General features: G+C 55.5%; 8 protein-coding genes across 8 annotated transcripts; 4 read left to right on the forward strand and 4 right to left on the reverse strand.

The window, feature by feature from the left end:
* Nucleotides 1–1,734: 1,734 nt before the first annotated feature.
* CASP9 (caspase 9) lies at nucleotides 1,735–48,974 on the reverse strand. Its single transcript, XM_057408088.1, has 11 exons — nucleotides 48,954–48,974; nucleotides 7,010–7,142; nucleotides 6,205–6,424; nucleotides 5,352–5,432; nucleotides 5,158–5,189; nucleotides 4,356–4,532; nucleotides 3,847–3,936; nucleotides 3,070–3,217; nucleotides 2,620–2,799; nucleotides 2,364–2,473; nucleotides 1,735–2,027 (listed from the first exon to the last, which is right to left on the reverse strand). The coding sequence occupies exons 2-11, from the start codon at nucleotides 7,139–7,141 to the stop codon at nucleotides 1,935–1,937; spliced, it is 1,263 nt and encodes a 420-aa protein (XP_057264071.1). The 5' UTR covers nucleotide 7,142; nucleotides 48,954–48,974; the 3' UTR covers nucleotides 1,735–1,934.
* On the forward strand, nucleotides 7,284–19,106 carry LOC130598566 (dnaJ homolog subfamily C member 16). The gene is made up of 14 exons (XM_057408082.1): nucleotides 7,284–7,459; nucleotides 8,829–8,895; nucleotides 9,762–10,092; nucleotides 11,853–12,037; nucleotides 12,968–13,072; nucleotides 13,519–13,677; nucleotides 14,061–14,191; nucleotides 14,385–14,568; nucleotides 15,165–15,347; nucleotides 15,614–15,690; nucleotides 16,134–16,214; nucleotides 16,318–16,416; nucleotides 16,716–16,886; nucleotides 17,759–19,106. Exons 1-14 carry the CDS (start codon nucleotides 7,293–7,295, stop codon nucleotides 18,144–18,146), a joined length of 2,328 nt encoding a protein of 775 aa, XP_057264065.1. The 5' UTR covers nucleotides 7,284–7,292; the 3' UTR covers nucleotides 18,147–19,106.
* On the reverse strand, nucleotides 21,458–24,745 carry AGMAT (agmatinase). Its single transcript, XM_057408107.1, is given in 7 exon segments — nucleotides 21,458–21,717; nucleotides 21,812–21,896; nucleotides 22,423–22,602; nucleotides 22,808–23,005; nucleotides 23,112–23,158; nucleotides 24,207–24,496; nucleotides 24,528–24,745. Coding segments are annotated over 7 exon segments (1,092 nt in total). The 3' UTR covers nucleotides 21,458–21,643.
* On the reverse strand, nucleotides 26,602–36,049 carry PINK1 (PTEN induced kinase 1). The gene is made up of 8 exons (XM_057408086.1): nucleotides 35,735–36,049; nucleotides 33,608–33,895; nucleotides 32,560–32,663; nucleotides 30,761–30,943; nucleotides 29,700–29,863; nucleotides 28,795–28,922; nucleotides 27,521–27,757; nucleotides 26,602–26,899 (listed from the first exon to the last, which is right to left on the reverse strand). The coding sequence occupies exons 1-8, from the start codon at nucleotides 36,044–36,046 to the stop codon at nucleotides 26,624–26,626; spliced, it is 1,692 nt and encodes a 563-aa protein (XP_057264069.1). The 5' UTR covers nucleotides 36,047–36,049; the 3' UTR covers nucleotides 26,602–26,623.
* On the reverse strand, nucleotides 37,012–39,744 carry CDA (cytidine deaminase). The gene is made up of 4 exons (XM_057408100.1): nucleotides 39,294–39,744; nucleotides 38,885–38,996; nucleotides 38,561–38,618; nucleotides 37,012–37,809 (listed from the first exon to the last, which is right to left on the reverse strand). Exons 1-4 carry the CDS (start codon nucleotides 39,454–39,456, stop codon nucleotides 37,696–37,698), a joined length of 447 nt encoding a protein of 148 aa, XP_057264083.1. The 5' UTR covers nucleotides 39,457–39,744; the 3' UTR covers nucleotides 37,012–37,695.
* Nucleotides 41,678–42,866, forward strand: FAM43B (family with sequence similarity 43 member B). Its single transcript, XM_057408093.1, has one exon. It carries the CDS (start codon nucleotides 41,772–41,774, stop codon nucleotides 42,681–42,683), a length of 912 nt encoding a protein of 303 aa, XP_057264076.1. The 5' UTR covers nucleotides 41,678–41,771; the 3' UTR covers nucleotides 42,684–42,866.
* On the forward strand, nucleotides 43,958–46,529 carry MUL1 (mitochondrial E3 ubiquitin protein ligase 1). The gene is made up of 4 exons (XM_057408092.1): nucleotides 43,958–44,114; nucleotides 44,488–44,575; nucleotides 44,975–45,095; nucleotides 45,792–46,529. Exons 1-4 carry the CDS (start codon nucleotides 43,995–43,997, stop codon nucleotides 46,522–46,524), a joined length of 1,062 nt encoding a protein of 353 aa, XP_057264075.1. The 5' UTR covers nucleotides 43,958–43,994; the 3' UTR covers nucleotides 46,525–46,529.
* A 74-nt stretch (nucleotides 48,975–49,048) lies between the features above and the next one.
* Nucleotides 49,049–50,318, forward strand: CAMK2N1 (calcium/calmodulin dependent protein kinase II inhibitor 1). Its single transcript, XM_057408105.1, has 2 exons — nucleotides 49,049–49,287; nucleotides 50,004–50,318. The coding sequence occupies exons 1-2, from the start codon at nucleotides 49,128–49,130 to the stop codon at nucleotides 50,072–50,074; spliced, it is 231 nt and encodes a 76-aa protein (XP_057264088.1). The 5' UTR covers nucleotides 49,049–49,127; the 3' UTR covers nucleotides 50,075–50,318.
* Nucleotides 50,319–55,000: the final 4,682 nt, after the last annotated feature.

A 55,000-nucleotide genomic window follows, 5' to 3' on the forward strand; every position in this document is an offset into this window, starting at 1 on the left:
CCAGCACCAGCCTGGGGAGCGATGCCATCGCCTGCACTGGACCTGCAGTGGGGCTCAGGAGCAGTGGTGTGAGCCCCGAGGCTGTGGGAGCCACTTGCCTGGGCTGTGGCTTGCTTGGGGCAGGGTTGTGGGTCCCTCTGGGGACCAAGTGACACCTGACAGCACGGCCAGAGGTTTAGTGGGTGAAGAGATACATGGGGAGGGCAGTAGTTGGGGGGGGGTAGGTGCTGTGTGCTGTGGCAAAGGGATTGTACACATCACCCCTTGGGTATTAAAGACCTGCCCAGAGGATGTGTGGAGATGGACCATGTACCACAGGGGTGGCTCTTCGGGGTGGGAAGAAGAGGCTGGGGAGCAGGACCCCAACATGCGGGAGGCACTGCCTGGTGCTGCAGTCACATCGAGACGAGCTCTCATGTCACATCTATGTGTCCACCTGGGCACCGTGTCCCCTCTCAGAGGTGGTGTGGTGAGTGTGGGAGCCCTGGGCATCACTGCAGCACTGGGCTGGTACCCTGTGGGTCACAGCCTGCAGAACCAGTGGTGGTGGGGAGGGAGCAGGACCGTTCCTGGCACTGGCACCCTCTGGGATGGGTCTCACCCCAGTGAAAGATGTCCCCTCCTGCAGGAGGTGGTGGAGAGTCACAGTCCCTGCATGAGACTCGGCTAAGCCTTGGCTCGCAGTGAGACCCCACAGTGGTGGGTGGCCACGAGGCTGGTGTGTGACCTGAGCGAGGCCAGCAGGGTGCCTTTGGGGTGTGTGAATCCCTAGGGTGGCTGTGTGAGCATCCAGCACGCCCGAGGGACAAGTGGGGTGTGCTGGGGCTGTACTGTGTCAGGGGGACACAAAGCACCATGGTGTGGCTGCTGGAACTGCCCATGTGTCTGTAATGCTGACAGAAGGCGACCCCTGTAAACCACATTGGGTAGAGGAGCGGCCCAAGTTGATATTGATATCCACAGGTGATTCCCAAAGCCTCCCTCGCTCCCCCAGCAGCATGGAGGCACAGGGGCACAGCACAAGCTGCCTTTGCTGTGCTGAAGCAGACCAGGACTGTGAAATGCCCCATGCAATTGGGGGGCACCCATCAGCTCTCCATCCTGTCCCGGCTCTGCACAGTGACACTTCCCTTCCCCACATACCCCATGGCAGCTGCATCTCCCCAGTGTCTCTGAAGACACTTCTCCCTAATATCCCACATCCATCCCGAGTTTCTAATCCAAAACTATCACCACAACAGCAGCTCCTCAGGGCAAGTGCTTGACCTCAGCTCTGGGATTCAGAGGGATCCTCATCAGGTTCCTCTGTAAGTTTGCATTAATGCCAATTGCCTCAAGAGGACACTCGCTGCCTTCTCGCCACGTGTGAAACGCTCCCAGTAGCAGCAGGAAGATGAACATTTACATGAATGAGGCTTTTCTTGCTCTTCCCCTTTCAGAGAAGCCTTTGGGAGATGCTGAGCTGGCACTCACAGCACAGAACAGACGAGGAAACACAAAGGATTTTCTTGCCTTGTCCATCGTGTTTTATTGGAAATTTCAATTACAAAAATCATTCCGTGCCACTTGTGCCAGACTTTGATCCCATCAGTTTGTTTTCCAGGCAGAGAAGGCCACAAGTTTGGCAGTCACTAAACAAAATACCCTGAGGCTGAGCACAGGCGCATTGCAGCGAGCTGGAGGTGCTCTCCTCTGCGAGCACAGAGGCTCTGGGCCAGCACGTGCTGCCCCTGCTCCATCCATACCATTTCCCATCAGCACGGCGCCAGTCTCCATCTCCTCCCTGTTTCACAGCATTCACAGGTGACATTTCTCAAGACAAACATCTCGACAGACAGAGATGACACCGGGAGCATGGATGCAGTCCTGGTGGGAGCAGGTTTCCTCTGGCTGCAGGGGAAGCAGCTCTGGAGCTTGGCAGGATCCTCAGAGCATCATTTGCACTTGAAGAAGAATTTTTTACGAAGGAAGTTGAAGCAGCCTGGGATCTGCTTGTACTTCCCCTTGGCAGAGACAGCATTGGCCACCTGAGAACAGGAGGAGAGTGGATGAGGAGCAGGAAGGACAGGGAACTCAGGGATGCGTGGAGAACTCAAAGCAGCTTCCAGTGTCTGAAGGGGGCTACAAGGATGCTGGAGAGGAACTCTTCATCAGGGACTGGAGCAATAGGACAAGGGGTGATGGGTACATATGTACCATAGCGAGTACCATTAGGAGTACCACAGAGTGCAAGCGAGCACCATGGACATCTCCAGGAACAGGAGAACCAGCAGGACTTCCCCAAGGGCGTGATCTGCCTGGACACATGGCAGCAAGCTTGTAACAGTGACCCAAGTTCCACGAGCTTGGACTTTGACACTCACCCGCAGTAACATGTTCAGCAGGTCTTCCGAAGGGGCATATTGCTCCAGCACACTGTCCAGGGTTTCCACATACCAGGAGCCACTCGACACCTCTCTCCAGGAGACAAAACCTGCAGAGGAAGAATGAGAACATCACTGCCAAAGACAGTTTTATGTTCTCGTCTCACTCAGTTCCTGCCATCTCCAATTGCCCCAAACCTCCCCCAACTTTGGCTACAAATCTCCAACATTTGGCCAGTTCCTCTGGGGATCTCACCTGGAAAAGTTGAGTAGGAGACCAAGATGTCACTGGGAGTGGGCAAACTGGCTACAGCATCTGGCTCATCCGTGTTACCTGATGGAGCCTGGAAAGGAGTCGCATCCGACTCCACAGAACCTCCGGGAGCTTCATCTCCAGGTGAACTGGAATCCACTACAAAGCCTCGATCTCTCTGCTCTGCGAAAGGCAGGAACAAGTCAGTTCCCAATGTTCATATTACTCAATTGGTCAATGGTGAGACGACTGGAGGCCAGGAGGATGATCAGGGGGTGGAGTAGCTCCTGTATAGAGACAGGCTGAGAACACTGGGGCTGTTCAGCCTGAAGAAGAGAAGCTGTGTGGAGACCTCAGAGCAGCTTCCAGTGTCTGAAGGGGGATCCAAGGGTGGCTGAGAGGGACTACCAGAGCCAAAACAAATGCGCTACCAGCGCCAAAACAAAGATTCACCTCCACCACAGGCTTGGATGAAGAAGAGTTTGGGTTTTCCTCTCAGACTCGGGCAATTGGACCCATTGAAATAGTTCACAATCTTTTCTATTGGAATTGGTTTTCCATCTGTTCCATAAACGCCTCCGGGGAACTGAACATGGCTCGTCTGCAAGAGGAAAATCCAGGAGCTAGGAATGCAGAAGGGGAGGCCAGCTCCGAGGGAACCCATCTCTGATGGGTGCTCTGCAGCCTGAAGTTCCCAGAACACATTTGCTCCTTGTCAGGGTGAGGGGACAGCCCAGCATTGTCTGAAACATGCTAACACCCATCGTCCTGTTGCCCAACTCCTATCCCACCTCTTCCAGCAATGGGGTTTTTCATCCTCTGGGACAACAGGCACTTAACATCCACCATTTTCCTAACAGTGACTCTCCCCTCCTCATTCTGCGAGGCCTCATGCTTGAGATATTGATAGCATCTTCCCCATCAGAGCTGGAGACAAAGTAAGGCCTGAATGGGCACAGCGTGAGGGTCAGCTCTGCCTCCCTTCACTCCGGGGCTGTCATTCAGCTACAAATTATATAGCCCAGCTTCCAAAAGGGAGAATTGGCAAGGTTGGATCAGACTGTGCTGGAGAAGCAGCACATAGCAGAAGCAGTTCAATTTGAATCCTCAACCCAGATGCAAAATGTAACTCAATGTGCAGAGGCAGGGGAGCAGAAAACCTTCGGAATGATCCTGTTCCCATGCAGGCAGCCTGACTAATGGGCAAAGGGAGAGACGAGAAGGACCCACCTGACAGCCATGGGAGAGGATGACCACAGTGCAGCAGTCCAGGGTGCTGTGGTCCTGCCGTGCCAGCTTCTGCAGCTCTGAAACCATGGCCTGCACAGGAAACATCACGGTAACAGCTGCTCAAACCATACCACAGATTGCTGCTGGGCACTGCTCTTATCACAGACTGGTTTGGGTTGGAAGGGACCTTAAAGCTCATCCAGCTCCAACCCCTGCCACAGGCAGGGACACCTTCCCCTAGAGCAGCTTGCTCCAAGCCCCTGTGTCCAACCTGGCCTTGAACACTGCCAGGGATGGGGCAGCCACAGCTTCTCTGGGCACCCTGTGCCAGCGCCTCAGCACCCTCACAGGGAAGAGCTTCTGCCAAAGAGCTCATCTCAATCTCTCCTCTGGCAGGGTAAAGCCATTCCCCTTGCCCTGTCCCTACAGGCCCTTGTTTTCAGCACGCTCCCAACATGGGCACATTTCCCATCACACACACTTCCATGAGCAAAATGCAGCGGCCTCACCTGAGCTTCCAGATCCCTCTGAGTCAGGACATCAAAGCTCAAGGCCCTGAAGCGCTTTTCCAGCTTCTCACAGTCCACGTTGGAGCCGTGGCGAGTGGACAGACCTGAGCCTGTGGTGAAGTTGATGTTGTTGAGGATCAGACAGCGCCCGCACGGATCCGCTCTCAGCTGGTAAACCTGCCAGGCACACACTGCAGTTAAACACCCTCTCGTTCGAGTGCCTGCTGGCTATTCCTGCAGGATGCAGTGCCAAGGAGGAACAGGAGTCCTTAAAGCACCTCAGTTCACAGCTTTTTCATCTCTCCAAGCCTAAGTATGGATAAGAGGCTCCATGCTGCAGGCACACGTTGTTATCAGCAGTAGGGAATGCAAAACCACCCACCAAATAGGGTGGAAATTTGTGGAAAGCAGCTGCTTCTTCACCGAGTCTCCAATGGCAAGCTGAAGCTTCTAGAGGGTATTTTTTAGGCATTGTCATCAAATGTGACCACAACAGCCCATGTGAGGAGCTGAGAATGGGGTAGAAAAATCTCCCCCAGACTCATCTTTACCATCAACAGCAGCACCACAGGAATCTCATGAGGGCTACCCTCAGCCCTATGCTTCCAAAGTCTAAACAGAATCCGTGACAGGATCATCAGGTTGGATGCTCCAGATCCCTGAGCATCCTTGTGACCCTGAGCAATGGCTCAGATGACACAGAGCAAGAACCAGCTATCCCAGGGTTATTTCCTGGCAGCCACCCACAAGGCCCAAAGCCTTTGCTTAATAGCGAATGTTTTCAGCCCAACCAAATACTGACCAGATCGCGGTTCCACTTGTCAACAGCCAAACCTACAACACAACAGACACAGGACTTAGCTCTCCCACACTCCACAGCCAGCTGTTGTCCACCTTCCTCCCAATATCCACATCGTTCCTTCCCTGTCGGCCCTGACACATTGGTGATGTGTATGAATTCCCTGGCCCTCCGGAACAGCCTGGGCCATGGCTTACCCCGGACTGGCACAGGAGGTACCCGTGGTCTTTCACTCTCTGCTTGCACCGGGATGGACAAATGTTCTGGAAGGTTCACATCTGTAAAGACAGAGATCAGGCAGATCTCACTTCTCCCCCTTCTGACTTCATGATACAAGTAAGCAACCCAGGGTCCCCAAAAGGACCCTGCTGTGATGCCGCAAGGTCACATCACATCTGTTTTCCCTTTGCAGGGTTTCACAGACTCAAGTTTCTTCTCACAACTACACAAGCTGGATCCCCACGCAGATACAGAGGTGCACAAGGTGGTGAGGACATGGCAAAATCCATTCTCACCAAGGTACTGGGGAAATCCTGTGCAAAACCACAGACAAGGGTGCGTGGCAGCAGGTTGAGGTGATCCTCCCTCTCTACTCAACCCTGATGAGGCCACATCTGGAGTCCTGAGTCCAGCTCTGGGCTCCTGAGTACAAGAAAGACAAGGAGCTACTGGAGAGGGTCCAGCCGAGGCCACAAGGATGCTCAGGACTCTGGAGCATCTCTCTCATGAGGGGAGATTGCAGGAGCTGGGCCTGATTAGTGCAGAGAAGAGCAGCCTGAGAGGGGATCTCATCAATGCACATCAATAGCTCAAAGGTGGGCGCCAGCAGGATGGTGCCAGACTCTTTCCAGTGGTGCCCAGTGACAGGATGAGGAGCAATGGCCACAAACTAAACCACAGCAAGTTTCACCTCAACATGAGCAAGAACATCTTTCCATTGAGGGTGGCAGAGCCCTGGCACAGGCCGCCCAGGGGGGCTGTGGAGTCTCCCTCTCTGCCACCCCACATATTGCTGTTTGCCCAGAAACCGGTCACACCCTCAAGTCTTACTTTTAGGATGATGTCCTCCATGTAACTCCAGCTCGACAGGCCTCAGGTCTACCAGCTGGGGTGGTGCCGATGGGCACCCACACTCCTCGGTCAGCATGTCTGCGAGGTCGCCCTGCCCTGTGTCCCGCAGGATGGAGAGGAATACAGGGAAAGCCCGCTTTCCTCGAGTCTCCAGGTCAATGACCAGCTGCCGGGCTTGCTCTCCTCGGCTGCCAGCGCTCTGCAGAGGAGGAAAACCCAGGATTACAGAGCAACATCGAGCCACGGTGTGCTGCTGGGCCAGCCTTTCCCTCTGATCTCCATGGAGAGGAAACCTCCACACAGGGTGAATGAGACCGAGACCCAACGGACACAGTCACAGATCTCGCCAGCAACCACCCAAACCCCAGCCCTGGACCCCTCCGACCACAACCCCTGGCTGCCTGCCCCATAGAGCCCACCATAGGGAGGGCAAGTGGGGAGGGAGCCCCCGCGGGAGAGGGCACTGACATCCCCAGTAACTGAGAGGGGACACGGGGCCCCTTACCCCCGTCACCAGGCTGGGATGGACACCCAGGGGGAGAGCAGGAAGAGTCAAGACCCGGGGTAGGTGTCACAGCTCCGACCTTTAGGGCCCATGGTAGGGAGGGACAAGGGCAGCTCCCCCGGCCTGGCCCCAGCATGGGGACACACGGGGCGCTACCTGCGGCCTGAGAGGACACCGGCGGGTGCCCGTCCCCAGCACGGGGGGCATCGGGGCCCTACCTGGGGCCTGCCCCTAGAGACAAGGGCCCCCGGGGCGCACACGCGGTGCTCCCCCCCTCACCTGCACGTCCTCCACCATGGGCCGGGTGAAGAGGCCGCGCTCCTGCAGCGGGCCCCAGAGCGGAGCCACCCGCAGCGCCGCCACCAGCCTCGCCCGGCCGCGCCGCAGGGCCCGGCGCTGCGCCTCCTCCATGGCCGCTCCCCGCCCGCTGCAACCGGAACCGCCGCCGTCTCCATGGTGACGGCGGGGCGGGCGCGCCGGAAGCGGCGGCGCAGGCTGAGGGCGGCCCGTCCGGTGCCCGGTGTCCGCGTTCCCCGTCCCCCCCGTCCCCCCCGCCGCAGCCATGGAGCTGGGCCGGGCCGGCCTGGCCTGGGCCGCGGCGCTGCTGCTGGCGGCGCTGGGGGCGCAGGCCGCGGCGGGGGACTTCGACCCGTACCGCGTGCTCGGGGTCGGCCGCAGCTCCAGCCAGGCCGACATCAAGAAGGCCTACAAGCGGCTCGCCCGGGAGTGGTACGTGCCCGCGGGCGGACGCACGGAGGGGCCGGGCCGCGGCCTCTCGGTTGGCAGGGTCGGGCCGTGTCTGGGGGGGCGGTGGTGGCCGCCGCGCCCACAAGTCCGAGGCTTGAGCTCAGCGCCGCGCTCCCCTCAAACGCGTCTCGGTCGTGCTGAGGCGAGCAGGGGCCGTGACAGCGCGATCCGGGTGTAAAACCCTGGCTGTGGGGAGAACGCTCCCCGCCTGAGCAGGGAGCCTTTAACACACGAGGGGGTGAGTCTCGCTGGGCAAGGACAAGCCAAGCCCCTGCATGCGAAGGGAGCTGTGAACGGGGGATGAGGGTCAAGTAGGGCAGTGCCGGCGCTTGCACTCGGGTCACAACAACCCCATGGAATGCTCCAGGCCTGGGGAAGGGTGGCTGGAAGCTGCTCATGGGAAAGGAGCTGGGGTGCTGATTGATGGAGCTGAACATGAGCAGCTTGTGCCCAGGAAGCCCCCAGCATCCTGGCCTGGATCAGCACCAGTGCGGCAGCAGGGCCAGGGCGGGGATTGTGCCCCTGCACTGAGCACTGGTGAGGCTGCACCTCAAATCCTGTCTTCAGCTCTGGGCCCCTCAGTCCAAGAGAGACATTGAGGTGGTGGAGCAGGGCCAGAGAAGGGCACTGGAGCTGGTGCAGGGCCTGGAGCACAGGGGTGATGGGGAAGGGCTGAGGGACCTGGGGGGTTCAGTCTGGAGAACAGAAGGCTCAGGGGGGGCCTGATGGCTCCCTACAAGTGCCTGACAGGAGGGGTTGGGCTCTGCTCCCAAGGAACAAGGGATGGGACAAGAGGAAACGGCCTCAAGCTGCACCAGGGCAGGTTTAGATGGAGCTGAGGAACAATTCCTGCCCCAGAGGGTGCTCAGGCATTGGAACAGGCTGCCCAGGGCAGGGCTGCAGTCACCGTCCCTGTAAGTGTTCACACCCCGTGGAGACAAGGCCTCAGTGCCATGGGTTAGTGGTGGCCTTGGCAGTGCTGGGGTAAAGGTTGGACTGGATGAGCTTAAAGGTCTTTTCCAACCTGCTTGATTCTATGATTCTGAGGGCTGCAGCAGGAGGTGTTTTCCAGGAGGAACACAACAGACACGTGTGGCAGCAGCAATGGGACGCATTCACCCTCCCTCATCACAGGGAGGGATCAGATAGAGGGGCAGGTCCGCAGGCACACAGCACATGTCCCAGTGCTGGTTTCGGTTTGGGATTTGGGATTTGGGCAGGGAGAGCACGTGCCAGGTATAAAACCCCATCTCCGTCTCAGGGGATGCTGCTGCATGGAGGGAGGCTGATGGCTTGCTCTGCCCCCCCGGGGGCACCACTGACCCCTTTTTGCTCTGGTTCTGTCTCATAGGCACCCTGACAAAAACAAGGACCCGGGAGCAGAGGACAAATTCATCCAGATCAGCAAAGCTTACGAGGTAACACGTGCTTGTCCCTAAACACCCACTGTCATTAGAGGCGAAGTGACCTCCTTTTTCTGGGTATGTCTGCATGGGAAAGACACTCAACCCCGTGGAGCTGGCTGCTACTGACAGCATCCTCTGCTGTCTCAACAGAGAGCCACTGGACATCACCAGTGTGGCCTCACAAATAGTTTACTCCAGGTGTGCCCAGTTCTTACTCAGACACCTCAAACGAGGGCAGAGCAGGTATTCACTGAGCACAGAGCAGCTGGGCAGCCCTGCTGTCCATGTCACACATTCATCTAAGCATTTGGGAATGGTGTAAGCAACTCGAATCACTGCAGGGCTTTAGTCACTTCAGATTATCCTTTGCATAAGTAGCTATTTACACACTGCTCTGGCACAGTGACTCAGTATGTCCATGGTAAGTGGTGGAGCCTGTGGAAATCAAAGCAAAGCCTTGTCTCCCAGCTGAAGAATACAGTTTCTCTGCAGGAAGCTTTGCTCATTGCTACAAGATTCATTGAGATGTCATTCTCAACGGTGCCTTGAGAAAACCCTCCATGGTCAAGCAGATGTCAGCAAAAGCTGCTCCAGAAAAGAGCATTAACGCTCAGGCAGCGTGACATTCAGGAGCAGCAGAGCATTCTTCCTTCAGAGGCTCCTTTTCTTCAGGCTTTTACCACTGTTTGTCACAGCAAGCCCAGAGGCAATGCAGTAGTTCCCCTTTTCCAGCACATTTACCCTTCTGAAACATGGCAGAGGCTGCACCTTCCCTCATAGCCCGTCCTTCCACAGCTGCAATTATTACTAAGGGGTTGTTGTTGAGGTGCTTCCCCTCATGCTTTCAGCCAAGCATTCTTATATCATTTACTTCCCAGATCCTTTCCAACGAGGAGAAAAGGGCAAACTTTGATCGCTACGGAGATGCTGGGGAAAGCCAGGGCTACTCTCAGCACCAGCATCGCCAGTTCCACCGCTTCCATGAAGGATTCTATTTCGACGAGTCCTTCTTCCACTTCCCTTTCAACTCGGAGAGACGCGACACCTCCGACGAGAAGTATCTGCTCCACTTTTCCCACTACATCAATGAAATTGTGCCGGATAGCTTCAAGAAACCTTACCTCATTAAAATCACCTCGGACTGGTGCTTCAGCTGCATCCACATCGAGCCCGTGTGGAAGGAGGTTGCTCAGGAATTGGAGGCACTGGGTAAGGATTAGGCCGTTCGGCGGAGCTCATGTCCCTCGGCCAGCAAGGCTGTGGTCATCGCGTTTGGCTTTGGAGGACTAAGTTTAACCTTTAGATTTCTTTGGGGTTTTATCCTAATGATTTTACAAATGTTAGTAATTATAGACTCATAGAATAGCTTGGGTTAGAAGGGATCTTAAAGCTCATCCAGCTTCAACCCCTGCCACGGGCAGGGACCCCTTCCACTAGAGCAGCTTGCTCCAAGCCCCTGTGTCCAACCTGGTCTTTGAACACTGCCAGGGATGAGGAGACACAGCTTCTCTGGGCACCCTGTGCCAGCGCCTCAGCACCCTCACAGGGAAGAGCTTCTGCCTTTTCTCCAAACGGAACTTTCCCCTATTTCAGTTTGAACCCATCACCCCTTGGCCTATTGCTACAGTCCCTGATGAAGAGTCCCTCTCCAGCATCCTTGTAGCCCCCTTCAGACACTGGAAGCTGCTCTGAGGTCTCCACGCAGCTTCTCCAGGCTGAACAGCCCCAGTGTTCTCAGCCTGTTTCCATACAGGAGGTGCTCCAGCCCCTGATCATCCTCATGGCCTCCTCTGGACTTGCTCCAGCAGCTCCATCTCCTTCTTATGTTGAGGATACCAGAACTGCACACAGTGCTGCAAGTGTGGACTCCCCAGATCAGATCAGAGGGGCAGGATCACCTCCCTTGACCTGCTGGTCACACTGCTGGGTTTGCAGCCCAGGACACAGTTGGTTTCTGGTCTGCAAGCGCACACTTCCAGCTAATAATCAATGAGGTTACAGGCTAGAAACGAGGAGAAAACTAGGCCCATAGATCACAAGGGCAAGGTGCTGTTTCTCCCGACCCTACGGCAGGTGCCTTAATCCAACATTGACAACCATAAGTGATGGTGTGGCCAAGGCCAACTGTGCCACCATGAGGTTAGGCCACCATTGGAAGCGCTGTATTGCTCTTTGTCCTACTCTTGGATGGCTTTGAAAAGCTCAACTCCCTGCACAATATGCCCTCAACGTTAGGGCTGCTACCACCCAGTGAAGTTTTGAGACTATTCAACACATCTGGATGCTAAGGAGGTATTTTGTCTTTGTCTCTCCACCCAGCTTCCTTGTTTTCCCCATAGCTGTTGCTTGCAAGCGCTTCCAGACAAGCACAAACTCAACAGGCAGCAGGAGACAAAGGCAGGGTTGTTCCCCTTTACTGAGATTTTTCTGCTTTTAATGTAGCTTGTGAAATACCAGAGGACAGAGCAAAAGAGGACAGTGTGTCCTCTCTTCTCCCAAGGAACAAGTGACAGGACAAGAGGAAATGGCCTCAAGCTGCACCAGGGCAGGTTTGGATGGAGCTGAGGAACAATTCCTGCCCCAGAGGGTGCTCAGGCATTGGAACAGGCTGCCCAGGGCAGGGCTGCAGTCACCGTCCCTGCAAGTGTTCACACACGGTGGAGACGAGGCCTCAGTGCCATGGGTTAGGGGTGGCCTTGGCAGTGCTGGGGTAAGGGTTGGACTGGATGAGCTTAAAGGGCTTTTCCAACCTGGTTGATTCTATGACTCTAAAGCTGTGAATTTTAAATGCATGAATTTGAATGCATCAGTTTAAACTTTCAAGGGTTGTGAGAGGAGAGCAGAGATTACCAAGGGATGGTCCCATGAGTAACTCCCAGGCAGGGTACTGGGCAAGGGCACAGCTCTTCAGCCCTTGTTTCCTGCTGGGTGTTGGGGTGACTTTCACATGAAGCCGTTCTCCTTTGCAGGAGCAGGGATCGGGGTCGTTCATGCTGGGTACGAGAGGCGCCTCGCCCATCACCTGGGTGCACACAGCACCCCCTCCCTGCTGGGGCTCATCAACGGGAAAATCACCTTCTTCCACAATGCTGTGGTTCGGGAAAACCTGCGGCAGTTCGTGGAGAACCTCCTGCCCGGGAATCTTGTGGAAAAGGTGTGCTCCAGCATGGGTGGGGTGTGCTGCTTCTGTGTGTGTGCGTTCAGCTCTCCTTTGCTGTTGCTTTGGCTGATCTGTTCCATTCAGCCCCTGAGCTGATCTACATCACGACTATGAGAACATCCAACCAGGGCCAGGGAAGCGAGGCATTCCAAGAGCTGTAATTACAGCTACAGACCCTGGAACTTTCAGAAGCAACCGTGTGACATGGCTCTGTCACACTTCTCATGGCAAAAGGGCTGATCCCATTACTACGTGGCATGCCTGCTGTTCTCCCAGCTGTTGTGCCCCATGGCTGCCAGAGCCGTAGGAAAGTTAGGAATCCACAGTCATGCCCTGCCTGCCTACTGAATTTCACTTCCCTTCTTTCTCAGGCTTACATCCAGCCAGCTCAGGTCTCATCCACCTCCACTTTCAGCATGCTCTGGCTGTGATCTGGGTGTTTGAGTTTTAGCCCCATCTTCTTCATGTTCTCTCCCACAGCCATCACCAACAGCAGCAGCCTGCTCCTCTCCTTGCAGGCCCCTCAACAAGCTGTGGTCTCCCTTTTCTCTCCTTCCTCTAGGTCAGAGAGGTACCATGGTTGAAACAGAGAAGGTTTGATGGAGCTCACAGGTGACTGCTAACTCTTGGCTTCCACCTAAATATAAAGCCTATGGCCCCAGCAAACAGAATGACAGTGGTCTAGAAATGGCATTGACAGAGGTGCAGTGACAAAGAGGGTCAGTAGGGGGTCAAGACTGATGGTTTTAATTAATTTCCTGTATCAAGAAGCACAGATGAGACATAGCTGTTATAAAGAGAGACCCACAGTCTGCTTTCTGCAACACCCAGCTTTTGGGGCTCAGTTCTGGGACAGCTCATCGCAGAGCACTGTGTGTGTCTGATGGCTCAGAGCTCAAACTAACATTCCAATTCTATTTCAAGATCACAGATAAGAACTACATCCACTTTCTGTCCAACTGGAAGAAAGAAAACAAGCCCCACGTCCTTCTGTTTGATCACATGCCAGTTGTGCCATTATTGTACAAGGTAATGGAATTTCTATTGCTGCGTTGTTGACTTGCTCATAAACCCAGCTCTTCCAAAAGAAAATGCAGTCTCACTGTGAGCAGAGGCAGACTGATGCCTCCAAACACTGCAGAGTGGTTCTAGCAGAGATGATTTGTGTCACTTGAATACAGCACAGCTGGATGACTGACTTCATTTAGAGTTTGTTCCTCTGTCCTGCCACGGATGTACCTTTAGTGGATGCCAAAGTGCGGGTGGTTTTTGGAGGCAGTGGCAGTAGAGGTGTGTACAAACCTCTGCTGGTAGTGAAACATCTCTTGTGGCACATCTAATTTGTGTGAGTGAAAGCCTGTTTTCTTTTAAACAGTGAGGGATGTTCCTGAAGCAAAATCACTGTGGGCTCATGAGGGAGAAAATGTGTTTTGCTCTCTCACACAACCACACACCAGTGCTTTCTTCCCTCCCAGCTGACTGCCTTTGCCTACCGAGATTACTTTTCCTTTGGTTACGTGTATGTGGGACTCCGAGGCACTGAAGAGTTGTCCAGTCAGTACAACATCAACGTCTACACCCCCACCATGATGATCTTCAAGGAGCACATTGACAAGCCCGCTGATGTTGTACAGGTATTGCACAGAGCCCTCTCCAGGAGCTGCTGTGAATCAGAGCTGAGGGTTTCTGACTGAGCAGGCACTGAGGGGTTTGTCAGTGGGGCACTTCAGAGTGAACAGCATTCATTCTCAGTGTGAATTCATCCTTTGGCAGAGGCAGAGAGCAACCCTTAGGAGGGAGGAAGCTCAGCAGGCATCAGCTGTGGTGTCTGCCCTTGTGAGGAGGGTGGCCAGAGGTCGCTTCTCAGTCTCAGGGCCCCAGAATGTCTCAGGGGGTGAGATTTCAGTGAGGGTTGTAATGGCTGGCAGCTTTCCCCAGGCTTAGACAGGAATATCACAAGTGCTCTCTTCTCCTCATCCCGCTCATCTCTGACTTCTGCTTTCTCTGTCCTCACCAGGCACGAGATATGAAGAAGCAGCTCATTGATGACTTCCTTTCGCAAAATAAGTTCCTCATGGTGGCCAGGCTCACCAACCAGAGGCTGTTCCAGGAGCTGTGTCCTGTGAAGAAGTCTCACCGTCAGCGAAAGTAAGGCTGTGTGGGTGTCGCATGTCCCCTGTTTTGTTCCTGAAGCTCTGAGTCTGCTCCTAAAGCCTCCAGGATCCACATTGTTCGATGGGGTTCTGGCTTATCGGGATCATTCCAGGTAGCAGAAAGGGGACAGTTGTTTCCTCTCACATCCAGAATGATTCCTAATCCTCCATCTCCTTGTGTTGTCTAGGCACTGCGTGGTCCTGCTTACTGGAGAAGGAGAAAAGTTTGCTGAGGCTTATGAAGCATTTTTGAGTTTTGCTGTGGCCAACACAAAAGACACACTGAAGTTTGTGCACAGCTACAATGATCGGCAGCCAGAATTTGCAGACGCCTTCTTGATGGATGAGGAGAAGTATCGGGGAAAATCAGCTGTGAGGGCTTCCTCTTGGATTTTTTTTTTCCCTTCATCTGTCATAGAACCACAGAATGGTTTGGGTTGGAAAGGATCTTAAGATCATCTAGCTCCAAGCCCCTGTGTCCAACCTGGCCTTGAACACTGCCAGGGATGGGGCAGCCACAGCTTCTCTGGGCACCCTGTGCCAGAGCCTCAGCACCCTCACAGGGAAGAGCTTCTGCCTTATCTCCAACCTGAACTTTCCCTGTTTGTTTGAACCCATCTCCCCTTGTCCTATTGCTACAGTCCCTGATGAAGAGTCCCTCTGCAGCATCCTTGTAGCCCCCTTCAGACACTGGAAGCTGCTCTGAGGTCTCTGTGCAGCCTTCTTTTCTCCAGGCTGAACAGCCCCAGTGTTCTCAGCCTATGTTCATACAGGAGGTGCTCCAGCCCCTGATCGTCCTCGTGGCCTCCTCTGGACTATACTGCAACAGTTCTATGTAATGTCATTTTATGTAGGATGCTATACCTTGATCTGACACCTAATTCTGGGCAGCGATTTGAAGTATAACATCTGTCTTGATAAATCAAGTCCCTTTGCTCTGACACCCCTGGTGTTATTGCCTCATCCAGGTGGTCATTTTGGAGAGACGCAATAACGCAGGGAAGGTGGCCTATAAAACCCTGGAGGAGGCCTGGCAAGGCAGCAAAGAGGACAACTTCATCCTCCTGGATCTTCTGGACCAGCTGAGGACAGACCCCAACCTCCTCTCCTCAGAGACTGTCCTGGCAGACTTGAACGATGAGCTGGCTCCCGTAAGTGCATGGCCTTTCCAGATGCCTAACAACCATGTTGCCCTTTTCCATGGTCCCCATGGTCATTCACTGACTTTATTTAAACTTGAATATACTAAAGCAAGACCCTTGCAGGTTTTCCTGCTCCTGGAAGGAAGGAAGCCTGTGGGTGTCACAATTGTCCCATGATCCTGGGCCAATTCAGCCCTGTTTCAGGAGCATGACTCCTGTCAGGGCTCTGGAGAATGAGTTTGTCATTTGCTTTTTCCTTTATCCTTGTTAAACAGATGTTCCTTATCCGATGGCTCTACTCCACACTGGACTATCTCTCAGACTGCTGGGATAGTTTGTTCCACAGTAACTGGTATGGACTGAGCATTAACTCTCAACAGGGAGTGGGATTGTGGTTATCTGGCTCAGCTGCATAGGAGAAGCAGGTTCTTAGTAACAGAAAGGAAACACATCAAAACACCCAGGGACCTGTCTTCTTGAGATGCAGCTGAAGGGCAGTGATGCTACAGTGACATCAGGTTCTGCCTTGATTGCTGGGTACTTCAGCCTCAAGGCCGAGCGAGCATAGACGTGATGCATCTGTTGTTTTCACCTCTGCCCTGTCACCTTCTTTAAAATGGATCCATTTTGATCCTCCTTAGGGGTGGGAGCAGGACAGAGCTCAAAATCCTGCTTGTCTTTAAGACCCCAGGAAAGAAGCCAAGGCTCTGGGGGAAGCTGCACAGTATTACTTGGGGTAGAGAGGATTTCGTGCCACTCGCAGACCTGATTGCTGTTTGCACATCTTCCCCTCAGGCGAGAAATGATGCCGCTGCTGTCCCTGCTCTTCTCTGCGCTCTTCATCCTCTTTGGCACTGTTATTGTTCAGGCTTTCAGGTGAGTGCACACCAGAAGGCTCCCAGGGATCTTGGAGTCCAGCCACGAGCAGCTCAGTCTGATCTGGTGCCTTAAACACACTCAAGATCATCTTCTTCTGCAGCGATTCCAGTGACACAAGGGACAGTCCTCCCTCAGAGAAAGAAGAAACCGCAGCAAAGACCGAGAAGAACGATGCAAGCTTCAGCAAAGAGAGTAACAGGTTCCCTCCCTAATTTCTCCACGTCTGTTTTCTGCCCATGCCAGCGAGGACAGGGGTGCTCCAACTCAGTTATTAAGCAGTTCCCACCACATTTGCCCAGACAACACCCTTAGGGTAAGGGTAAAGGTCTGCCTGACGCGTTGAGGAGCCAAGTCTGGATCTGTTGCCCTGGTTAAACTGGCCTTATCTACAGGGCTTATCAGGGGCAGCTCAGGACAAGGGGTGGGTTCATGCTTTCTCTGTCCTTGGTTCCTCATGGTCCCTCATTCCCCTTTCACTCAGTGACTGTTTCTTTGCAGCAGGATTCCCAAAAAGGGCTTTGTGGAGGTGACGGAGCTGACGGACATCAACTACAACAGTAACTTGGTTCGCCTCAGGCCGGGTCACATGAATGTGGTCTTGATCCTGTCCAACTCAACCAAAACTGCCCTCCTTCAGAAGTTTGCCCTGGAAGTCTACACGTTCACAGGGTAGGCTGGGGCCCTTGCCCACGTTTCTGCTACTGTTTTAACACCTTGCATAGGGCTGCCCTGAGGCCATGGCAGGAGTGGTGTCAGCTCACCCGTCAGGAGGGATCTTGGTGCTGGCTGTGCTCTTTAGTGGCCTCAAGCTGAGGAAAACCAAGTGGCCTTTCCGGCCTGTACTCGGCAACGGTGACAGGACAGGTCTGGCACTGCCACCACCTTGGGCATGCCCATGTTTCAGTGAATGGAGAGCATGAGAGTGCCACACACCAGGCAGTTGTCAGCTGTGCGGAGCCAGGGTGGAAAAGGAGCTGCAGCACCACAGCCCTGCGCCTGCCCTTGGTGACAAAAGCTGTTCCTGTTACCTGTCCAGCAGGAACGTGGCCTGGCTCAGGAGGTGTGCTCATCCCTCTTCTCTGAGTGACTGGGGTGTTTCCAGAGAAGGGCAACGGAGCTGGGGCAGGGCCTGGAGCACAAGTGTGATGGGGAAGGGCTGAGGGACCTGGGGGGTTCAGTCTGGAGAAGGCTCGGGGGGGACCTGATGGCTCCCTACAAGTGCGTGACAGGAGGATGGAGCCAGGAGGGGCTGGGCTCTGCTCCCGAGGAACAAGGGATGGGACAAGAGGAAATGGCCTCAAGCTGCACCAGGGCAGGTTTAGATGGAGCTGAGGAACAATTCCTGCCCCAGAGGGTGCTCAGGCATTGGAACAGGCTGCCCAGGGCAGGGCTGGAGTCACTGCCCCTGTAAGTGTTCACACCCCATGTAGCCAAGGCCTCAGTGCCATGGGTTAGTGGTGACCTTGGCAGTGCTTGGACTTGATCTTGAAGGTCTTTTCTAATCCAGTTGATTCTATGATTCTCCTCTGCATTTCCCACAGGAGCAGCTCTCTTCACTTCTCCTTCCTCAGCCTGGACAAGCACCGGGAGTGGCTGGAATACCTGCTAGAGTTCGCCCAGGATGCGGCCCCCATTCCAAACCAGTACGACAAGCATTTCCTGGAGCGCGACTATACGGGCTACGTCCTGGCTCTCAACGGCCACAAGAAATACTTCTGCCTTTTTAAGCCTCACAGATCAGGGGATGAGGGGGGGTCACCTGAGGATTACAATTCCTCACTCCACGCAGAAGCCAGAGGGAAATCCTCCTGCAGCCCAGGATCTAGATCCATTAAAACCAAATTACACAAATTGTCCTTTTGGATGGAACGCCTCCTCGAGGGTTCCTTACAGAGGTTCTATATCCCCTCGTGGCCAGCACTAGACTGAGGGATCTTAAAGAGGTTCTAACAGACTTCTTATGAAGACAACGAGGGACAGCTCTCTCCAGTGATCCACAGCCAAGTGTGATGAATGGACCTTAGGGTTTAGATGAACTCCTCCTAGGGCCACCGACTAGAACATACCTCCCCACGTCCAGAGCCCAGGAGCACAGCCAAGTGCACTGAACCTCTCTCCACTAAGTCGGCGTGCATTTGGACACCATCCTACTGAAGAGCCAAGAAGTCCATTTATCCCCTTCTTGTCCCGGATTATCCCAGATCCACCTCTCATTTTACCTCGGATGAATTAAAACCCGCAAAGACTTCTTGGCCACAGCGATTCAGGCCGGACCGAACGCGGCTGGTGACACGGGCCAGGTCGTGGTTCTCTTTCCCCTTCCCCATGTGCTTAGCCTGTGGTGCATGGTGTAACACTGGCAAGACCCTGCAGACCCTCCTGGGCCCTGCCCTTCCAAAAGGCCTCCTCCCACCAGGCGGTCCTACTTTCTCAGCTTTCCCTGTGGTAAGTGATGTAGAGTACGGTCGGGAGCATCTCCCTCGTAGCAAACCTTTAGCTGGGACTCACCTGTGGTGTGTGGTGCAGGCTAGTAGGTGATCTGCATGTTTTCATGCTCCTCCTTGTGTCATAGTTCTGCGTGCTGCTTCACCAGCCAAACCCAACCTGGGGAGGGAAGGAAGGGGTTTTGCACGGCCATACAGACTGTCCAAGTGTTGAGCCATTTAAATGTCACATTGATTTTTTCAATGCCTTTCTGCTTCTGTCGACTTTAGATGATGTATCCCAGAGCCATAACTTTACCTGCATCTTCAGATCGTAGGCATGAGCTGCTATGAGCCAGTAGATGTGTAAAAGAAACTCTCCTTAGCTGCCAGGGATTTGGGCCGGGCTCCTTCCAAACACTCCTATGTCTGTAGCACAACCTGACCCATCTTTGTGTCAAGGAACCTGCTCCTTTGACAGCTGTGTTCTTGAAATATTGCCCCAAAGTGCTGTATCGTCAGACTGTCATGTACGTGTGACGCTGCTTTTGGTTTACATGTGGGTTTCAGACTCTTGCTTTCAGCCTTTCACCTATTTCTTTCTTGCCACAAGCCTTTGTTCTTTACACCCCTGCTGCTGCCTTGGCTTCTTCTTAGGTTTGCATGAGGGGGTTGGTGTCTTCTGGAAGTCACAGGGCTCTGTGAAGCCAGAGCAGCCGAAAACACAGGGTTTGGGTTACGCTTTGCTCCGACAGCAGGAAAGAGCAGCCCTTGGTAAGGCAGAGGGAAGGTGAGCAGCAGCCCTGGTGCGACAGCGTCTGCTCCCCCCAGCAGCATCCTTTTTCTTTGCATCTGGGACTGAAATTCATGGTTCTGAGATTCCATAAAATCCCATGGGGTTTCCTCTTCCTTTCTAATGCTCCAGGGCAGACGCTGTCCCCAGACAGCACCTCCTCCAGCTACCCCACATGGTACCAAGTTGCTGTGGGGGCACAGAACTGCTAAAGCAAAGGGATCTGAGTGGGGTGGCCTTTGCCAAAGGGCTCCAAACCTGATGGTCGAGCCCTTGGTTCAGCACTGGTGTTAATTAAAAGCTCACTCAGCCCTCACTGCCTTAGTTACCATCTTGAGCAGCCCATTAGTAGGAATAACTCTGCCAGTCTCCAAGCTAGCTGCCAGTCTCATATGAAATCCAGGAATGCTCAAGTCATTTTACTGCCAACACAGTGTAGTTGCTCAGCCTGGGAGGAGACTGATGTGCTTCAACCACCACAGGTATCTCAAACCCCATGTATGATGTACTTCCAAATAAAGGCTATGATGCTGTGATGCTACCAACTGACCCTATGAGGTTACTTAATCTGAGCTCAGCCGACTTGGCAGCTTGTGAAAGAGGCACTAAAGTAGAGGGAAGGAAGGACAGAAGGAAGATGAGGGCTTCTCCCTGCTCAAGACTTCCAGTGCTGATTGAAACACTGGCTTGATGCTGATAGACTTCATTTGCATCCAGGCAGAGCAGTCGTGCTTTTCCTGCAGCTTGCTGTGCTGGGAATAGGTTTAGCCAAGTGGAAGGCTCTGCACAACTTCTGAAAGCTTTGCAGAGAGCAAAACCCCCCTCTCTGGGTCTCTGCTGTCTCTTCAGCTGGTCAGAAACCAGGAGAAACCCCTTGACACATTAAAAGAAGTGCCTAGTGCTACAGCAAGGGAGCTCAGCCCTGCCCCAAGCCAGAAGAGAAGGCCACGAAGCCTTCAAAATAACCTTCATGTCCTTACGCCTGCTGGAATCCTTTTTGATCTCATTTGCTTTTGAGCACAGGTGACCCCCCTTTTAGGCTGGGTTTGGTTGAAGGGGTGCTCGCAGCAGCCTGCCCTTGCTGGGTGGGAGCACAGCTCCTGGGTAGCCATAATTCTGCCCTTTGTGGCTTGTAACCAGGTCCAACAAACCTGGTCCAACAAAGTTCATGCCACTGGTTTATGGACAAAGCCTTCTTTCATGGCCTGAAGCAAACTCCAACATGTTGTAACCCCCTCGTGGAGTCACTGTGGAGTGCTGGGTGCTTGCTTTGTGGTTGCAGACCATGGTCAGAGGCTGCTCACACCGAGCTCTGTCCACGTGTATCGTAACACATCGCCCATGGGAAGCACTTGGTGGTGGTTTGTAACCCAAAGAGTGAGGAATTCAGTCCTAGAGCACTGTCAGAGTGAGCCCTGGGCAGTCACACACTGCACAGGGCTCCGAGGCTGTCACACAGCTCCTCCTGTACCCAGCGTGCAGGGCAGCAGCTCTGCCTCCCCTCTGCCCTGCACCCCCAGCCTGGTTCGCTGAAGGCAGCCTGAGAAGTAGGACTGAACCCAGGTACATATATTTTGCACTTTTGATACTGGGGAGGGGGGAAGGTGGGAATTAACTTATTTGGCAAACTTGTCTTTTTTTATTTTGTGTTTTTGGGGGGTTTTGGTTGGTTTTTGTATCTGTGACCAGGCACCGGCGCCGTTGCGGTTTAAGACGATGACAGATTCACAACCAAAATAAACTATTTTAATGTGTGATGAGGTGGCTCTTGTGTTTCCATGGACAAACAGATCCCAGGAGCAGTTTAACCTCCCCTGGTGTGGGTGGTTCCTGGTTATTCCCAGCAGTAAATGCAGTCAGAGATTCCCCTGTCCCCAGAATGAGCCCAAAGCTGCCCTTGTGCCCTCCCTTTACATTCATCCTCCCACTGCTGCATCTTAGTGGGAGGAACCTTTCACCAGTGATGTTCATGTCAGGAGCCCCGTGAGCCAGCTGAGTAATTCCAGCTGTGAAAGCAGAGGCTTTCCCTTTCCCAGGCAAACAAAAGCTCCGGACACCACTTAAACTGTTCAATCCCATCTGCCCCCTTCTCGGGTTCAGATTTCCCTTTTCTAGTAGTAAATGCTGTTTATTCCTTACTGCAAAGCTTGGCTGCAATCACAAAGCCTCAGCTGAGCAAACCCTGCCCCTGGGGCAGGCAGGGGCTGCCCTCACATCGTCTTCACCCCAGGGAGAACGCAGAGCATCTCAAAGAGCAGGTTTGCCCCCAGCAGGGCTGTGTTACCTGAAACAGGCAAGAATAGGGGAAAAACCCCAAACCAAGGTGGTCAGTGCCTTTGCCAAGCACGCTTCTCACTCTCCACTGTCTTTAGACTCACCAGAGACGTCGTACATGGGTGCAACCTCGACAAGGTCACATCCCACTATGTTCAGGCCTTTGCAGCCACGAATGATCTCCAAAGCCTAGGAAAGAAAACACGTTTGGGATCAAGAAACACATCAGAGGCAGTGGAATGGTCAGAGCTCTGCTTTTCCCACATGCAGGGGGAAACCCAAAATGTAGAGGTCAAACTGCATCAGTTCATAGAACCCCAGCCTGGTTTGTGTTGGAAAGGAGCTTAAAGCTCCTCCAGCTCCAACCCCTGCCACAGACAGGGACCCCTTCCACTAGAGCAGCTTGCTCCAAGCCTCTGTGTCCAACCTGGCCTTGAACACTGCCAGGGATGGGGCAGCCACAGCTTCTCTGGGCACCCTGTGCCAGCACCTCGCCATGTGAGGTGTAGATGTAAGGTTCTTCCTTACATCTAAGCTGAACTTTCCATTCAAGTTTCAGTGTTCCCTGTTCCAAACCCCCGTTCAGCATTTCCTTTCCTCATCCCTGCTAAGAAATGCTCCCTGCTCTCCCTTAATGCTTCCCTTGCAGCACAGCTTCCTGTAAGGGGAGCAAAACCATCCTCATCCCTGGGAAAAGACACTGCCTCCCCCTCACCTGCGCCGGCATGAGCCCGGCCACCTCCGGTGTCCCGGTGCCCGGTGCGTACGCAGGGTCCAGCCCATTGATGTCGAAGCTGATGTACACCGGCCGGTCCCGCATCTGCTGCCGCACCTCCGCCATGAGCGGCACCAGGGACTTCAGCCAGCACTCCTCAGCCAGGACCACCCTGAACCCCTGCACAGGAACACACAGGCAGAGCGGAGCATCCCCTGCCCCAGTGGGAACCCCTCATTCCCTGCTCCGCTGATGGCTCAAGGCACTGGGAGTGCTCATCCCAAGGCACAGAAAAGACATTTCTCTTCCTGCTGAAGCCAAGGGAGTGTTACTGACACGGGAATACCGACACTGGGGAAAGGAAGAAGCTCTTCCCTGAGCTTACCTGGTCCCGGCAGTACTTGTAAGGATCGGCATCATAGGAGGAGCCCCGGATGCCGATCTGGACCACGCGCCCGCAGTCCAACAGCCCTTCATCCGCGCAGCGCCGGAACGGGGTCCCGTGGTAGATCTTCTCCCCCAAGGCTTTGTCCACGGTGTCGGTGTGAGCATCCACGTGCACCAGCCCCACAGGGCCGTGCCGGGTTGAGACAGGGCGGCCACGTTATTCCCCATCACAGCAAAGCAGGAACCTTCCCAAAGCTCCTTCCCAGATCCTTATCCTACATCTCCAGATCAGAAACATACCTTTCTGCCACGGCCTGCAGGATGGGGTATGTTATGGTGTGATCCCCACCTGCAACAGGACAAGGGAAGAGCGTGTAACACTGCAGGAGGTGCTCAGTACTCACATCACCTAGGTGATGTTTTTCCCTCCTTGCTTTTATCCTGCACTGGTTTATATACCCCAGAGCTTAACTCCCAAAGGAAAATATGGCTCCCAGGTACAGGCTGCTTCCTCCCTCCTCTTCCCTCCTTGGGAGGAGCAGAGATGCAGGAGTGCCAGCAGGGCAGCTCATAAGCTGGTGTTTGATTGGCCTCTGAGGACACCATCACTGATGGTTTGTCCCTCATCACTGCCCATATTCACTTCATCCAGCGATGCCAAGCTGTGACAGGCAGGAACTTGAACACTAGCCCAGTTCATGCCCTGTGCAGAGCATGACGATGCTGGGCACTCACTCAAGCTCGAGGCTTTCCAGAGGGCCACAAACAGCTCATGGGTCCTCCTCAACAAAAAGCCCATTGCTGATTGTGTTTAGAGCTGAGCTTTGGGCTGTGCTTGCGGGGGAGCACTGAAACAGGCTCTTGGCCGAGCCAGCCTCGGGTTTCACACAAGAGGCATCACTGATGGCAGTACTTTGGCAGAGACCAGCCTGGAGAAGAGAAGCAGCTTCCAGTGTCTGAAGGGGGCTGCAAGGATGCTGGAGAGGGACTCTTCATCAGGGACTGGAGGGATAGGACAAGGGGTGATGGGTTCAAATGGAAACAGGGGAAGTTCAGGTTGGAGATAAGGCAGAAGCTCTTCCTGTGAGGGTGCTGAGGCGCTGGCACAGGGTGCCCAGAGAAGCTGTGGCTGCCCCATCCCTGGCAGTGTTCAAGGCCAGGTTGGACACAGGGGCTTGGAGCAAGCTGCTCTAGTGGAAGGGGTCCCAGCCCGTGGCAGGGGGTGGAGCTGGATGAGATTTTGGGTCCCTTCCAACAGAACCAGGCTGGGATTCTATGGAATTCCCCCCAGCTCAGCAGCGCGGGGCACATCCATCACTCGGCTCCTGCCCTGCTCACGCTGAGTGAGGGGAGGGAGCCGGAGTGAGCAGGGACATGAGGGGGCCGCGGGTCCTTACCCAGGGCGAGGGGCACGCAGCCGGAGCCCAGGATGTCCTGGAAGGCGGCGCGGATGAGGCGGCAGCTCTGGGGCAGGCTGCAGGGGTTCACGTTCACGTCCCCGATGTCAGCCACGCGCAGGGAATCGAACGGGGCAGCCCCGGTGCTGCCGTTGAACCTCCGCAGCAGCGAGGACTCGGCCCGGATCTGCCTCGGGCCGAACCCGGGGACGTGCCACAGGCGGGAAGCGCTGCCGGGCACAATTCCCGAAGCCGGGAACGGCGCTCACCGGGTCCCCATCCCCGCCGCTGGCCCTCACCTGGCTCCGGGGCGGTTGGACGTGCACGGGCAGTTTCATCATGGAGCAGATCCCCACGGGCCGCGCCACGGCCTCAGCGCTGGGGGGCACATGGAAGCCCGAGCCCGAGCCCGAGCCCCAGCGGGCCGGGGGCCGGGGCAGCCCCATGGGCACAGCGGGAGAGGAGCCGGAGGAGGCCGCCGCAGCGGTCAGAGGCAGCTTGGGAGCGCAGAGCCCCGCTGCCCGCAGCAGGAGCCTCATCCTGCCCCACATGGAGCAGAGCAGGGAGCAGCGCGGAGCCCGGGCTGCACCAGCGCGCACAGCTCCAGACACCGCCCCTGTGCCTCCCGCTGCTCCCCAGCGACCAAAGGGCACGGACTGGGGGCGGTTTGGGGACAGAGAGGCCATGAGGTGAGTTCCAGGGTCTGGAGTTACCCAGCACAGATCAAACCCCGCTTCGCCTGATCCTGACGTGCTTGAAACCAGGCAGCTCTGGCTCCTCATTCTGCTCCTTGCTCGTGTAGTGATTGGAGCAGTGAGAGAAAGGGCAAGGAGAGGGCGATGCTCCCAGCAGAAAGCCTGCTCCACGCAGCGGGTTTGGATACGGAATGTGTGTGTTGTCAACACCCTGTGCTGCGGGGCACATCAGAGCTGTGTCCTGCTGATCCAGCCCCCTCTCGCATCACAGAACAGCAAGAAGGTGGGAGCAGGGAGCTACCAGGAAAGCACCAGCGTTCACCCACCAAAGAGCTCCAGTGAGTGCTCAGGACCAGGCCCTGCAGTGAGACACGGGTCAGGTCCGTACCAACACCTTCCTCTTCCACAAGCTTTTCCCCCAAGAGCTCATTTTCCCTGATTTCCCAGGCTCTTTGCTGAGCCTCCATCCCAGGCTCCATGAACAGGGCTGCTCCCTGCTCAGGGGCTGCTGAACGAGGCACTGGTTCAGCATGTGAGACGCTGATGGCACGTTTATTACGGCAGGATGATGAGGGCTATAGGTCACTGACACACGATGTCATTGACCTGGGAACTGGAGAGATGGGCACATTCAGGAGGCAAAGTCCATTCCTTTCCAGGAAGCTCCACTTGGGGGATAAAAGAACATGTTCCACAGACAGCACCACAAAGAGCTGGATGACCTTTAAAGGCAGGACCAAACCACGGCTACGCTGTCCCCATGCATCCGCAGCCTAAAGCCCAGACCCACCAGACACTGAGAGACTCCATGCAGCAGAGGAGCATAAACCAGTTTATTGTGCAGCAATAACTTCCTGCCCATGTTCCTCTGAACACCATTCTAGACATGAAAAAGAACGATGGCTTCATAAACGTGACTGTTGTTGTTCAAACCTTGATGTGTCCTCCCCAACCAAAGGGTATCACATCACTGAAAACCAGGTCAGTAAAACAGAAGAGCGTTACGCTGTGGTTCTTTACGCAGGCACCACTGCTCAGCCCCATTTTAATGCAGCGTTATCCCTACCTTGACAGCCTGACTCGGCTACACCAGTCAAGACACAAACCTCAGTGGGGTTTGAGCTCAATGTGCTACACATACAACTCCTGGGGGGTTTCATGGTGTGCTCTTGTCTGCAGTGAGCATTCCTGACACTTGTTACCAGACAGCACCTCACTAGGAGGCTTTGGCTGGCACTCCACAGCAAGAGCCATCTGTGGCTGCAGAGGAACAGCACCCTCAGGGCACCACTGGATTCCCTAAGGACAGAGTTCACACATCCCTTTGCCCTAAGGACAGAGTTCACACATCCCTTTGCCGGCTTGGCTTTCTCCAGGTATTGTCTCTCTGATGCTTCAGTGGAAAGAGCAGTTAGACAGTGCCTCCTCCCCACACACCCTCTTCTTCATTCAACACACAACTTGGAAGTCAACTCAGAATCCCCAAATGTGATCAACCCCAACCACGAACCTCAGGACACCTGCAAGGTCTGCACAGCCTCACACCAAGACAGTAATGAAGCAAAGGCATTTCCTCTAGCAGGACAGAAAAGCAGTGTGTGCTAATGCTGGAGAGAAACTCAACGTCTTACACACGGGCCTGCAGGTTTGTTCCCTAGAGTGCTGCAGGATTCCAGGCAGGCAGAAAAGACAGACTCCCATGTGCCCAAACAGAACCATTTATCACGGCCTTGTGCTGCACTCAGAGCGGCTCCTCCAGGCCAGCAGCAGGAATGCAGCTGCCCAGAGCTCTTCATACTCGAGGTTTGCCAGAAAGCACATCTTCATCTTGGTTTCCACCAGGCTTTTACCCACCAGCCCCTCCGTGAGCAGGGTGGCTGCAGACTGGCACAGGAGCCAAGTGACCATCTGGTCGGGTTTCAGGGCCTGCGTGGCCAGGATGCTTTCACCCCAGAGGCTCAAGTGAAGCACGTTGGCAGCAACCCTGGCAGAGAGTCTCTGCAAAAGGAGGGAGAGGGAGGATGAGCTGCTCCTGCTGCGCTCCCATGTAACACCCACGCTGCCCAAAGAGCCCCAGGCCTCCTCTAAGGCATCAGTCCTATGAATTGAAAAGCTCCTTGTGTCTATTGGGCAGCTGCACGGACCCCACCAGTTCCCTAACACAAAAATCCACTGGAATCACAGCCTGGTTTGGGTTGGAAGGGACCTTAAAGCTCCTCCAGCTCCAACCCCTGCCACAGACAGGGACCCCTTCCACTAGAGCAGCTTGCTCCAAGCCCCTGTGTCCAACCTGGCCTTGAACACTGCCAGGGATGGGGCAGCCACAGCTTCTCTGGGCACCCTGTGCCAGCGCCTCAGCACCCTCACAGGGAAGAGCTTCTGCCTAAGAGCTCATCTCAGTCTCCCCTCTGGCAGGTTAAAGCCATTCCCCTTGGCCTGTCACTGAACCTACTCAGGGACATCTTTGATGTGCAGTGGCACAGCAGCAAAGACTTTTTGCTTGTCTTTCTTGTTACCCAGACTGCAGTGACATCTGGATTACAGCCCCCTGAATCTGTAGCCCTCCATGGTGAAGTAATCTACAGTCAGATGACAGAGGTCTTCAAGACATCTTCTTACCTTGTTGGGATCCCTCCGAAGCAGCATCTTTATCACTTGCTTCACCTCGAGGGGCACATGGTCAGGCAGGCTGGGCAGCTGATCTTCATGGTAGCTCCTACTTTCCAGAGCCGAGGCCCCGTGGCCATAGAAAGGATTGGCCAGGCCAAGGATTTCATAGGCGATGGCTCCAACAGCCCAAGCATCAGATTTGCTGTAGTTGATCACTGTGCCTGGACCAGGCGAGGCTGTGATCACCTGCCACAGAGATGGGGGAGTTCAGACAAACAGCTCTAGTGTGGGCTCTGTGCTAACACTGATTTCCAAGGCTTCACTCAGCATTCCCACTGTAACAAACCGAGAGAGACTGAACCCAAAGCTGTTTTCATCTAAATCTCTGGTCTAAATATTCCTTTAGGCATGCCCACAGCCTTTGGCATTGCTCAGACTACGGGGACACTGGGAGGAATCTGGCCACTGCACCAAGGCTTCAGTCATCGCTCCTGACCAGCATTCCCAAGGGCTGTTTCACCCTGGGATTTCAGACAGGCAGGCGACAGGCAGATGAACTGCACCAGCACCTAAGCAAGAGCAGGTTAAGCAGACAGTTAAGGGTGTCTTAGCTTTTCTTAGGGTCACTATCAGAGAACAAAGACAACAATAAATAAGTTCACAACCACCTGAACTTCACCCAAAAACTACTGCTGCAACACAAGGAGTTTATCTGCATAAACTTCTTCAGCAGCTACACAGGAAAGGCCCTGAGCAAAAAGCAAACTTTCTGTGGGACAGGTCAATTCTGCTTCTAACAGTGGTTACGTTTCACACCTTAGAGTTCAAGGTGTCAGATCCACAACTGCTCAGCACGGGTCTGAAGAGGACCTCCTTCCTTAATGCAGAGAAGTTTAGCAAGCATAACTCAAGACACAGACCTCCTACGCTGCCCAAGGGGATGCTGCTCGCCGTGGGTGACATTAGCTATGCAGTAACCAGCATGAGGTTATCCTTGCATGACCAAGTTATGTCAATAAGGAGGAACAGGCAGAAAATCGATCTGACAGGAGAGGCTTTCAGGAGGTATCATGGGAACACACCAGAGAGCATTGGTGTGCACACACAGGGGAAGGCTCAGGGACAAACCCCAGCAAAGCAATGTGCATGCGTCCCCTCTGCCCTTTTAGACTTAATCCCACCCTTTTTCAAGTTCCAGTCACAGCCTGCACCACAGGCTGGAGCTTTCCATCCTGACAGCAGGACAAGCAACAACACAAACCACTGCTCCAAGGGGGATGTACCTCGGGTGCCATAAGACAGCCGTTGCCGCCCCGATCCACGTAAGAGCTGGTGAAAGGCAGTCTCAAGCCGATGTTTTCATCTGCCAAACAGCAACCAAAGTCTGTGATCACCAGCCAGGGGCAGCCAGCTGCAAATGACACAGGGGAGCAGAGTCAGCATCTGTTTTGGGAGGACATGGTGGTACCTGCCACAGGCAGGGACACCTTTAAAAGAGCAGCTTGCTCCAACCCCTGTGTCCAACCTGGCCTTGAACACTGCCAGGGATGGGGCAGCCACAGCTTCTCTGGGCACCCTGTGCCAGCGCCTCAGCACCCTCACAGGGAAGAATTTGTGCCATATCTCCAGCCTGAACCTCCCCTCTGTCAGTTTGAACCCATCACCCCTTGTTCTATCACTACGGTCCCTGATGAAAAGTCCCTCTCCAGCTGCTTTTGACTTTGACACTGCTGGTCCCTTTCCCTTCCATCCCATGTCCCACCATCCCATAACGTCACCATGAGGTGAGATTTTAAGCTTTGCCCTGTGTGATTCAGCTAGCGAGAGTCAAGAGCCTGAGCAAAGGCATCTTCAGCATCACAAATGCACTGTTACTCTACACCCATCTGCTGGTTCACTGTGTTGTGAAGTGGATCACCTCAGCAATATGCTGCATCTCTCCACCTGATTATAGCACAACGTTCCTTTCAAGCCTGTTTTAATGATCCAAAACCTGAGGCACAGACAGTCATCTATCAACGAGGTCCCCAGTGCTGCAGTGACAGCAAGCAGTAAGCTAAAAACCAAACCTGAGACTCTTCAAAGGGTTTGATGCTTGTTCTTCCCCCAAACCTGGGTAGAACGTCCCTGAACACCTTCACAAATACAGCAGTTCTGTGCCTGACTTCGCTGGCATTTGACTACATACCAGAATCAAATTCAACCAGGATGTTGTCAGACTTCAGGTCTCTGTGTGCTATTCCATGGCGAACAAGATGGTCCACACCTTCCAAGAGCTGTAAAATCATCATCGTGGAGAGACAAACATCTGGGCTGTTCTCCTCCAGATACTGGCGCAGAGTGCAGGGATAACTAGTGAGAACAAGGAAAAGCTTGGAATTAGCATCCTGGAAGCTTACAGCTTGTAGTCTTGAGTGCTGACTGGCTGGGAATACAGCACTTATATGGGCCAAATTCCTGCTGACCTCCACAATGCCTTCCCACCTCCCAGCATCACCCTGACACCACATCCCTGTCACAGAATCATAGAACAGTTAGGGTTGGAAAGCAACTTAAGATCATTCAGTTCCAACCCCCTGCCTGCTGCTCTTAAACCCTCTGTTTTGCACCAACACCCACCACCGAGCTCAACAGCCATGAATAAAAGGAGCCTCTTGAACAGGGACTCGGGGTACACAGTGGTCACTCTTGCAGGTTTTTATGCAGTGGTGTTCTCTTCCACATGAAAGAGGAGGCAGATTGATAATGCAGCTTGTATGAGCAAAATGCATCGGGAGAAAGAACACGGAACAGAGAGGACAGAGTGCTTCTCCAGACACAGCAGAACAAGAGTGGGAAACAGAAGGTGCTTTTAGGTCATGCCACTGCAATACCTATTCAAAACCAAAACCCAACAGAGAAAGCCAAGCCACAGAGCACTCATAAATCTCATCAATGATTCTGCTCTGTCTCTAGTGGTGTGTTCAGACCAGGGGTGAAATTCAGCCTCAGAAGGGCAGACAAATGGGGACAGGCTGCACATTTCTCACTTTAATTTGGGGTGATTATCAAAAAGAACAGCTTGTTTTCATTGTCGAACAGGAGTTCACATCTCAAGGACTTGGAACAGGTCACAGGAGGTGTTTCCAAGAGCACTCTGCTTTTTGGCAGCAGCCCAGAGCAACCTTTTGCAAGGACCCATGCAGCAGCAGCAGAACAGAGAGTCTCACAAAAAGCCTGAGTCACATTAACAAGCTGCTCTGTACCTACTTCTTCATCACCAGGAAGAGCGTGCGGCTGTGACCGATCCCTCTGGGATTCAGGCTTAATGGAAGAACATCAGGATAGTCTGCAAAGGCTCCAGGCAGCAAAGGGACAGAGGAGGTGAATGCTCGGATCACCTGGATTATATTGGGATGAGGTTGCAACTTCTTCCTTCCAAGGATGGGTTTCCTGTGCACAAGTGCAGATACCATCGGTCTCCCAGTCAGCTCTGATTTATCAGACACAGCTCTGCTGTTTCTGCAATTACTTTTCATTAACAAGTCCCATCCTCCCCATCAAAGAGCTCCAAAGTAGTGTGCAAACATGTTTATTCTGCACTGAAATCCTTCTTAGAGAGAGCATTAGGGCTGCCCAGTGCAGATTACAGGACTGCACATTAAGCACATACTCAAAGGTTCACATCCTGGAAACCACTCAGAAACAACAGGGACAGGAACCTCCCTGCCCTCACGGCCCATTTCCTAACTGGTTTCCCATGCTGATGCAAAGCAGATCCACCACAGCAGTGGGCAGGTCCCAGCACCACTGGTGGCTGTTAGTAGGGCTCTGCCATAACTGGATTTCCCTATATACAAAGGCCAAATGGGAAACAGTGGTGCTTTACCAGTGCTGCAAACTAACCCTTACTTACCATGCAGCCTTTCATTTTACTCAAACCCTAGCAGCCCTTCCATGCTGCTAATAAAGGCAGAGCTGCTTCCTGCTTCAAAAAGAACTACAACAACAGCTTCAGAGAAGAAAAATCAGCACAATTACTTTAGCAGATATCAAATAAAGGTCAGCTTTACATTGGGCATTATCAATTCAGACTATTCTATGGCACAGGCAGGAAGCACCCACTACAATGAAAGGCAGATTACCTATCTGTGTCTGCAAAACAGATCCCTCTCCCCTCTTGTTCCCTGAATGTCAAACAGCCCTTTGGCTGCTCCGTGGTGTTCTCAGCTAGCGCCGTGCCACTGACGTGTTGGCAGCTGAGATGGATTTGAAATGTAAATGGGACAATCTGGACTGAGGACTCCATTGTTTCTCACTGAACACAAAGATGCATTTTTGAACAAGCAGACAGCTAACTCGGGGTCATTTAAAAGCTTCTGTGCAGTTTCCCACCTTCATGCTGCCTGCTCGCTTCTCATCCAGGTGAAAGAGAGAGCAGACTCATTTCCCACCTTCTTCCTCACCACCTTCCCTGCGCTACAAGTTTCAGCCTTCCTGCCCAGCACACATTTTACAAGCAAACCACTTCTAAAGTAATACAGTCAATGGTTTGATGCTTAATATGCACTTTGCATATGGAGAAACTGAAGCACAGGGCACGGTAGTGTCTGGCCCCAGTCACCCATCAGACCACTGGCAGGTCCCCTGTTGGTCCCCAGTTATTGGCACACCTGCCCAACACCCTCCTGGACTACATCACCCAAGCCAGCGTACTTTAACTGTAAGTACTCCCCACACACCACACACCGTGCCACAGTCTGCTCCTCAGAGTAAAGAGGGCTGTGCTAAATCACTATTTGAACAGCAGAACTGCTGTGTGTGGTTTCCTAACTCTGCTGGAGACAGGCACACCAGAGGAAAAGCCCCGAGGCAGCCCCATTCCTGAGTGATGTTTGAGGTGCTGTCAAGATTGAAAAAGCCCTTTAAGATCATCAAGCCCAACCATAACCCTTTGGGTTTATCTACTTTCAGGAGCTATTCTAGAAACCTGTGGCCATCTTAACACCACAGATGTGCTGCAAAATGAACTAGCATGTCACCATCTGCCTTTTCCATAGCCACTGTACCTGCGGCCAGGGATGGCTCCGTACTCTCCAGCTAAGGCAACCCCTGTGGCTGGAACAAGCTCTCGGCCCATAGCATCAAGGATGGCTTCGCTTGAGGAACCAGCCTGCAACAGCAATTACACATCACACTGGTTTAAGCTCTAAAACCACCCAGACTCAATAGAGACAGAAAGCAGACAATCCTGATGCTGGTGCTGTATCTGCAGTTAGATGAGACTGAAGGGACTGGCCCACTTCGAAATCAGGGAAGGCAACTAACTGCTTAAAGCATTTACCAAGGAATGTGGCAAAGCCTTTACTTGTGTGAAGAAATCCAGCTGTCTCTTCGAATGCATCCTTGGCTGTTAGCTGTATGCTAACACTCACTTTCAGCTTCAAAACCTGACTGAAAAGCCCACAGCTAAATGCCAGGGCACTTCTGGAGCCCAAGGGACTGCAAACATTGGTGTTTTGGAAGACTCTCTTAGAATTGTCGCATCAAGTGCTGTGAAACCTCTCCCATGGGAAAAGCCACATGGAGCTTGTGAAATGGGGAACAGCCACACTGAGGAGCTGGATCACCAGACCCACGCGGGCTGGGAAACGTGAGCACAGATCTCATGCACCCACTTCATGGCCAAGGGAGCCAGCGTGCAGGTTACTGCCCCACGCCCTGACTACAGCCTCACTCAGCTGCACTTGGCAGAAGAAAAACCTCTCTCTGTCCTGACAACGACAAGGACACTGATTCCTGAAGCAGTGGCAGCAGTGGCTTTCCCAACCTTACCCCTTACCGTTACAGCCAGCTCCGGAAAAGCTTCCTCCCAAACCCATCACCTCCATAAACCAACAACTCCACCAGCAGCAGCTCTCGATGCTGATCCCAGAGGAATGATGAATGCTTAATTACCCTGCTCTGGGATTGCTCACCACAATGGACTCTCCAGCGTCACTTATCAACAGCTTTGTTTTGACATGCTCATCGTGCACTACATAATTAGCACTTTCAACACTTCAGCGTTAAACGTTCCAGACTTCCCCAGTGACAGACGAGGCACCGACTCCTTACCGAAATGTTCCACATCATTTTGATGGCTAATGGAAAAGCCTCCTTCGGTTGGCGTTTCACTACGGGCTCCTCTTCTGGTGCCTGTGAAGCTGAGCCATGCCCTGCGAGGCGCCCGCTCTCCACACAGCCCTGACCACGGCGGGAGAAAGGAATAGCTGCTTCATACACAGCGGCGCTGCAGCCCTTCCCGATGGGCTGGCCGATGAGATATTCCTCCAGCTTGAAGCCCTGCCAGCGGAAGCAGCTCAGGGGATCTTTCTGTGGCTTGTTCTTCCCAACAAACACGGTCTGAGGGGAGGAAGAAATGATAAAAACCCTGCTTGGTTATTCAAGAACCCCTAGGGAAGGGGAACTCTCCTGCTGGTGAAGCAGTATCTTGCATCCTGTTGGGTTGGACCAACCTGCAAAGCCATTATCAGGCTCTAATCATGAGGTTCAAATCACTGTAACCAGAGAGAAAATAATGAGCAGACCATGTATTTTTGTCTGAAACAACCCCTAAAACAGTCTTTACCAAAGGTGACCTTTCCAAGGGTGCTGAGGATGCACAGGAAAAGGAGGAATGGGAGGAGAATTCACCTCCTAATCTAGCATATAAATATGTTTGGTAGAGGCAAGCCTAAATCATGGAATCATGGAACAGTTTGGTTTGGAAGGGACCTCAAAGCTCATCCAGGTCCATCCCCCTGCCACAGGCAGGGACCCCTTCCACTAGAGCAGCTTGCTCCAAGCCCCTGTGTCCAACCTGGCCTTGAGCACTGCCAGGGATGGGATGGGCACAAGAAGATGTGAGAGAACAAAGCACAGGAGAGCACAGAGCAGTCACAGCCCTACAGGTCTGGTGGTGCCAGAGCTGTCACCTGCAGTGGCTGGCTGAGGAATGTGCCCCAGGAGGGGCAGTGGAAGGGGAAGACAGCAAATGTAACTGCCCAGCAGGGGCAGGGGAGGGAAAGCATCCTGGGAAACCTGAGGGAGAGGCAGATCCTCAGCAGGAACGTGCTGGTCCCTGGCTAGCAGTGAGCGCTGGCTCCCAGCACCAAAGGTCTATTTTTACCCATGAAATCTGATCAGCATCATCCGTCCTGGCGCCCTGCCAGCACCGCCTGCCTCAGGAAGAGGGGACAAACCTGAGGGCTCAGCACCAGCCTCTGGGACACGAGACATCCATCACCAGGGCCAGGACTCCCTCCCTTTGTGGGGGACAGGGAGCAAGTGGGTCCCCACAGTGAGGATCCTCCAGCACCACCTTTAGTGCTGCTGACAGGGAGGTTTTCCAGGTACCCTGGTTTATGGGGCGTCTGTGGGGCTCCCCAAAGCGTTGACCCCCCCATTGCCCTCCATGAGGGGTGTCTGTGGGGCTCCCCACAGCACTGACCCCCATTGCCCTCCATGAGGGGTGTCTGTGGGGCTCCCCACAGCACTGACCCCCATTGCCCTCCATGAGGGGTGTCTGTGGGACCCCCCACAGCACTGACCCCCATTGCCCTCCATGAGGGGTGTCTGTGGGACCCCCCACAGCGCTGCCCCCCACTGCCCTCCATGAGGGGTGTCTGTGGGGCTCCCCACAGCACTGCCCCCATTGCCCTCCATGAGGGGTGTCTGTGGGGCTCCCCACAGCACTGCCCCCCATTGCCCTCCATGAGGGGTGTCTGTGGGACCCCCCCACAGCACTGACCCCCATTGCCCTCCATGAGGGGTGTCTGTGGGGCTCCCCACAGTGCTGCCCCCCCACTGCCCTCCATGAGGGGTGTCTGTGGGACCCCCCACAGCACTGCCCCCATTGCCCTCCATGAGGGGTGTCTGTGGGGCTCCCCACAGCACTGCCCCCATTGCCCTCCATGAGGGGTGTCTGTGGGGCTCCCCACAGCACTGACCCCCATTGCCCTCCATGAGGGGTGTCTGTGGGGCTCCCCACAGCACTGCCCCCATTGCCCTCCATGAGGGGTGTCTGTGGGACCCCCCACAGCACTGCCCCCATTGCCCTCCATGAGGGGTGTCTGTGGGGCTCCCCACAGCACTGACCCCCATTGCCCTCCATGAGGGGTGTCTATGGGGCTCCCCACAGCGCTGCCCCCCACTGCCCCCACTGTGCTCCGCTCCGGGCCGCGCAGCCCCTGCTCCCCGCACCTGGATGTGCCTGCAGGCCGCCTCTGCCCGCCGCTGCTCCTCCAGACGCGGCTCCACCAGCCCCAGCGCCATGGCCAGCGCCAGGCAGGCCCCGCCGCGGCCCCGCAGCGCCGCGCCCGCCAGCCCGCGGGCCGGGCCGGGCAGCAGCAGGCGGCGGGCGGCGGGGAGCCAGGACAGCCACGGCCGCCACGGGGACGGGGATGGGGACGGAACGGAGCGGGGCTCGGGGCGCGGGTCCGGGCGTGGGGCGCAGCGCAGGCGGCAGCGAGGGAACAGCCGCAGGGCGCGGGCTAAGAGGAGCCGAACCGCCATGGCTGCGGCACTGAGAGGGGCGGGGCGAGGGGCGGGGCGAGGGGCGGGGCGAGGGGCGGGCGAGGGGCGGGCGAGGGGCGGGGCGAGGGGCGGGGCGAGGGGCGGGGCGAGGGGGCGGGGCGAGGGGCGGGATAGAGCAGGGCATGGAGCAGGATGGAGCGGGGCATGGAGCCGGATGGAGAGGGGCATGGAGCAGGATAGAGTGGGGCATGGAGCAGGATAGAGTGGGGCATGGAGCAGGACATGGAGAGGGGCACAGAGCAGGATGGAGCGGGGCATGGAGCAGGATGGAGAGGGACATGGAGCAGGACATGGAGAGGGGCACAGAGCAGGGCACCACCTGCACACTCTCCTGGGCACAGCCCGGGCCCGGCAGGGCGCGGAGCCGATCGCAGCCAAGGTACTGCCTGGTGCATCCAGGACAAGCTGGGTGTGCCTTGTGCTCGGCACAGCCCGGTGCTCGGCAGGGCAAGGAGCACAGCACTGCCCCGGGCACAGCTTGAGCACAGCCCGGTGCACAGGACATCACGGAGCAGAGCCCTGCCCTGGGCAGAGCCCGGTGCAAGGCTGGGCACATAGAATCACAGTGGTTTGTGTTGGAAGGGACCTTAAAGCTCATCCAGCTCCAACCCCTGCCACGGGCAGGGACCCCTTCCACTAGAGCAGCTTGCTCCAAGCCCCTGTGTCCAACCTGGCCTTGAACACTGCCAGGGATGGGGCAGCCACAGCTTCTCTGGGCACCCTGTGCCAGCACCTCAGCACCCTCATATCCCAGGTCAGAGCTGGGCATGGTCCATGCAGGGGAGGGCAGGAGGGCCTTGGCTGTGTGGACAGCATTGGCCTGGCCACACTGGGCCATGCAGTGTCCTGGCCATGTCCTGCCTGCAGCACCAGCACCCTCCTGCTCTGCCAAGGCACCCGTTTCCCCTGCCCTGTGATTCACCATTGGTTGCAACCACAGGAGATAAACCAGGACTGCTTTTATTTCACTTGGGCATGGGCAGAGTGCTGGCTGGGAGCCGTAACACATTCATTTGTCACTGTGCATGATTCAATTAATAGTACAATCAGAAAACAGCATTAGTCTGGAGATGGAAAACCCTCCCAAAGCCCTCAAAACCTCCTTTCCCTCTTCATTCCCACAACTGAATAAAGGCAAAGAAAACAAGCTGGAGAGAAGCGAGCAAAGGACACACTCAGTGTGATAACCAGTTCCAGCATGTCACCTAATCTGAACTGGCTTATTAATAACTGCCAGGGTTGATGGAGCCTTTCCTTTTTGCTTTCCCTTCTCCTTTGGAGCTGAAACATTCAGCATTTTTCCGCTACAATGACTTTGCACAATTTAGGAGTGGTTTCTGTACCAACAAGCCCAAGCCTGAGCTGTGCATCAAACTCTTCTCTGTCTGTGAACTACCCCCTCACCTGCAGCAGTACCTGGACACTTTTCTTTCCTAATAACAGGGCATTTCTACAGCTTGATTTCACTTGTTCAGTGCTGAATCAGAAGATGAGAGGAATGGTTAATTTAACACTGTAAATGCATTTCCCACCGCATTGTCCCCAAAAAGCTGCTTACACACCAGGCAATTGGGGAAAAACCATCCTCCCCTGCTGCCAAAGAGCCACGGCTGCTGCAGCCACACTGCTCACACCTTCTTCAGGTCCTCAGGGCCGAAGGAGAGCGGCAGCAGCTCCTCCAGCCTCTTGACAATGTAGCTGCCGTCTGCTTTGGTCAGGTAGACATCCCAATCTGTGCCAAACTGGAGGGGAAGAGAGGGGAGAAGAGCCTGTGCAAAACCTCCATTTCTTCTTCAAATTACCCAAACAACCATAGAATCATAGAATGGGTTGGAAGGGACCTTAAAACTCATCCAGTTCCAGCCCCTGCCATGGGCAGGGACACCTTTCACTAGAGCAGCTTGCTCTAGAGGCCTTTTTGGCCACCTCCACAGGGAGCATCTCCCTCTATTGCATGTGTTTTGGGTCAGCTTTTCAGCATCACCTCCCGCAGGGGGTATTTTGGGCTCACAATGTGTGGGTTTTCCCCCTCAGGGTGAGCCCTGATTCCTTCAAACCTGCTGAATCTGGTCTTCACTCTGAGCCCTGCCACCCATTAAATATTAACCATCCCAAAATGGGCTGCAGGGGCCGGGGTGCCTGCGGGGAGGAGTGAGGTGAGAGTAGGATGGGCTCCACTTGGAGCTTGGTTTTTGCAGGAAAACCCTCATTTTCAGGCTTCCCAAAGTCATGGCAACAGCTCCGGAGCTAAACTCTGCACGTGGATCTCCCAGCAGGAATAAACCAACTGGGAAGGGTGAGTTAATGGATTACCCTGGGCACCCGCTCCCAAGGGACAGGGAGGAAAACCCTTTTCCCAGAGGAATGTGCAGTTTCAGGAGCCTAGGGCTGGGGACAGGGGGTTGCAACCCCCATGTTTGCACCTCGGGGTGGTTTAGGGGGAGATTCCTTGGGTCAGGGGATGAGATACGAGACCCCCGCATGCGCTGTCACCTCTCTCATCACTTGTCTGCAGGCACCACAAGGTACGATGAAGGTGTCCCCCATGTCACTGCCAAAGGAGAATGGCACAGAGCTCAGTCTTATGATCAGAGGTAGGGGGGGAACACCTGCAGAAGACCTTCCTGCACCAAAAAATACAGAGCTACAGCACATTTGCCCCCATTTCCTCCAAAATAACCATGCAGAAACCTATATCCCCCCAGCAGAACCCTGGGGTCGCTGCAGCAGAAGCTGCCCGTTGGGTGCATGAAAGGTTTTCTCACTTCCCACACCCCCACACCCCCCTCCCATTCCCCTCCCTCCCTGTGCCCTTACCTGGCAATGGCCATGGCCCTGAAGCTGGTGTGCCCCTCGGAGATGGCTTTCTGGATGGCAGTGCGCTCAGCGCACACCCCGAGGCTGTAGCAGGCGTTCTCCACATTGCACCCTGTGGGGAAGCCCCCAGCACCCACTCAGCCACCCCAAAACGCTCCAAGTGAGCTGTTTATTAGTGAATGTGCAAAAAAAAACCCCACCATTTTTAGTGTGCAACACCCCATCCTGGGCTGTTCCCAACACATTCCCCTCTTTTCCCATGCACTGCAATCTTTGGCTCACTCTGGGGTGGCGACTGCCAAAGAGGCCACTCGGGGAGGTGCAGCACCTCACACCAACCCCTCTACACGCCATGCATAGCCAAAGGGACCCCAAAACACAAGGAGGGGGTTCACAAGCCTCAGCTTACCGGAGAAGATCTCCCCACTGGCTGTGAGCAGCGCGGCGCCCACCGGGAACCGGCTGTAGGGGCAGTAAGCGCAGCTCTTGGCCTCCCGGCTGCGGCGCAGCAGGAGCTGTAGGTGCTCTGTCGGGGGAGCAGCAGGGGCTGGGTGCTGCCTGTCACCTTCCATTCCTGCCCCTGCCTGCCCTGCCCGCTGACGCCGTGGTTAAATATTTCCTCGCCTGGAAAATAGGTTGGGCAGCACTGCCGGGATAACGCCCCGGCAGTGAACCATGGGGAGCATCCCTAGGGACAGCCCTGACCCCCCAAGCATCACGCTCAGGGTGTCCCCTGTCCCCGCCCCATCTGCTGCCTCATGCTTTCCACTTTGTCCCTTTCGTACCTCCTCCTTTCTCCATCCCAGAGGAGCGTTTTCCCACTGCCGCTGCCTCAATGTGTTGTTTTCCTTTCATTCCCAGTTGAAAACTGGTTGTGCTGCTTCACAGCGAAATTGTCATTAAATCACCCCTGGGGGAGAAGAAACAACAGGTCCTGATTGGTGAGATCAAAAGAAATATATTCATTCAATAGAAAACAGAAGGTATATATATATATATATATATATATATATATATATATATATATATATATATACCACGTATTCCCACTTCTTTTAACTACCACTACCAGGCAGCAGGGAAAGCTGGCTGAAGGTAGAGCTGATAAAACCCATTTTGGGATACCCTCAGCCCCAGTTCTGCTGGTGCTTCCATGGGAATCAGCCCCTGTGGGGTAAAGCGCTCCCAGGATGCTGGGCTGATCAGCAAATTGCTCTTTAATTAAAGATATCTCTTCCTCTCCCTTGCTGGAGGAGCTTCTTGCCCCATTTTCTGGCTGCACAAATGGGTATTCCAGCCCTCACTGATTTATTACTGCAGGTTTTGTCCAGTTTGCTGGATTTGGGGAGGATTTTGACCTTCCCTGACGGTTTTGGGAGCAAATCTTGGTGCTGGGTTGCTGTTGACAAGCCACGACAGGCTGGGACATGAAACTGAATTGGCAGCAGTCTCTGGTGTGGTACAAATGCCTTGAGCTGAGAATGGAGTGTGGGACAGTGAGAGGACACAGGAACCCCAAGAAATCAAATCTGGGACACTGAGATCAGTATTGTTCCATGGGATAACGGTACAACCCACCTTCTGCACACTCTTCAACCTGAAACCTAATGACAACAGTTAGCTACTTGCAAGGGTAGGCAACAGGCAGCTAGAAGAGGATTTGGCAGCCCTGAATCAGTGCAGAGCCTTATTTTCAGCTTTCCAAGTGCAAATCCTGGTTGTTTTCCCAACTGAAATGGGCCACAGATGCTCTTGTGCCCCATCATGTGGTGTGATGCCCCCAAAACCTGGGAGGGAAAAGGAAACCTAGACTAAACTGGACTAAACCTGTTGGTTTATCCCTTTCTCCTCCCCATGTGTCAATCCCAAGGATTCTTTGCGTGTCTCCAAGCCCAGGGGTCTCCATGCTGCATCCACAAGAAGCCCCATAGGTAGAAAACACGGTTTGAGCTAAGAGCTGAACCCTGAACAGCCTCAGGCTCCACAGTAGGGTTGAAATCTCACAGGTAACCCCACACAGCTCCCCCAAAAGCCCCCCTAGGCTGTGCTGTGGGCCAACATTTCATTTTCTCCAGAGAAAAACTGTCCCAAGGCCTCAGATGGAGTGAAAAGCAACAAGTGAAAAGCCAAAAGCTCGGTCCAAGAGGAACAGCGAGGAGGTCTGGCTGGCTAGGGTATAATGGGGTAAAAAATGAGGTTTCTGGAGGAAAAAATGCCAGCAAATCTTCAGGATCTGCAAACCCCTTGTGCAACGCTCAGGTCTGGGGAGAACCCCCCCTCTTTCCTCATACCAGGGCCAGAAGCTGACATCCAACCCTCCCCAACATCACCCCCTGCATCCTGCCCTGATTTCCCCCTGGAGCTGGCGCTGGGGTCCGGCTGCTGCATGGATGCGGGGAGCAGTGTGGTTATTTCCCAGCATCTCTGTTTCCTTACCCGAGCACGGAGCGAGCGCGCGTCCGGCGGCGCGCACTGGGAGGAGGGGGACGTTTGCCGACGTTTCCCGGCGTTTCCCCGCATCCTCGGGGCCGGGGCGACGCGGGGAGGTGGAGCAGCCCGCGGAGAGCTGCATCCCCGCAGCCGCCGATCCCACCAGCAGGCGCAGGAAGCAGCGTCTCCGCATCCTCCGCTGGGCAGACGGCACCGGGATAACGGCATCCACATCCCATGCCGCTGGGGTAGGGGCTTGACACACACACACACACACACACACACACACACACACACACACGGGTGGGGGGGTGCTGGGACAACCCCCCAGAAACCAGATTTGGGGTGCGGAGGGGGGGGGGGGCTGCGGGGGGACCCTCTCTGCTTGCAAGCAGGTCGGTGGGGACTGTTGCGGCCGGGATTGGAGGAGCGTGGATAGACTCTCGGCACAGCGGAGATGCTGCCCTGGCGCCGGAGCAAGTTTGTGCTGGTGGAGAACGAACGTAAGTGCAAGAGCAAGAGCCTGGGGCCGGGGCTGAGCTACGCTGCGCTGCTGGCCGGGTTCCTGCGCTCCTGCCCGGACCTCCTGCCCGAATGCCCGCTGGAGAGACTGGGCAGCGTCTTCCGTGGCAAGCGCCAGAAAGTGGAGCTGAACAAAGAGGACCCGACGTACACGGTGAGGTACCTGGGCAACGCCGTCACCCTGCACGCCAAGGGCGAGGGCTGCACGGAGGAGGCGGTGGGCAAGATCTGGGCGAAGAGCGACGCGGGAGCTGGCGGGGTGAAGATGAAGCTGACATTGGGACCTCAAGGCATCCGCATGAGCCCGTGCGAGAAGGGGGCCCGGCGGCCAGGCCACGCGTACCTCCTGCACCGCATCACCTACTGCGCCGCCGACCGCCGGCACCCCAAGGTGTTCGCTTGGGTCTACAGGCATCAAGTGAAGAACAAGGCGGTGGTGCTGCGGTGCCACGCCGTCCTCGTGTCCAAGGCCGACAAGGCACGTGCCATGGCCCTGCTCCTCTACCAGACCTCCTCGTCCGCCTTCAACGAGTTCAAGCGGCTCAAGAGGCAGAACGACTTCCGCCACGTCCAGCAGCAGCTCCTGGGCGATGCCATCGTGCCCTTGGTGCCCCTGCGCCGGTTGCTCAACGCCAAGTGTCCCTACCGCCCACCGGCCGAGCGCACCCGCTGCGCCCCGCGCCTCAGCTCCATCCTGGAGGAGGAGGAGGATGAGGCCTTCGGCAGCGGGGCACCGCGGGGGGACGGCGCTGAGCGTGCGGCCGTGCTGCGCCTGGCCAGGGAGATGCGGGGCTGCAGCCTCCATGGCGTGTTGAGCCACGCACACCCCATGGCGGGGACCGGCTGAACCTGGACCTCCCGTGGGGATGGATGTGGACAAGACAGCGGCTTCATTCGCAAGGCAGAGCCCTTGGGGGGGGGGGTGTGGGGTGTGTGTGTGTGATGCACCCCCCCATTCCCACACACAAACCTGCTCTCGTGCCTCCTCCACAGCGGCCATAATAAACCAACGTGTGTTTTCTGCGGTGTAGCAGCGCCTGTGTCTCACCTGCACCATGGGAGAGGAAGAGTTAAGCTCAGCACCGAGGAAAATGGGGGGGTTAAACCGAATTTACCCCTCCAAAGGCGAGCCAAAGCAGGCTGGGGGCAGCCAGCGCTCTCTGCACCCTCCCTGCAGCACCAAGGCTGGCAGAGCTCTCGCCGTAGCCATGGCAACTTGCTTTTTTATATATGTATCTATATATCTATATAGAGCTGGGGGTGGCACAAGGCTGCAAGGGGGGGGGTGGCCCCTTGGACCCCCACTGCAGAATGGGGTTTGCCCACAGCCCCCACCTCCCACCCCAAAAGCAGCACCAGGGCCTGAAGATCAATTCATTTACCCCAAATCACTGCTTTTTCCTCCTGTTTTGCTGCTTTTCCAGAATAAGCAATAGCAAAGGGATTGGGGGGGGGCAGGGTCTCTGTGTGTGTCCCACCTCCCCTAGCACAGGGCTGGCAAGGATCCTGCATGGGCTGTGCAAGACGGAGCCTTTGAAATGGGTCTGGGGGCTGCTTCCCGATAGATCCCATGCCCAGCTTCAACATGGGGGGGACTTTGGGGCTATGGTGGGGGCCACACCACGGTGCTCCCCAGGGTGCTATGGGGCTGCTGTTTGGACCCATAGGAGAAGGGGGGCTTTGGCCTGACACCCCCCAGGCTTTGCAGGGTGTGGGATTTGGGTTTTCTCCCCCCTCCCCGGCTCTTTGGGGTGAAGGGGGGCAGGACACGCTGGGGTTCTCCCCCAGTGCCATGGCGGGGTGTTAGGATTTGGGCCCCGTACCAAGATCCTGATGGGATCCAGGCCTTGTGGGGCTGGAGCTTATGGAGCTTGTTCCCCCCTACAAGACCGGGGCGGGGATCTGTCCTGCTCCCCCCACACGCTGGGGAGCCGGGATATGGGGCAGACCCCTCCAGGCCCCATGGGGCTGTGGGGCGGGGCTTTGGGCGCCCCAAACAAGGCCCTTTTTGTAGGGGACTTTGCGACTCCATCCCCAGCTGAGCCCTCCCCCCCCCCCGCCCGTGGAGGACCCAGCGTCTCTATGGTGGAGTCACCCTCCAGAGCGCCGCTGAGTGCGTCATCACCCGCGGCCGGTTGCCGGGGTAACAGCAGCGGCCATGGAGGGCGGCGGGCGGCCGTCGCTGGTGCAGGCCGCGCTGCTGGCTGCTAGCACCGCGCTCACCGCCCTCGTCTGCTCCGTGTACCGGCACAGGGCCCGCATCGCCCGCGGCCTCGAGGTGGGTAACGGGGGTCCCCGGGAGAGCGCACGGGCCCGGGCAGGAGCCGCGGCCTGGTCCCGTCGCCGGAGCCGCGGCCTGGTCCCACCGCCGGAGCCGCGGCCTGGTCCCACCGCCGGAGCCGCGGCCTGGTCCCACCGCCGGAGCCGCGGCCTGGTCCCACCGCCGGAGCCGCGGCCTGGTCCCACCGCCGGAGCCGCGGCCTGGTCCCACCGCCGGAGCCGCGGCCTGGTCCCACCGCCGGAGCCGCGGCCTGGTCCCACCGCCGGAGCCGCGGCCTGGTCCCACCGCCGGAGCCGCGGCCTGGTCCCACCGCCGGAGCCGCGGCCTGGTCCCACCGCCTGAGCCGCGGATTCCGTTTCCCTCCCCGCAGGGCGCCAGGAGGGTCCGGCTGGACGGGGACCTACGGGCGGTGCTGCTGGAAGCACCAGGGCGCTGCGTGCCCTACGCGGTCATCGAAGGTAGGGGCAGGGCCTACTGCATGCAGCTACACAGGTATATATATATGGGTGTATATATATATGGGTGTATATATATATGTGTATATATATATGCGTGTGTGTGTATATATATATGTGTGTGTATATATACCTATACGGGGAGGGGGGTTAGGGGAACATCCTCCCCCTTTCACTTCCTCTAGTGGAAGGTGTCCCTGCCCATGGCAGGGGCTTGGAGCTAGATGAGCTTTGAGGTCCTTTCCAACCCAGACTATATTACCTCTATCAGGTGGGCACTGGCTGTGGACAGCACATTCCACAGGCTCCTGGCTCTTGTGCCCCCCGTCGTGTTGAGATCCTGCCCGTACCCGTGTGCGGTTGGGGAGCAGCTCACACACACATGTTGTGTTTCTCTTTCAGGGGTGGTGCAGTCTGTGAAGGAGACCCTGAGCAGCCAGTTTGTGGAGAACTGCAAGGGCGTCGTGCAGCGGCTGACGCTGCAGGAGCACAAGATGGTGTGGAACCGAACAACACACCTCTGGTATGTGCCCGGTGTACACAAACCTTCAGCTTTCACAGCAGCCAGAGTGCCCCAGAAGGTCTGACACACTGAAATACCATCACACATGGGCAGACTGATGGAGGTGCTTCAGACCTGGACCCACAGCAGCCCTAATTCCTACGTGACCGTTCCCAGGCACTGCCATAGTTTCTAACATAGAATCACAGAATCCCAGCCTGGTTTGGGTTGGAAGGGACCTTAAAGCTCCTCCAGCTCCAACCCCTGCCACAGGCAGGGACCCCTTCCACTAGAGCAGCTTGCTCCAAGCCCCTGTGTCCAACCTGGCCTTGAACACTGCCAGGGATGGGGCAGCCACGGCTTCTCTGGGCACCCTGTGCCAGTGCCTCAGCACCCTCACAGGGAAGAGCTTCTGCCTTATCTCCAACCTGAACTTCCCCTGTTTGTTTGAACCCATCACCCCTTGTCCTACCACTCCAGTCCCTGATGAAGAGTCCCTCTCCAACATCCTTGTAGCCCCCTTCAGAATCTGGAAGCTGCTCTGAGGTCTCCATGCAGGCTGAGGTCTTCTCCAGGCTGAACAGCCCCAATGTTCTCAGCCTGCCTCTGTATGGGAGGTGCTCCAGCCCCCTGAGGATCATCATCATGTCTGTGAATCCCCAAAACAGGCCTCTGGGGACACCCTAGCCCTCACCTTTGCTTCATCCCCTTCTCCAGGAACGACTATGAGAAGATCATCCACCAGAGAACCAACACAACTCCCTTTGACCTGGTGCCTGTGGAGGAAGGCGCCCCCAGCATCACCGTGAGGGTGATGAAGCCTCTGGATGCGGCCGAGCTCAGCCTGGAGACGGTGTATGAGAAATTCCACCCCTCTGTCCAGTCCTTCACAGATGTCATCGGCCACTACATCAGCGGGGAGCGCCCCAAGGGCATCCAGGAGACAGAGCAGATGCTGAAGGTGGGCACGGCGCTGACCGGGGTGGGCGAGCTGGTCCTGGATAACGCCACCATCAAGCTGCAGCCCCCGAAGCAGGGCATGCCCTACTACCTGAGCGCCATGGATTTTGACTCCTTGCTCCACAGGCAAGAATCCAGCGTCCGGTTCTGGAAAATCCTGACTGTGGTTTTTGGCTTCGCTACCTGTGCCATCCTGTTTGTCATCCTCCGGAAGCAATACCAGCACCACCGCGAGCGGCAGCACCTCAGGCAGATGCAGGATGAGTTCCGGCAGGCCCAGGAGCGCCTCATGAGGGAAATGAACGTGGAGGGGGGAGAGACACTCAAAAATGCCTGTGTCATCTGCTTGAGCAACACCAAATCCTGCGTGTTCCTGGAGTGTGGGCACGTGTGCTCCTGCAACGAGTGCTACCAGGCACTGCCTGAGCCCCGGCGGTGCCCCATCTGCCGGCAGGGCATCACCAGGGTGGTTCCTCTCTACAACAGTTAAATTCAGTGCCTGCAGGGCAGGGGAGCTCTTCTCCTCTCACAAAGGGGTGTTCTCACCTTGCTGCTTGGGTCTAGGGAAGGGGAGGGAGCTTGAGTGAGCGGGTGCTTCAACTTGGGAGCCAGAGCCGGGGCTTAAAGGTGATGGTGCAGCTGATGGGGGTTCACATCGTGCTCCAGAGGTGGGGGGGGGAGAGATGAGTCCTCACAACGGGCTTGGTGCTTGGCTGGGAGACACAGTGAAGCTCTTCCATTAGAAGTTGGACTGCTTCATAAACCTACAGGCCCTTACCTGCATTATAAAACATAGTGGGGGGAAATAAAGCATATTGAGGATTCTCAGAGGCTGCAGAATTCGAGCCACACTGGCACCCAGTGCCAGGGAGTGGATTTGTGTGTGAACACAAGCGATTCTGCCATCATCTGCAATGTTGGTTTGGGACTGTATTGCACCAGGACACAAGAATGGGGAGGAAACACTGTGGCTTGAGCTGGGATAGCAAAATAGGGTGTAAAGGAATAAAATAGGCTCGAAAGCGTGTTTGTCTCAGATCGTTACAAGGGTGAGGCTGTGCTGATGAGCCCTGGAGCAGGGGATATCACCCCAAGCTGTGATCAAGGTTGGCATTGGGATCCTGTTTCTCCCCCATTGAATCCAACCCCCCTGGCCCCTTATCCGCAACGCTGAATCCACAAAAGGAAAACTCCCAAATCCCTTGTTTTGCCACAAATCACGTGCAGTGCCAGCACCCACGAGGGTTAGCAAACCCAGTGTGCCACTCCAGTTCGTGTTTGCTGTGGGGGCACTGAAGTTTTGATTGAACACCAAGTGGGCAGCCCCTGTTTTAGGGGCCTGGAGTAGGAACATCCAAAACCCCCAGGATCTGGGGGAAGAGCACATGGAACATCAGCTGTAGATGGCGGTGGCTGCCTGCCTGCGCGCTGCCTGCACGCCAGAAACCCAGAATCCCAATGGGAAAAGCCAGGATCCAGATGGCCAAGCCCTCCCTCTTCTCCCTGTGGTTCCTGGGGACCAACCACCCCAAACGGCCTCGTCCTCTCCTCAGGAGCAGCGTGAGGGACACATGGACACACACCCCACAGCAGAGCGGGGCAGGATGTGGCCTCAGCGCCTTGCCGGGGGATTGGAGCTGTCACTGTCACACAGAGCCTAAAAATACCCTTGTGGGGGGGCTGTGCTTTCCCCATCCCCTTCTCCTCCGATTTCCATCTTTCCCCCGTGATAGCTCGGGCGGAGACGCAACCTTATGTAAGGAGCTGACAGCTCGGGGGTGTGCGGGAGAGGGGCTTCTGGAGCTGAGGGCTTAGGAAACGCAGGGTTTGGGTACGGGAGCAGCACATCCCAGTCCTTGGGCATGGGACACCCCATCCTGACCGGGTCCCGCTCAGCGTCAATCCGAGTCACTTGCAAGTCCTATATTGAAAGCACAGCCCGGTATTTGTTATATCACGGTGTCCCTGCCCAGGGCAGGGGGGTGGAATTGGATGATCTTAAGGCCCTTTCGAACCCAAACCACTCCATGATTCCCAAGTAACCCATGAGCAGAGTTGTTGTAACCCAATCTGTGGGAATGGGCTTTTTGCTGCCTTCCACACTGCGCCCACAGCTCGGCTTTGCAGAGGATGCACCAGGGATGCCAGAACACCCCCCCCACCCCCATATATAGGGGCTGTATAGAACTATAACCCTGGTCTTCCCCAAACTGGCCCTTTGCTGAGCAATAACCACAATGAGCTGCTCTGCTGTGGCAGCACTGCTAGGAAAAAGTCCATTGGAAAGTTCTCAGCAACCCCAAAGCCCTTTGGCAATCCCCCAGGAGCAGCTTGTGTAGGGCCACGTCCTGGGGACCCACAGCCACGCGTAACCCTGACAGACTCCATGCATTGCAGCCCCCCATGGAGTGCCAGTGGCCCCACAATGGCTCATTTCTGCTGGGCAGATGTGGGGCTGAGCCCACACTCCCTGGGGACAGGCGCTGAGCTCCCCAGATGGAGCTGTGGGGCAGCTTCTGGCTCCTCAGGGATGCTGCAGGGCAGCTCAAGGCTCCACAAGGACACTGTGAGGCAGCTCCGGGCTCCTTGGGCATGCTCTGGGGCAGCTCCGGGCTCCTTGGGGATGCTGCGGGGCAGCTCCGGGCTCCTTGGGGATGTTCTGGGGCAGCTCCGGGCTCCCTGGGGATGCTGCGGGGCAGCTCCGGGCTCCTTGGGGATGCTCTGGGGCAGCTCCGGGCTCCTTGGGGATGCTGCGGGGCAGCTCCGCGCTCCCGGGACTCTGCGGGACGCTCCGGTGGGGCAGCCCCGGGGGAACCCCGAGGGGTCGCCCACCGGGGGCGGTGCCGGGGCCGGTCCCGGGGGCTGATCCTCTCCCGCCCCGTCCCGCCCGGTCCCGCCCCCCGCTCCTCTATCGCTGCCGCCGCCGGAGCCGCCGCCGCAGCCGCGGAGCCGCCAGCAGCGCCGGGCCCGGCCGGGATGTGACGGGGCGGCCGCCCCGCGCCCCGCTGCGCCGCTGCCCCGGGCCCGCGGGCCCCGTGCCCCGGGAGGCTGTCGGGGGGCGGCGGCGGCGGCGGCCCCCCCCCCGCCGCTCCTATGTCGGAGGGGCCGCCCTACGGCGAGGGGCAGCTGGCGGGGGACGCGGCCGTGGGGCAGCTGCCGTTCCCCGTTCGGCTCCGCGGCCCCGACGGGCTCCTCGCCGGCGGGCAGGGCAAGCGGCCGCCCAAGCTGGGGCAGATCGGCCGCAGCAAGAGAGGTGGGTGCGGCGGGGACGGGCGGCGGCGGGCACGGGTTTCGCAGGGGATGGGGCGTCCCCTGGGGTGGGGAGCACCCCGCGGGGTGTCGGGCATCGCGTCCCCGGGACCTTCCCGCGATGAAGGGAAGCGGGGAGCATCCCTGGGGATGGTACCTTGCGCGCTGGGTACCTATGGGGTGCGGGGCACCGTGTCCCAGGGACCTTCCGCAGGAATACAGGACGCCGGGGACTGTCCCCAGGGACAGGCACGATGCAGCGGGGTCCCTGCGAGGTGTCGGGCACCGTGCCCCAGGGCTCTTCCCCGGGGTGTCGGGCATCAAGGACCTTCCTAAGGACATGGAAGAGTGTCCCGGGCTGTAGGGCAGCAGGGGTTTTCCCCAGGGACAGGGCATCATGTTCAGGGGACAATCCCCAGGGCATAGGGGTAAAGAGACCTTTCTCGGGGACAAGCCACCATGCCCTGGGGATCATCCCCGGGCTGTAGGAAGGGCACTAGGCACTGTGCTGGGTACTGGGTACCCTCCCTGGGGACAGGACACAGCACGCCAAGCACCCCCCCCAAAACGTCAGGCTTTGTGCTGGCTTTGCCACCCATCACACCAGGGATATGGGACCCCCAAAACCCACCCCAGGGTGCCCACCACCGCGGGGTGACCTTGGGCTTGGGGAGCAGAGCATTCACCACGGTTACGCTGGGGTTTTCTTCTGCTTTCTAGTGGTTATTGAAGACGATCGAATCGATGATGTGCTACAAAACCTCTCGGAAAAAGCCCCTCCTGATGTTTAAAGCCTCCCCGGGGACACCCGGGGAGCCGGGGCCGGAGGGTGGGGGGGGTGTTCGGTTTACAATGGCACAGGTTATGGGCAGAAAATAACCACCACCAACCCCCCCGCCAAGACCGCAGCGCCTGTATGCTGAGCGAGCACTTGGAGAGCCGTCCCCGTCGCACAGCAGCGCAGCCTCTGCCCTCCAGGAGCCCTGCCCAGCCACGGCCACCAAACTACTGATAAACCACTGGAAAACGAGAGAATCGCGAAAAATACCCCCCCCCCCCCCCCCCCCCCAATCCCTTATCCCAACCTGCGGCACAAGGGATGAATGGAGGCAGCGACACCGCGGCTCGGAATCACTCGCGATTCCTCCTCTGGGTCTGATGAACCTTGCACCACGCGAGATCTTGGGGGGGGGGTGGGGGGTAAGAAGGGAAAAAGGGGGTGGCAAAGGATGGAAGGGGTGGAAGTGAGACCCCCCCCCTCCCCCGGGGGTCTCCCCCCTTTCCAGGGGCATTCCCAGCGGGCACCTTGTTTACATTATTTAACCTTGCAAAAATGAATCCGTGCACTTGGATGTACCACGCTCCCCCTTCCCTTCCGAGGTTGGTTTGTTTTTTATGTTGATGTCTTTGGATGTTGGAAAACTATATAAAATATATAAATATCTCTTTCGTTTTAGTCACGTTTTAAGGTTCTCGAGGGGGAAACCCCCAAACTTTTATAAGGGAAGGGCCTAGAGGAAGAAGCGCTGGCTATTTTTTAAAGCTTGTATTTCTTGGTTGCTGTGAGCAAAGGGACAGATTTTATATGTACAGGGGGGTGGGGGGTGCTCGGCTTTTCTAACTACCCTGCAGTCTGTAGTGTGGTGATTTGTTTGGTTTGGGGTTTATTTTCCTTCTGTTGTGGCCGTTTCTTTAATAGACTGTATTCAAATGATATAGATAAACTAACCTGATGTAATCACAAGAGTGCCAAACACTTGGAGATGCCGGAGGGCAGCGATTCCCTCCCCGAGTCAAGCAGCACTCGGGGTTTTCTGCTCTTTCGAGGGCTTGGGCGAATCTCTCGTGGGGTTTTTCTTTGACTTCTCTTTTCTAATCTTTCTTTTGAACTATTTTGCATGATGTGCATATAAAAAAGAGGTAAAAAACAAACAAAAAAAAGCCTCTTGGCGAGGGCTTGTTCCTTGTTTCTGTTTGCGACTGAGTGACCGACCTCCGGGCAAGGTTTTCTTTCCTCCTTTTCTGAGATATTGTGTATGTTGCACTTCACTCCACAGGGCTATTTCTGCGATGTCCAAATAAAGAGGAAAATGAAACAAAAATGGTAAAAATATATATATATAATAGTAATAATAATCCCTGTGGCTCTGCCGTGATTTCCCACCCAGCACCGCGAGCCCCCGACACCCAAATAACACACCAAATAATGAAGGAAAGCTCAGCTCGGCCCCCTCGGGATCAGGGTCATGCTGTGCCCCTAATAATTAGTTATAATTAATATTTACCTATGGGATTCTTTAGTTTGTTTGATGAGGGAATGCCTCGGGGGCTCAGATTCAGGGGGAAATTCAATACGAGGTCCCAAAAGGGGATGCTGGGGAGGCAGGAAGGCATCATCCCCTTCACTACTGAGAAAGCTGTGGGAAATGGGGACTTTCATCCCAGGATTGCCTGTCTGTCCTCCTCCCTTCTCACCAAAACCCAAATCCCAGCTGGTCCCCTTTGAATACCACTAGTAGTCACAGCCTGGGCTCATAAGAGCCATTATGGCTCTGCCTGGGCGACCTGCATGAGCAAACTTCTGCACTAAGGGGGTGAAAACACAGCCATGTCGGGGGAAATGGGTCCTGGGTATGGGGGTTATCCCAACGGAAATAATATAACTATATGTAGATATAAAACTACAGTAATATATTATGAATCCCTAATTGTTTCCATTCCCCCCTCAGTGGGTTCAGTGCAGCTTGGACTCAGTGGCCACCAACCCTTTAGCTCCAGGGCTGGTGACCCAATGCCCCTGCAAAGCATGAGTTAGGCCATGGAGGGATATTTCCCCCTCCCCAAGTCTGATGGGTTTTGCCCCAAACAGCATCCAAGTGCAAGCCCAGGGCTTTGGGAAGAGGAAACGAAGCCCGGGGAGGAGTAGAGAATCCTGCATCTGCAGAGGCCAGCTCATAAGACACAGCCATGGGCTGGTTGCAGGCATTGGTTAATTAGATTCATCAAAAAACCTCTATTTTGCATGAAAACCTCATCTCTGGGTCTGTCAGACCCAAATGCACAGTCACCATGCATCAAACACACCTCTGAGCACTGAAACCCACATGCTCCAGGGATGGGGTCCATGCATGGCCACAGGAGCCTCCAAAAGCCACCTTGACACCCAGGAGCAGCCAAGGCTGAACCAGAGAAAGCCTGAGGGGGAAGGGAGGCTGAAAGAAGAGGAGATTCCAGTGCGTTATAAACTGCTCTTTTATATGCATCTTTCATGCATGACACATAAATAATGGAGCAGGAGAGCCCAGTGTGCAGCGAGCTCACTTACAGGGAGGATGCAGGATGGAGGGATGAGGAAAGAGGGGTGCAATATGGGGTGTGAGGGGGAAGATGTTCCCAAGAGCTGAGCTGGGGATCCCCCAGCTGTGCATCACTGGGAGATGATATTTTGAAGGAGGATTTAAGGATTAAGCTGGCCACGGGGCAGGAGTTTATTACATACATTATTTAACAGATGGCCCAACGCTGCCTGCGGTCTCCCCGGTGACCTTGGCTGGGAGATGCCGGGACCAGGCTCTGGTTACAGGGATCAGAGGAAAAGAATCCCCCCTGGGGAGCTGGCACCAGCAGCTCCAGCATCAAATCCCTATGGAAACAGCCAAAAAAACCCACCCAGCCCCAGCCCATATGGGCTGCTTGTTTTGGCAGCGGTGGGAAGAAAATAAAAAGGAGTAAAAATAAACCCCCAAAAGCCACAATGGAAGAGGTGTTTGCAGGGTTATTCACCAAGAGGAACTTGGCACCTATGGCAGGAGCAGGATGCCAAGGGACAAGCAAGGTGCAGAGGGCCAGGTGGCACTCGGAGCACTTGCAAATTCCCACTCCCTTACCCAAACATGCCCTTTAATCCCATTTCTGCAGGGATTCTGGCACTGGAGGAAGGTGATGAAGCACTTGCTGCCCCAGCACAGCAGGGCCCTCGCACCCAGGAACTTTGGGGGGGGGGGGAGAATATTTGAATATTTTTATTCGTCTCTAAAGCCACTGGTTTCTATAGGCTTGAAGCCCTCACATCAATTGCAGCATCAGCCCTTTGCATCGCATGAACTCCCAAGGGGTGATACCAGCGATGGGGGGCTCAGGGCAGTCATCAATGGATGCTCATTCTGGGTTATTTCCCACCTCTCCAGAGCGGTTTGCAATAACCCACAAGCACAAACCCACCCCAAAGGTCGAGGGCAGGGGGTTGCAATGGGTAAACCCCCCCCCCCCCCCCCAGCTCTTCCCCCCCAAAAGGATGCCCATGGAGCAACTGCCCAAAATAAATAGTCTCTTTTCTGTTTCCTTCTTTCCCACCAGAACTAGGGCACGTTAAACTAGGCCAGCACTCCCCTGCAAAGGGATTTATTTGTTGTGGGGGGAGCCAGGAGGGACGGCGTGGGACGGGGAGCAGTGTGCCGAGGGCAGGGATGCTCCAGCCTGCTCCCAAATGCTGTGGGTTTGGGGAATAAAATGGGGACAGTTTTCCCCACTCTTTTCCTTATGGGAAAATCACAGTCGCTCACAATAGGGCAGGTTTAGTGACCTTTGGTGGAGGAGGCACAAAACTGGTCGTTTTAATGGTATCAAACCCTTTTTGGTTCTTCAAGACCGTTTTCGACCACATGGGGCTCATGTTTTATACCAACAGAAAACGTGCTTTAGCAAAATGGGAATGGATAAAACATAAAGGGAATTCTGCCCTGCAGAAAACCTCTGGTTTTCCTCCCACATTTGAACACAAGGATGAGGAATAAACCAATCCCATGCTCCAAATCTCTGCACCCTGCTTGGCCCAGGGGGATTTGGGATGCAGCACCCTCCTGCTGGGTGCTCCTCCACCAAATGGGGCCCTTTCTTTGCCCAAATCCCCTGTACCTTTGAGTATTGCCCTGGGAAAGGAGCTTCTGATGGTGTGGACCCAAACTGCTGCTTGTCTGGGGGACTTGGGGGGCTGCAGGTCCCTCGTCCCCAGGCTCTTTGTCCCACAGCCACTAGAGGCCACTGAGGCTCTGTGATCCCGCTTGTTATCCCTGTGGGATATTCGGACACCGACATTAGCACCCAAAGGGCTAAAACTGGGGGGGGTGGGAGGGGGAATAACGATCAGAGGCAACAAAACTGGGGGAAAACAGGGTACAAAAGAGCTCATTCCCAAGCTCTACTGGTCCCCTTGGGGCACCCCACACAGCACCCCATGGGAGATGGGGAGAGCACCTTTCTCACACCAAATCTGGTCCAGCCACTCAGTTGCCCAGGCCTGTGATAAGCACTAACAGGATTCCCAGGCATCTCCACCAAGCAAAACACCTCCAGAGGATGGGAAATGCTTCCCCATGCCCAGCTTCCCTCCTGGGCCACACATGGGCTCACCAGGACTAAATAGAGGGGTCAGGAAACCGCTTCCAGGATGTGACATTTCACACCTTTGGAATATCCTGAACCTAATCCCAAACCCTTCCTTCTGGGAGGCAGGAAGCAGAGCTCCTGCCTCTCCAAGCTCCTTCTTTTTGCCTGGAGTTAAGATTCCAAGGATATTCTAAACAGCTGCTCCCACTAATGAGAATGAAGTAGAGCATCAGACGTCTCCATTCCTACACTGCTCAAGGTGTCAAACTGTTGCGTTACAAGAACAAGTGGGAGACACCTCACCCAAAACAGGAGGAAAGTTGCACTGGGAG

Source organism: Pezoporus wallicus, unplaced genomic scaffold (genome assembly GCF_028554395.1).
Source record: "Pezoporus wallicus isolate ANWC-B61680 ecotype Strahan unplaced genomic scaffold, APGP_CSIRO_Pwel_v1 contig_13381, whole genome shotgun sequence".
In the NCBI taxonomy this organism is placed as follows: Eukaryota; Metazoa; Chordata; class Aves; order Psittaciformes; family Psittacidae; genus Pezoporus; species Pezoporus wallicus.

Excerpts from the sequence above, each read along its gene's own strand:
- CASP9 (XM_057408088.1), bottom strand. The coding sequence starts at position 7,141 with ATGGAGGAGGCGCAGCGCCGGGCCCTGCGGCGCGGCCGGGCGAGGCTG. Across the intron at positions 6,425-7,009 it reads CCATGGTGGAGGACGTGCAG|AGCGCTGGCAGCCGAGGAGA; the intron begins GTGAGGGGGGGA and ends CCTCCTCTGCAG. Across the intron at positions 5,190-5,351 it reads ACCTCCTGTGCCAGTCCGGG|GTTTGGCTGTTGACAAGTGG; the intron begins GTAAGCCATGGC and ends GTTGTGTTGTAG.
- LOC130598566 (XM_057408082.1), top strand. The coding sequence starts at position 7,293 with ATGGAGCTGGGCCGGGCCGGCCTGGCCTGGGCCGCGGCGCTGCTGCTG. Across the intron at positions 10,093-11,852 it reads TCAGGAATTGGAGGCACTGG|GAGCAGGGATCGGGGTCGTT; the intron begins GTAAGGATTAGG and ends TCTCCTTTGCAG. Across the intron at positions 15,348-15,613 it reads TGAACGATGAGCTGGCTCCC|ATGTTCCTTATCCGATGGCT; the intron begins GTAAGTGCATGG and ends CTTGTTAAACAG.
- PINK1 (XM_057408086.1), bottom strand. The coding sequence starts at position 36,046 with ATGGCGGTTCGGCTCCTCTTAGCCCGCGCCCTGCGGCTGTTCCCTCGC. Across the intron at positions 33,896-35,734 it reads CGGCCTGCAGGCACATCCAG|ACCGTGTTTGTTGGGAAGAA; the intron begins GTGCGGGGAGCA and ends TCCTCCCCTCAG. Across the intron at positions 32,664-33,607 it reads AAATGATGTGGAACATTTCG|GCTGGTTCCTCAAGCGAAGC; the intron begins GTAAGGAGTCGG and ends TTGCTGTTGCAG.
- CDA (XM_057408100.1), bottom strand. The coding sequence starts at position 39,456 with ATGGAAGGTGACAGGCAGCACCCAGCCCCTGCTGCTCCCCCGACAGAG. Across the intron at positions 38,619-38,884 it reads AGGGCCATGGCCATTGCCAG|TGACATGGGGGACACCTTCA; the intron begins GTAAGGGCACAG and ends CTCCTTTGGCAG. Across the intron at positions 37,810-38,560 it reads GCAGACAAGTGATGAGAGAG|TTTGGCACAGATTGGGATGT; the intron begins GTGACAGCGCAT and ends CTTCCCCTCCAG.
- FAM43B (XM_057408093.1), top strand. The coding sequence starts at position 41,772 with ATGCTGCCCTGGCGCCGGAGCAAGTTTGTGCTGGTGGAGAACGAACGT.
- MUL1 (XM_057408092.1), top strand. The coding sequence starts at position 43,995 with ATGGAGGGCGGCGGGCGGCCGTCGCTGGTGCAGGCCGCGCTGCTGGCT. Across the intron at positions 44,115-44,487 it reads GCATCGCCCGCGGCCTCGAG|GGCGCCAGGAGGGTCCGGCT; the intron begins GTGGGTAACGGG and ends CCCTCCCCGCAG. Across the intron at positions 44,576-44,974 it reads GCCCTACGCGGTCATCGAAG|GGGTGGTGCAGTCTGTGAAG; the intron begins GTAGGGGCAGGG and ends TTTCTCTTTCAG.
- CAMK2N1 (XM_057408105.1), top strand. The coding sequence starts at position 49,128 with ATGTCGGAGGGGCCGCCCTACGGCGAGGGGCAGCTGGCGGGGGACGCG. Across the intron at positions 49,288-50,003 it reads GATCGGCCGCAGCAAGAGAG|TGGTTATTGAAGACGATCGA; the intron begins GTGGGTGCGGCG and ends TCTGCTTTCTAG.